This window comes from Pyrus communis, chromosome 5 (assembly GCF_963583255.1).
Source record: "Pyrus communis chromosome 5, drPyrComm1.1, whole genome shotgun sequence".
NCBI lineage: Eukaryota > Viridiplantae > Streptophyta > Magnoliopsida > Rosales > Rosaceae > Pyrus > Pyrus communis.
The window spans coordinates 10229500-10301588 of record NC_084807.1 but is presented as its reverse complement, the minus strand read 5'-3'; the positions used below and the strand labels follow the sequence as shown (position 1 = coordinate 10301588).

Below are 72089 nucleotides of genomic sequence, written 5' to 3'. Positions count from 1 at the left end.
GCCGAGCCAACTCAGCCACGCCAGCTCTAGCAGTGTGCCAAACCAGCCTAACTGAGTTGCATCATACTGGCAGTAGCACAACAACCCGTGGCTGCACCCTTTTGTCCTACACCTCGACCCCTATCAACTAAAATTCAAGTTCTGAAGCTCCAAAATTATATTGTTCTTACCTTAGTGCGGCTTGGAGAAGAAGAAACCCAACGGAACACAATTATTTGCATGATTAAGTAAAGGAGATTGCTAAGGGAGGGGGAACAAATATCATCTGGTTTTCTTTCTTTCTTGTAGGAATTTTAATTTATCTCCATGTTTATTTAATACCCTGCTTAAGGTAAGCTTAAATAGATTTTGGTGGTGATTAAAATCTCTCTCCTAGAAGAATTTAAATTCCAATTCAAGGTGAGAAACTACATCAAATTGGTAAACAACTTCAGGCTTAACAAAGCAGTTTGGGATTTATACCCCTATTGCCTTTTCTTGCGAACAGACCAGCAAGTGTGGAGACATTTGTGGAGCCAAAAATAATCCTAAATTTCTAGAGGCAACACGTGGACTTTCAGCTGAAAAAAAAAAAAAAAAAAAAAAAAAAAAAGATAAAATTGCCCTCATTAATTGAGCAGGCATTCCACACGTAGCTCAGTATCCTAGGATATGTAGGCTACGATTTCTTAGAGCTCCATTGCTCGTGAAAAAAGTTAAAGATATTTAATAATAGGATTATCCCTAAATCCTATTATAAATACAGTCCCAATTGAAGACAAACTCTATCAAGTAACTAATCCCAATTATATTTAATTATGGATAATTACCTTTATTTCTAAGGTATTATTTACACAATATCTTGGGAATATTCTCACCAAATCCAACCCTAATGGCTGGCCACTCTCCCTATTATATACTTTATTTCTCCACCAGAAATGGTACATCTTTTCTACACATTAAAAAACCCTAAACATTCCCTCTTTTTAGAGAGACTAACTTAGGCATCGGATATCCATTGGCCAACCACCCCCTCATCATGGGCGCCTTTTGGTCTTTGATCAAAGGTGTTGATTATTTTTCCGGTGCAATTTTTTCAAGGCTGAAGACAACAGAAATTTGCATCGACAATAAAAGTAGGAAAAGAGGAAGGTAAATTTCTTACCCGTTAGGTATTACAACTAAAATAAGACACTATCTAAAAGATACTATAAATCCTAATAGAATTTACACAGTCATATTCCTAACCAAATTAGGATTGCAACATAATGTGTATTCTTTCTATATTTTTTATGAGTTTGACAATTAAACTTGTAATCACATGTCATCGTTATAACAGCAGAACAAACAAATTTTTGTTTCCTTCCATGTCAATTAACCCAATTGCATATATATGGAGTCCTATTTGTTCCTCTTTCTTTTGTACCGAAAACAAAAAGTTATCTTTGTTAGTCCACTCTAGTATCTCAAGGGGGCGTTTGTTTGCCCTCACTAACTGTCACTAGACTAGACTGGACTAACTATTAGTCCAGTCTAATGTTTGTTGTCATGCGGGACTAGTCTTAATGAGACTAGCCCGGACTCGCCTACACTAAAAGCTTCACTAAGAGGTCTTAGTGAGGCCCCCAAAAAACTACGGGATTGCTAGTCCCATCTCCCTCTTCTGCAAGCAGTGTCGTGCGAACCCTCACCCACGTCTTTTCATCACTGTGTCTGCTAGAAAACTCACCTTCATCTCTCTAAAACAGAAGTCAGAAGTCACAGAAGATATTCCATTGAAGACTGGCCTTCATATCTCTACAAAAACCAAGAACGGAAAAAAGGGTGAAAAAATTCACTTCTTGCGCAATCAACAGAGAAAGCAAGAAGGAAGAAAATAAGGGAATCCTTAGTTATCTGCCCACTCCCAACACCTCATCACGCTCAGTTTAAGAACCAAGTTGTATATGGGTTCAACCACAACCTCAGTGGAGATAGAGAGGTTGGGGATTTTAAGTGAATTTTTAGGGTGGGGGATGAGATGGGTTTGTGGGAAGAGGAGGTGAAGAAGATTGAGGATTTTAGTTGCATCGTTGGTGAGGCAAATGGAGAGACTCTTTACCATCACTTTGGTTGCATCACTTGTTTGGGTTAGAGAGAGACGATGGGAGGGAGAGAAATGGCCGGTGGGTGGCAAGAACAAAAATGGGGAAAAAGGGAAAGGGGGATGAGAGGCGGAAGGTTACTAGGATTGGAGAGATGATTCTAGGAAAAAAAAAAAAAAAGAAGAAAAAAAAGAAAAAAAGAAAAAAGAAAGATAAAGTAAAAAAAAAAAAAAATTAATTAATATATATTAATTTAATATAAAATATTTTAATATTGTTATCCTGCTTCTTAGTCCGACATTGCACCAAACGCTTCACTAAACTAGTCCAGCTTAGTCTAGTCTAAGCCAGTCCAGCTTAGTCCATGCAGCTAATCCAGTCTGAGATAGTCCGGTGCAACAAATGCACCCCAATAGTATTAAGGAGGATATAATAACGGAATTTTAATGAAACGGGCTTGAGCTAACTTTAATTTAATCAAAAACCACCATAAACTATTATTTAACCAAAAAGGCTTAAAATTTAATCGTAAGGGCACAACTATTCATATACTAGGCCCTACAAACATAACAACTTACTGACTGAGTTAAAAGCCCAACCAACAGAAAATATTTTTTCCAAACTTGCCCCGGACAGAACCTAACCGAGCAGTTATCCTATTCAAATCCAACTGTGATTGAAATTTTGGATCAACCTAATATAATGCTATAAAGTTCTAAAGCAAATGCACATATATGATACATGGTTTCCTCTCACAATAATTATCTATGAAATTAGTTTGATAGATGATAAGAATGTGATGATTCAATTCGAAATTAATTGAACGAAACACTAAACTAGAGAGTTTTGTTACTACTTATTATGTGTTTTAATTGCACGAAACACTAACCTCACCACAAAACATATATGTCCTGAGCAAAATATTATGACTTTATGTTAGAATATGAGTATTCAACCGACAATCAAAACTAATGGTAAAAAATCAACTAATCTAAACACAAAATCTTGGATCACTAACATAACATATAAATTGTCACATCCCGGCCCGGGCGGGACCACTTCCCGGGCCCGCTCCACCACCGTAGCACGATATTGTCCGCTTTGGGCCTCGACCACGCCCTCACGATTTTGTTTCTGGGAACTCACACGAGAACTTCCCGATGGGTCACCCATCCTGGGAATGCTCTCGCGCGCTACTCGCTTAACTTCGGAGTTCCCATGGAACCCAAAGCCAGTGAGCTCCCAAAAGGCCTCGTGCTAGGTAGCGATGGGAATATACATTTAAGGATCACTCCCCTGGGCGATGTGGGATGTCACAATCCACCCCCATTAGGGGCTCGACGTCCTCGTGGGCACACACGTGACCAGGGTTAGGCTCTGATACCAAATTGTCACATCCCGGCCCGGGCGGGACCACTTCCCGGGCCTGCTCCACCACCGTAGCACGATATTGTCCGCTTTGGGCCTCGACCACGCCCTCACGGTTTTGTTTCTGGGAACTCACACAAGAACTTCCCGTTGGGTCACCCATCCTGGGAATGCTCTCGCGCGCTACTCGCTTAACTTCGGAGTTCCCATGGAACCCGAAGCCAGTGAGCTCCCAAAAGGCCTCGTGCTAGGTATGGATGGGAATATACATTTAAGGATCACTCCCCTGGGCGATGTGGGATGTCACATAAATCATCTACATGACAAAAGTTTTTAACCTTTTTGGATGGCATTAATCATTATTTGAAAGCATCTTCAATGGAGTCCCTAAATAGAGACAATCACTATATAAAATGAGTATAAAACAAATATAAAAACAAATTGAATCTCCAATAGATCGGAAAGCAAGTAAAATATAGAGACTCATCAGATACTTAATATACGTACCCACACATAAAGATTGTATAGGGACTAAAATGACAGAGCCCAATGACAATTTGGGTGGAAAAATTGGCCCACTAATTTCAATGCTGCTGTGCTGCAAAGCAGTCTACTTGCCGAGTACGCACGGGTTGTTTTGGACTCGCTAAACAATGGCATCAATTTGAAGGAAGAAATCATCTTTGGATTTCTCCCACCAAATTATAGGAATCTAAAGATTCAGATCCTTGAAATTTAATCTAATGACTACAAATAAAAAGCTCCTCTAAAAGTTATAATAATTGTAACCGTTAAATCAAATTTGCTAGGAGAGATCCGGAGGAGATCTATTCCCCAATTTGAATGCTGCCGTGCAGCAAGCAGTCTACTCGCCCAGCCCACGTGTTCTTTTTTATTTTTATATTTATTTTTTTTTCAAATGAATGGTCAGGATTCATTATGGCTTTCAAATTCTTTTTCACCATTGAGGATCAACGGTTCAAGATTAATAAAACATGGTCGGCGCTGCTGCTCTGATTTTGGCTTTGAAATGAACGGTCAAGATTCAATCTAGTTATGGTTTTGTGCAGTAAAAATTTGATATTAAAATTTGAATTTTTTTTGGTGAAGTGTTCACAAAATTATTTTACGACAACGCAATATGAAATTAATTATAAAAAAAAGTTAACACAAAGTACATAATTAAATTATCGTATAAAATTGTAAAAACCTCAAATTTAGATATTCTACTAAATAAACTTGCCGTTAGGGCAAAACTGGAAACTCATTCTTCGGCCTAATCTTATTGGGCTGGTTTGATGTTAGGTTTTATCTTAACAATTAAATAAACTTATTACCTGTGTTTTTTTTTTTGTTGGTTAAGATGTAAAGTTTTGATCTTATTTTCATTAGTTTTTCTTAATTAACACAAAGTAGCATTTATTAGCGACCGTATGGAACTACAAAATCTTGGTTGAGAAAAATAAATTATTAAGGGAATGCTATTATTAACTAAGATGCTAAGTTGCACATATAATTAATACCAAGCATCGTTGCATGCATATAGGTTGCAACCAAGGGTGGAGTTAGGAGAATATTTTTTTTTTTTTTGGTGGGCTACACTAGTACGAAAAGTTAAGACAGGTAAATGTTGAAGGCCTAGTTACCCTACTATTACCCACAAGGATACAGGAATAGCACCACTGCTTGATTATTGGAAAATCCTTATGTGTGTCAACCTCTGTGCTCCGTGGCAAAGCAGACTTGCAAAAATGCCCAACCTTTCTTCACATCTGAGAAAACATTCCCAACAGGATTGCTTGCCCAGAAATCGAAGAGGCACCGCTCTCCGAATCTCGAGAACCATATCCCCAACAAGATTGCCTGCTCAGAAATCGAAGAGGCATCGCTCCCCGAACTTCGAGAAGTCGGATTTCATTGGATAAAATTTGTCCATAATTCTCACACGCAACATCAGCTTTCTGGATACCACAAACCACTTTTTCAAAGTGCTCTGACAAAGTTAAAACACGTGAACCTTGCAGCGACCACTACATTACTTTGACCGAGAAGGGTAAAGGAACAGCATTACCACTCACCGTTGGGACAATTCCTATATATGTCGACCTTCATCCTCCACAGCCAGGCATACCTGCCAAACAAAAAAAAAAAAAAATGCTCAACCCTTCCCCACATCCGAAATGGCACTCCTAATCTAGCCTCTCTAAATACTCCATTTTCTTCTTCTTCGATAATACCCATGCCAACCAGCCACATCAGAGCAAGAATATCTCATATCATTAGGGTTGAAAGCAAGAGTATCCTATATCATGCTTTTTCCCTATCTTTTCCTTTGCCCTTGCTCTTACCTGCAGGACAAGGAGAAAGAATGCAATCAGTCGGAACCTAAAATCAAACTTCCGATCTAAAACTGATTGCTCGAAACCTTTGCCTGGTCGCTTGCCTAGCATTGCTCTCGAGTACTTATCCTCAACTGTTGTCAAGGTCATGAATTCATCTGGCAAATACCTCAGAACAGTTGGTATGATATTGGCTCTTTACACTGAAGCTGCCAAGCATTGATGAGTCACTGAGAAGTAGTGCTTTGAAGGACCATTTAAATGCAAAGGTTGCGCACCATTTCTGCTATACAAAAGATTGAAGCAGAAGGTTCAATGGCTAGCTAGAACAGATCACTACAGCACGACGCCCCTTCTTGTGGAACCGCACAATCCAGACGAAAGAGTCTAAGTCAAATCCAATCTCGACATCATTGCTCTAATTGAAGAGATCGAGAAGCCTCAACAGCCTTTTGCTAGCACCGTCGTCGAAGAACAAAGCTTCGCCATACCACATCTACTACTTTGTCAAACAGCAAAAGTATCCCATATCATCAAGATCGAACATACTCTAGGTCTGACGGACTTATTTTGACCCTCAAATTCTGGAGTCGGCTCGCTCCTTTGGAGGAAACCAGAAAACCCTCCAGCCCAGTTCAAGAATACACCTGTGGAAAGTCAAGTACAACAAAGCACGTGCCGATTCATTCGTCTTCTCCAAAAACAAGAGTACCTCATGTCATCTCTTCTCTCTGTTTATTCTTTTTATCCTTATTACTGAATGAGAGACAAGGAGAATGAGTACAATCAGCCGGAACCCAAGATCAACCTACCGATCTGAGACTAATTGCTTGGAACCTTGATTGCTTACCTTGTGTGTCACCTCTTTCGGCAGATCTCCTCGCTTAGAGACTTAGGAGACTCCTACTGTATGGTTTGTATCGCACTTAACCAAACTGAAACTACAATTAAGCTTCAAATGAAAATGATACATTACCTTGTGCGTCAAGGCCAACCAAAGATACCACTCCTGGATGAAGGAAAAGTACTTCCAAGAGAAGATGCCACATCTACTTACAGGACAGAGAAGGCAAGTGAATGCGACACCACACTTCAGTACTTGGAAGTTTCGTGATTACTCAATGGCTTGGATCTTGCAAGTCCCCAACTGAGGAGCTTCCCTCACTCGGGAACTTAGGGGAGCACTGTTCGTACCATACTTGACCAAACCCAAAATTACTAAGCACCGGTCAACAGCATACCGTCAAGGACCCACAAGACTTTTCCTCTAACCAGGAGGCCAATCACAACATGACACATGTCAGTATCAGAAGCCAATCACAGCACGACATGTGTCGATATCAAAGGCCAATCACAACACGACACGTGTCAATGTCAGAACAAAGCTAGAAACTCTCTTTTATAAAAGGGGATCATTCTCCCACAATAATCCCTAATGTCATTTGTACTAAACTATTCACTAGAACTCACTAAAAGAGAGCTTGAACCTATGTATTTGTGTAAACCCTTCACAACTAATGAGAACTCCTCTACTCCGTGGACGTAGCCAATCTGGGTGAACCACGTACATCTTGTGTTATTTGCTTCCCTGTCTCTATTCATTTACATACTTATCCACACTAATGACCAGAGCAATCTAGCGAAGGTCATAAACTTCACACTTTCTGTTGTACCAAAGTCCTCGCCGATTTTGTGCATCAACATCTTTTGCTTTGCATTTATATAATTGAGTAGGTAATTAGGTACAGCAACTTATGAACTTTGTATAGGATAACGTGGGGGTGAAAATGGCAAAGAGATTTAAGAGAATGGTTCTTGTTTCAACTTTGGTATATAAATCTAATGCATAAATCTTAATGAAGGCCACCTAAGTATTTCATTTGCTCTTATTTGAAAAGTGGGGATAAGCTTCCTTTTGTTCACTTGCATGTTATGCATGCACTTATGCAGTCAGCAATTTTATGTACATATGTTGATCACTTTTACCTAGTAAAGTCGTTATATTTGCTATGATTTCACTATGTTGTTAAAAGAAAAAAAATCTTCAATTTAATCATGGAGTACATTAAAGTGAGGCAAATATATTTCCTAGTTGATTCTGTATGTATCATGCATATACATACACCAATCATGAAACTACATCGAGTCTTTTTAGTGTGTAAGGTAAGTTTTAAGGAACCCGTGTTCAGTAATTTTGCCCATTTTACTGTTTATAGAATCAAAGAACACAGCCCTAAACTGGTTGTCTAAATCCCACAAAGCAAAACAGAGACATGTCAGTAAACAAAGATTTCATAACGCTAAGTCCTCATACAAGTGATTCAAGTAAAAAACTTACAGGAGTTTCGCCCTTTTGGACAAGCAAATTATACTCAGGATCTCCAAGCTCTGCAAACTTACTCACAAATTGCACTACCCCTTCATTATCCAAAAATGAACAAAACCAATCAACCCCCATTTAAGATGGTTAACAGCAACAAGTACAGATACAAGTACAAAATTAACAGCTACAAGATAGAAATTAATACCAAATTGAAACCAATCAAGCCCCATTTAAGATGGTTAATAGACCTGTCAAAGGTGGGCACTTTTTCTTCTCCGGAGGCGGTTTAAAATCCAACGGTGGTCGAGGCTCAAATAGTTTCAAAAGGTTGGTCGTTAGCCCAGTGGGGTGGCTCTGCCCAATCTGCAAACGAAATGGTGCAAAGAAAAGCATTTTAGGAGTAGTGTGTTGAGAAAAAAAAAATGGTGCAAACAAAAGCATCCAATCCCCTAATAGAATGACACCTCAATAGTTGGAACACACCTCACGACTAGCAAAGTAGTCGAACGATGATTTACCAATACCAGAAAAATATTATGCATAAGTACAAAATTCATAACCCGAACAATCACGAAACCTAGCAATGTAATGTAAGAAGAAAATACAACAAAATATCACATAATTGGATATGAAGCACGAGGATGGACTAGTCAGAGATAGAACGACAATTAGAATAAATATTTTCATCATAAAATTGAAATTCTAGAAAGCCCTTTCCAGTTACAACAACAAAACCTCCAACTAAAACCCTAATATTCTCATCTCTCTTGTCTCTTATTTCCATATATATTTTCTTAATTATAAACACTATACAAATTGGATTCAATATTGAATTGTGTTGTAATGAAAATTGCAGAAAACCCAACATTTCCTACAACAATGATAGGAGCATATTTAGGCGACTTAGTTAGCTTGTTTTCGTGCATTTATGTTGTTAGTTCGTAGTTATTTTAGTAGTTTAAGCTATTTTTGTGTGTTTTTAGGTTCATATGGTTAAGGAAGCAAAAAGGTGCATTTTGGAGCAAAATTGGACTTGGAATGGATAGCTTATGCTTGGAGCAAAAGGAATGGACGAAATTGAAGACCTAAAGGAGTTAGGATTCCTAATCACAAGAGGATTCCTAATCAAATGAGGAATCCTAGTCAAAGAAGGTTTCCTACTTGAAGTAGGAAAGTTAAGCCAAGGTTTCCTATTTTGGTTTAACCTTTCCTAATCCTAAATGTCCTTAAATTCCAGAAAGTTTAAAGGCACCTTATGTATTTTAGGACACAAATAAAGCTTCCCTTGCAACCTAAATTCCTTGCCGTGGCCTTCCTTAGTGTCTTCCTTCCTTGCCATGCAAGGGAGGTCCTTATTTCCTATTTTAATTCATTAAAACACATTCCTTTTTCACCTCAAATTCAGCCACATCTTACATACCTTTTCTATTCCAAAATCTTTGCCTAATTTCAGAAATAAAGCACATTCCCTTTCTTGCAATCCAAGGCCGCAAGTAACATTCCCTTTTCCTTTGATTTCTGACTTTGTGTTTCCTTTTCCTTAGGGATTTGGGGTTAAATCCTTTCCTAAACTATGTAATAAACTCTAGGGATTCTTTCTTCCATATAAATACCTAGGCCGCACCTTTCATAAATCCCTAATCACCCTTCCATACAATCTGCCCTCATTCACACAGAAACACATCCTTGCCGCAGCTTTCCATCAAACCTTCCACCATTCTCCTACTTCCATACCTTTTCCATCAAACCTTGCCGCACCACCCTACCCTTTAAATCCATTCACAACCCATAAAATCCTCCACAAAATCACCCTAGACTTTTGTGCCGTGACTTTGCAAGGAATAAGAGAAGAAAGAAGAAGCCTTAGACGTTTGTGCATTCAAGTTGGAGTGTGGAACGTTTTTAGGTGTAATCTATCTTTTGTTTTCAATGTTTAATTCTATTTTCCTTTGTTTTGTTACGAACATGAGAGGCTAAACCCGTTTTAGCTAGGGGATGCTTTGAAACCATGATTACGTTTATAATATGAGTTGAGTAATTCTAGTTGTGATTTCATAAATTGTGAATGCAATTTACTTAACCGTTTGATGGATAACTTATTCTTATATGTTGATTAGGGAGGCCTACTTAATTTGCATGCTTCAATTTGGTGTTAGAATATAAGGGAGTTTCACATAATCGTCACAAACTTATATTCACAAGTAGTTAAGGTTGTTTTCACAATCATGTTAAGTAAATTCTTAGCATGAGTATGATGATGTCATAGTTACAAGTGCTTTGTCAATACTTATGCTTTCCATTGAACATAATGATCTTTGATTGTATCTCTATTATGATGTCATGTAGGGGACTTTTGAAGAATGCTTTGGGTTGTCGTATGATGTCATCCAATCCAATAACTTAAGGGAAATCTGAGGGTTAATTAGTGATGTCACGGTTAATCTGGGGTGTTAAGGTTTATGATTTATCGGAAAAGCAATTGGAAATCAATTTATGTTTGAATGTATCGTGTGTGGAGAAGTATCCCTTGGCTATTTAATCATCCATTGGTTTTTCCCAAATTCGTCAAAATCTGTTTTAAGTCTTTAATTTACTTGTTTTTCTTTTAAATTCGTCCAAAACCAAATCCCCTTTTCTTACTTGTTTCAAATCTGTCCAAAAGTGTGTTTTTGAGTCTTTTGAGTCAAAACCAATTGTATTTTCGTCCAAATTGAGTCCTAGAGTCTAAATTGAGTCTTTTTTATTGTTTTGAGTTGTTTTGAGTCTTATAAGTTTAGTTAAGAGTCTTTTGAGTTTGTTTACGTGTTTTGAAGCATATTTTTACATCTTTGAGTAAATTTTCATTGGATTAGCAATCCCTCCTAATCCCTGGCCTAGAACGATCCCTACTTATATTTATACTACAATTGTAAAAAAGAGGGTTTAATTTGAGTGCTATTATTTATCACATCAAACAATCGAACAAATATCATAACGTTATGATTCTCAACAATTTCTATCCTAAGCCATATGCCCAATAATAACACCCCAAAAAATAAAATAAAATAAAATCCCCAAATTAACATAGATATGACAAAATCAAAGTGACAACATCAGGCAATTTCCAACAATTCACAGAAACCCTAGATAAAATATTCCCAATTTGCCATTGGGTTTTAGGGAAATGGAGAAATCCATAGAGAGAATGAGAGAGATTGGGATTTACCGGCCGACACATTCCCTAAGAAGCTGCTCGGTCTTCTTTCACTTCCTGACGAACTTTCCAGGCTCCACCTCCTCAGTCATGCACTGCGTCTTCGCCACCTTCCTCGTCAAGCATCGATCACCGTCCAATCTAGGAAGGCTACGGGAGAGGATGAGGAGAGGATGAGGAGGAAGGCTACGGAGTGAGAAAGAGGGCAAGATGTGCGAAAGGGAAAAGAGAGACCAAGTGAGAGAGAGGGAAGAGAGACCGGCTGTGGGGGAAAATTTTGTCAAAATTTGGAAAAAAATTAAAAAAAGTGCCTATTAACTCCAATTGCACCGCCAATTGTGTGACGAAGGTAGGCGTCACGCAAAGTGGTTTTGTGCAACAATCTCAATGTGGCATCGTGCAAAATGGTTTTGTGCAATGATCAGGTTGTGGCGTCGCACAAGTTATATTTAAAAAAAAATTATAAAATTTATTGAATTTGTGACTTTATTCCCTTCAAATTCAATTTTTTTAACATAACACCCACAACAATATATTTTTCTAACAAAAACTCAATCCGAACTACAATAATAAATTTAAAGCTACTTAATAAATATACATACCATTTAATTTCTTATGTGTTATACGTACAAAATAAATAAATTTAAAGCTACTTAATAAATATATATATATATACCATTGAACTTGATGGGATACACATTCTACAAAATTAGTTTCAACGATCCAACCATCAGACTTGTTTGTATATACTTCGAGATCGCATACACCAAAAATCGTAAAAAAACAAACATTCAGAGATCAAGTAACGAGATAAAACTTTTGACGGTTATAAACAAAAAATCACAATTTAACGGTTATTTTAACTCTAATTTTGATGATTTTTTACAACCACACTCCCTGTGTCACATCCCAGCCCGGGGGGACCACTTCTTTGGCCCGACTCCACCACCGTAGCACAATATTATCCATTTTGGGCCCCGACTACGCCCTCAATGTTTTGTTTCTAGGAACTCACATGAGAACTTTCCCCATGGGTCACCCATCCAGGGAGTGCTCTCGTGCGCAACTCGCTTAACTTCGGAGTTCCCATGGAACCCGAAACCAGTGAGCTCCCAAAAGGTCTCGTGCTAGGCAGGGATGAGAATATACATATAAGGATCACTTTCTTGGGCGATGTGGGATGTCACAATATCAAATTGTCACATCCTGGCCCGAGGCAGATCATTTCCCGGGCCCGCTCCACCACCATAGCACGATATTGTCCGCTTTGGGCTTACCATTCCTTCACGATGTTGTTTTTGGGAACTCACGAGCAACTTCCCAATGGGTCACCCATCATGGGATTGCTCTCGCGCGCTACTCGCTTAACTTCGAAGTTCCGATGGAACCCGAAGCCAGTGAGCTCTCAAAAAGCCTTGTGTTAGGTAGAGATGAGAATATACATATAAGGCTTACATGATCTACTCCCCTGGGCAATGTGGGATGTTACAATCCACCCCCTTAAGGGCCCAACATCCTTATTGGCACACACGCGACCAGGGTTAGGCTTTGATACCAATATTCACATCCCGGCCTGGGGCAGATCACTTCCCGGTCCCGCTCCACCACCGTAGCACGATATTGTCCGCTTTGGGCTTACCATTCCCTCACGGTTTTTTTTTTAGGAACTCATGAGCAACTTCCCAGTAGGTCACCCATCATGGGATTGCTCTCGCGCGCTACTCGCTTAACTTCAAAGTTCCAACGGAACCCAAAGCCAGTGAGCTCCCAAAAGGCCTCGTGTTAGGTAAAGATGGGAATATACATATAAAGTTTACATGATCTACTCCCCTGGGCGATGTGGGATGTTACAATAATTGTCACATCCCAGCCCGGGGACGACCACTTCCCGGGCCCGACTCCACCACCGTAGCACGATATTGTCAGCTTTGGGCCCCGACTACGCTTTCACGGTTTTGTTTCTGGGAACTCACATGAGAACTTCCCAATGGGTCACCCATCCTGGAAGTGCTCTCGTGCATAACTCACTTAACTTCAGAGTTCCTATGGAACCCGAAACCAGTGAGCTCCCAAAAGGCCTCGTGCTAGGTAGGGATGAGAATATACATATAAGGATCACTTCCCTGGGTGATGTGGGATGTCACACCTTGACGCTATATGAATACAATGAATGAACTCGATCTTCAATTTAAAATTTATACACTAGTGGACAGCACAAAATCTAAGTATAAATAAACTCTTTAAGTGTTAGCGAATCTATTGTTTTGATGGGATACACATTCTATGAAACTAATTTCAACGATCCAACCGTCAATCTTTTCGACCAAAAATCGCAAAAAACAAACATTCAGAGATCAAGTAACAGGACAAAACTTTTCGACGGTTATAAACGAAAAATCACGATTTAACGGTTATTTTAACTTCGATTTTGATGATTTTTTACAACTACACTCCTTGACCCTATATGAATACAATGAATGAACTCGATCTTCAATTTAAAATATTTACACTGGTGGATACCACAAGATCTTATGTTATACTTAATAAAAGTATAAATAAACTCTTGAGTGTCAGTGAATCTATTGTTTTGATGAGATACACATTCTACGAAACTAGTTTCAATGATCCAACCATCAAACATGTTTGTATATACTTCGAGATTGCAATGCCAAAAATCGCAAAAAACAAACATTTAGAGATCAAGTAATGGGATAAAACTTTTCAACGGTTATAAACAAAAAATCACGATTTAACGGTTATTTTAACTCCGATTTTGATGATTTTTTTACAGCTACACTCTTTGATCCTATATGAATACAACGAAGTAATTTGATCATCAATTTAAAATATTTACACAAGTGAATACCATAAAATCTTATGTTATACCACAAAGTCATTGACTTTGCGCAATGAAGGTGTTCATTCGTCTTGCAAAACAGTTTTGCGCAACAAAGACTGCCGTCGCGCAAGATTTTGGCGCCAAACCAAGACTTTTTCCGCTTTTTTTCCAACATTGCATGACAAAGGTGGTCCTCCGTCGTGCCAAGTTCTGTTACACAAAATGCCTTTACTAGTCTCACCCTTTTTAATAGGTAAAATTAATAAAGATTACTTCAAAAAAATCTCACAAAACTCCACTATTACCAAAAAAGGGCATAGCAAGTAGGCAAAGGTACATATACAAAAATCTCACATGCAATATGAAGAAAATACCTTCAAATTCATATACAAAAATCTTGTACAAAACAAATTTAATAGTTTTAGTTTGAATTCTCAATTCAAAGTTACATATACAAAATTAAATCACTTATCGGATAGGAATAGATCGAGGAAGGGAGAGGATTGGAGAAGGTTTTGAAGAAGGATGGGGAAGCGAGGTAGCTGCTACAACTAGTTTGCAATTTCTGCCTCCCAAACTGATTAAGTGATTTTAAAAAAGTCGTTGACTTTGCACGATGAAGACTGGTGGCTAGCAAAACAGCTTTGCGCGACGCAGGTGCACCTACGTCACACAAAGTTGGGAAAAAAAGGGTAAAGCATTCTTAGTTTGGTGCCAAAATCTTGCGTGACACACAAAATGTCGCGCAAACGGTCTTTGTGCAACGACATTTTGCAACACGAAGACTGGCATCGCGCAACGTTGTTTTGAGCAACGTAGGTACACCTGCATCGCGCAAAGCTATTTAGCACGACGCCAGTCTTAATCGCGCAAAGTGCCGCTACGCAAAGGCCGTTTGTGCGACGAAATTTGCCCTGTTACGCAAGTTGTTGTCATGCAAACTTGTTTTTGTACTAGTGCTAGCTGAAATTAGTACCATAAAATCATATGATTATTTTTTTTTATATAATATTATATAATAATCAATATAAAAGAACAACAATAGAACATACACAATTCTTGAAATCATAATCCTAACCGACAACTTCAAGGATCATATAAATATTTAACCTATTAAATAAATCAAGAATAAGTAAATAAAACGATTTTCGTACATTCATGGGAAAATTGTAACGAAAAGTAAGGAATTGCGGAGATAGGATTTTAATTGTGAACTGAAAAAAAAATTTCTTTTTCTTATATTGAGTATGAAGTACAGAGAATGAAACTAATTTATTATTTTTTAACATAAAAAGTATTATTTATTACCTATCCTCTACTAAATATACATGAAATAATAACATGTATTGGAATAAAGTGAGCTATATAGGCTACATGCATTAACATAAGTCATTAAGCATGAGTAATGCTATTCACACACCCTTATTAATTTTGTGTCATCAATCTTCATCAATTCATTCGATCCGAAGGTCAAAAACTGATAGGGATGTATAAGAAATAACTATGGGTGTGTAGATAGCACTACACAGTCTACACTTACAAAAAACCTCCCTGGGCTACAGCCCACCTTAGCCTTGTGGGTGGCTCTGCCAGTGGTTGCAACTTAGTCAAATCTTTCAAACAACTTGTAAATTGGTACAATTTTTACGAGATAACTGTTATTGGCACTCCAAAAATTTGATTCTACAGGCCTCATAAGTGTATTTTTCTTTCTACATATAGTAAGTTTAGAATGCAAAATGAAAATTTTGGAGCGCCAATAACAATTCTCATTCCATGAATGATCAGCATGCAAGTTGGATGAGGCAAAATTAACATTCTGCTCTTGCAATAGTTTGAGGCACGTGATACAAAGTGTAATTTAGTGTTTTTGTTAATTTTTCCGCAATATGTGTACACCTATGTGTGAGGCATATCTCTTTAAATACATGATATGTATACTGTACATAATTGTCACGAAATATGTATACTTCCGATTACACTTCAAACTTTCCCGTGTTTGAGGCATACTCTCGTTGAACAACTAGCATTTGGATTATTAATTTGAATTAGTATTTGGTCTCTTGTTTCGTTTCTTTTCTTTTTCTTTTTATGAAAGAACATATACATATATGACTTTGATATGATAATACATATGTTCAACTTATTACATTTATACACAAACTAGCTGGCTAGCTAGTGATCATCTCTATCTAGACATCTCTTTTAAAAATCTTAGCATGAAACTCTCACTCCCGAAACAAGTGCTCCTCCCCTGATCGATGATCAATATGCTTGATCCAACGGCTAGGACCCTTCTTATTTGACTCCACAACATTTCCACCTCCAGTTCCATAGCCTATATGAGCAATATCCAACCCCTTCCCAACAGGCAAAAACACTGTCCTCACAACTCGTGTCCCCTTCTCAACCGCACCATGCCATTTGAACCCAGAAACGTTTCTTTGACACGCATTTTTGCATGCAAACACTGCCCCTTTAGGGCTCACCTTAGCCCTCCTCAAAACCCTAGCAAAGTCCCTCCCTTTGCAATCCACCACCAGAAAATCCACACCCGCCCCTGTTGCCGCCTCAGCCTCCCCGACCACCACCTCTGGCATAACCCCCGCGTTTCTTGTGGCATTTACGTACTCCGATCTTGAAATTTCGTCTGGGACTATGCACACATGTCGTCCGCGCGTGTGGCGGGCTGCCATGGCGAGGCCGAGACTCGTGGCTATTGGATCACCCTGGGACCACGACTCCACGATTAGCTTCGCATCCCAGCCGGCTGCCATGGCAGACAGAAGCTCCGGAACCCCAGATTCTCTCAACTTCTCACACTGAAAGATTCATAAACAAGAAAGTAAAGTAATTAATTAATAATATTAATGAGATGAAAATTATACAATAATAACATAATCACAAGATCTTGTTGATAATTAGGCTTTTGGTTCAGATTGTAGATATTTACTTACTGATTTCACAGTGTCTATGTAAGCCTTTGAAGCAGTTTCTGGAGACCAAATGAGCTTCATTTCCTCTCTCTCTGTGGATGGTTTTAGAGAGAGAATGATGATAGGAGGAGGGAGACTAAATTCTAATGGGAATACATAGTCAAGGTGTTTGAGTTATATAAGTAAAATGGTTCTGTCTACAAAGCTAAGCGTTGACATTTGAGCACATATGCATGGCATTAAATACAAATGAACTGTTGTAGAGAGTCATCTGCTGATGCTCTAATCTCTCTCTCTTCCCTCCCCGCACGCTATAAGTTTGTCACGTCATCACTTAACGGTTTACGTAACAGATTTTCTAACAGATATATGAAATTAAAATAAAATGATAAGTAAATGTATAAAATTGAATTGTTTTAAAGATGTTAAAAGGAATTGAAATTGATCCTAAATCTGAAGGGGTAAAATATAATTTACCCTTTATTTTATGTAAAGATGAGAGAGAGAGGGAAGCAGAGAGAGAAGGGGGGACGGAGTGAGAGAGGGTTGGAGGGTGGACACGGAAGCACGCGTTGCCGGTGCAAGGAGGTGCAGTCGTATGGGGCCGTGGGTCCATCGGGGTTGCTGCCCATGTTATATTTATGATAAGACTCACACGAGTGAGTTTCACCCCAAAATATCTGAACTCGAATTCTTATCTAATGGAACTTAATGTATCATCCAAAATTATATGATCAATAAAAAATTCTTAACTAATGGAACTCGAATTCTTCTCCACCTTATTACCTATATAAAAGGGATGCTTGAATAACGTAGTTTGTCTGTATACCGATTATACAAAAGAGTAACAAAAACAGTTTTTAAGGTTAATGACGTTTAAAAATAAGGTGAAATCAAGTTCATATATAATAAATGGATGATTGCTCTAGAAATGTCGACACAATTCAAATTTGATGGGCTACTTGGAAGCTTGAGATTATTTATTCGTGTAACTAGCTATAGTTAGCATATGCTATATGTTTATATATAAACAAATCATTTTCCATGATTAACTCCTTCGTTGACCTAAACAAATGCATGTATATTTTCACCTTTATTAAGAAGACTTTAAATATCGATGGTACTTGTGGATAAAACCTAAGAAAACTTGTATATAAATCCTCAGTTATAAGTAAAGCAATCTAGCCGTAGTTAAGCTTATCCCTGATTAGAACTGGTACTCTTTTTTATTTATGCATCTTGAAAATGACATATAATTAAGAATCTCACATTAAAAAAAAATTGATAAAACTATAAATGATTTTATATTTAACGGTTTCACTTTTACATACATCGAGGCCATTTTTATAAATTTTCACACTTGCTGAATTTTTTAAGTGGTTAAATTAAGAATGATATCTCAAATTTTAACCTAATATCATAGCAAGTTGGTTGAGTAGTGACAAAAGTACAAAAGAAAAAAAAAAAGATTTATATTGAAATAAAACCCTAAACCCACTAGGACGTGCATATTAAATTGGACAAGGATTGTCTGCCCTTCCATTTCCGATGCCCTTACGTGCTCTCCTATTTTATGTGGTCACGGTTAAACCACGTCAACATGTTATATTGTTTTTTTATAGAGGTAATAAAACAAAAATGAATAGTAATATAAAATGTTGACATAACTTAATCGTGACCACACAAATAGGAGGGCACGGGAGGACACCGGAAGTGGGAGAGCAGACAATCCTTATCCTATTAAATTAGAGCATCTTCAAAGGAGATGTCAAATTTTAAATATTAAAATTATATTTGATGGATTATATGACAATTTAACAATTTGTGTAATATTTTTCTCAATCCCATATATTAAATAATAATGTCATTTAATAATTTTTTTTTATCTTTTTGTGGAATCTAATGATTGAGGCAACCAATCAAATACTTGAAAAATCTATTATTTATTTATTAAAAGGGAGTTTTAACGAAAAGTTCACGGTACTGTTCACTTTAACGAAAAACCATATTTTTACACTAAAAAGTCAATCCTGATACTATTCACTTTACCCTTTATTTTATCTTTATCATTAAAATTCAAAATTTTCCAACATTTTCATTAGTTTTCTTTTATTAAAAACTCATTTAACAAAGTTTCTTACTAATTAATGTTATGTTATTGCACAATGCATATATAATTAATTAAGAGGCGTTGTTAACTAATACCGTACGATTGTCAACTCAAACGGTGGTACTTGACACATGACTGTCATGTCATATATATATATATATAAGATCTATATTTGTACTGATATAGTTACCACATTTATATTACGTGACAAAAAAATAATTTTTTATACATTTAAAATATAATAATATTTACCCATTAAAATAAAAATAAAATAAAATAAAATAAAAACTAAACAAACCCAGAAACCCCTGACCCAATTCTCCATCTCCTCCATCTTCACCTCCCATCCCTTCTCTCTCTCCAGACCCACTCCTCCGTCTCCACCCCTCTGGGGAAGCAAGTTGCTGGCAGTGAAATCAGATCCATACTCTTGGTTACCAGGATTGAACTGCTTCTTGTCCGGCGTTGTTTGCCTGTAAAATCCTTCAAGCCCTATCTCTAGTAGATGCTGACTGTCAATGGACTTAACGTGTCCAGCCATTTCTTTCACCCATTGCTGTACAGATTAATGCTTAGTTAAGGTCCACTAAACCATATTTTACAACCAAAAAAAATTGAAAAGCAAAACATAAATGTAAAAATACAAAATTGGAGAGAGAAGGGATGGGAGGTGACGAGGGAGGAGATGGAGAAATGGGTGAGGGAGGTTTCTGGGTTTGTTTTGTTTTGTTTTTTTTTTTTTTTTTTTTTAAAGGGGTAAATATTATTATATTTTAAATGTACAAAAAAATATTTTTTTTATCACGTGGTACAAATGTAGCAGCTACATCAGTACAGATGTGAATCCTATATTTGCCACGTCATCACTTAACAGATTTTCTAACGGATATATAAAATTGAAATAAAATGATAAGTAAATGTATGAAATTGAAATGTTTTAAAGATTTTGTAAGAAATTGAAATGTTTTAAAGATTTTGTAAGAAATTGAAATTGAGTCCAAACATGAGGGGATAAAATGTAATTTACCCTAAAATAAACTAGCATTGGCATTGAGAAGGAGAAAGGGAGAGAGAGAGAGAGAGAACGTGGGAGGAGTGGGAGGGTTTTGGTTTTGGTTTTGGTTTTTTTTGTTATTTTAATGTTAAAGATATTTTAACATCACATGTGACATCCCACATCGCCCAGGGGAGTGATCCTTAAATGTATATTCTCATCTCTACCTAGCACGAGGCCTTTTGGAAGCTCACTGGTTTCGGGTTCTGTAGGAACTCCGAAGTTAAGCGAGAAGGGGGCTAGAGCAATCCCATGATGGGTGACCCACTGGGAAGTTGCTCGTGAGTTCCCAAAAACAAAACCGTGAGGGAATGGTAAGCCCAAAGCGGACAATATCGTGCTACGGTAGTGGAGTTGGGCCCGGGAAGTAGTCCCGCCCAGGCCGGGATGTGACAATTTGGTATCAGAGCCTAACCCTGGCCGCGTGTGTGCCGACGAGGACGTCGGGCCCCTAAGGGGGGGTGGATTGTGACATCCCACATCGCCTAGGGGAGTGATCCTTAAATGTATATTCCCATACCTACCTAGCACGAGGCTTTTTGAGAGCTCACTGGCTTCGGGTTTCATAGGAACTCCGAAGTTAAGCGAGAAGCGCTCGAGAGCAATCCCATGATAGGTGATGATGCGAGATTTATACGCACACAAATTAAACCCTATTTGTGACAATTGTAGTAATGATGTAAGTAGTGATCGTTCTAACCGGGGATTAACTAGGGGTGCTAATCTACTTTGAATTGACTCAAAAACACAAAAACTAAACTTAAAGACTCTTAACAAGACTATTATGACTCAGAATAGCTTTGAAACACTCAAAACTGCCTAAAACAATCAAATTGACTCAAACAGAAATTAGAACTTAATTTGTACGAATTTAAAAGTGTTTGTGACTCCAAATACTTAAAAACCAAAATAAGACAGATTATAATGACTAAGACTTAACAAAATATGGGGGGATTGTGTTTGGACGAGATTAAATTAAATGGACAGATTATAATTAAGGGCAAAAAATGTAAGTATGAATGTGATGAAAATATGGATGGAATGCTAGCTAGAAGGTTCTTCTCCACACATGTTACACTTGCATAAAAGATTGATTTTCAGTTGGTATTTCGATAAATTATGAAACTCAACACCCCGGGTTAATTAGGTCCGCTTAAATTAACCGTCAAGTTCTCCTTAAGTTAATGAATTGGATGGGTTTGCGCAACGCAATTCACAACATTCTCCAAAAGTCCTTTACGTGAAAAGCACAATAAAGATACAATCAAAGATCATTAAGCATCATGAAAACTATAAGTGTTGACGAGGCCTTCGTTACTATGAAAAGCATGAAACTAGTGCCAAGAATTCATTTAACGCGATTGTTTATAAGCAACCTCCACTACTTGTGAATATAAGTTCATAACTATTAGGTGAAACTCACTTATATTCTAGCGTCATATTCATGCATGAAAATTAAGCGTGCACTCTTAATAAACATACATAAATAAGTAGTAATGATGTAAGTAGGGATCGTTCTAACCGGGGATTAACTAGGGGTGCTAATCTACTTTGAATTGACTCAAAAACACAAAAACTAAACTTAAAGACTCTTAACAAGACTACTATGACTCAGAATAGCTTTGAAACACTCAAAACTGCCTAAAACAATCAAATTGACTCAAACAGAAACTAGAACTTAATTTGTATGAATTTAAAAGTGTTTGTGACTCCAAATACTTAAAAACCAAAATAAGACAGATTATAATGACTAAGACTTAACAAAATATGGAGGGATTGTGTTTGGACGAGATTAAATTAAATGGACAGATTATAATTAAGGGCAAAAATGTAAGTATGAATGTGATGAAAATATGGATGGAATGCTAGCTAGAAGGTTCTTCTCCACACATGTTACACTTGCATACAAGATTGATTTTCAGTTGGTCTTTCGATAAATTATGAAACTCAACACCCCGGGTTAATTAGGTCTGCTTAAATTAACCGTCAAGTTCTCCTTAAGTTAATGAATTGGATGGGTTTGCGCAACGCAATTCACAACATTCTCCAAAAGTCCTTTACGTGAAAAGCACAATAAAGATACAATCAAAGATCATTAAGCATCATGAAAACTATAAGTGTTGACGAGGCCTTCGTTACTATGAAAAGCATGAAACTAGTGCCAAGAATTCATTTAACGCGATTGTTTATAAGCAACCTCCACTACTTGTGAATATAAGTTCATAACTATCAGGTGAAACTCACTTATATTCTAGCGTCATATTCATGCATGAAAATTAAGCGTGCACTCTCAATAAACATACATAAATAAATTCTCAATCAAACAGTTAAACAAATTGAATCCACAACTTATGAAATTCCAACCAAAGGTAATCAATTCATATTGCAAGTATAAACATGGTTTCGAATCACCCCCTAGCTAAAGGGGGTTTAGTTCCTCATACGTACAAGACAAAGAGAATTGAAATTAAACATTGAAATCAAAGAAACACCTAAACATTCCAACAACTCAAACTTGAATTGTATGAACGTTTAGGCCCTCTTCTCTTCCTCTTTGTTGCGGCACAAGGTCTAAGGATAGGTTTTGGGGTGGTATTTGTATGGAGGAATGGATGTGTGATGGTAGGGTAGTATTTTGGAGGGATGGGGAGTGGTTGGAGTGGCTGCAATGGAGGAGAAAAGGTGCAGAAAATGGAAGGGGATGCACGGCAAAGAATGGGCTGTTTTGTGTTGGTGTGTTGTGTGATTGTTTTTTGTGGTTAATGGGAATGGTGTGTATGAATGCATTGCATGGTTTTATAGGGAGAGAATGGATGGGAGAGCATGTGAATGGCAGCTAGGAGGGAATGATTAAAAAGGGAATGCATGTGGAATGACAACTAGGTTGGTTGGTGGAAAGCTGAAAATGCAAAGGGGAATGCTGGAAATAGGATGGGAGTGCACGGCAAAGGTTGTGTGTTTGTGATGGGAGAAAATGGATGAATGATTAAGAGTGCATGTGGGTGAATTATAGAATGGGAAAGCATGTGAGTGACAACTAGGGTGAATGGTGGCTGCAATGATGAAGTGGGATGGCTGAAAATAGGGGTGGGAGGCCACGGCATTGGTTGTGTATTTGTGATGCATGTGGCTGAAATTGGTAGGTTATGCATGGGTTAGGATGGTTTTTGGGAAGAGTGATAGGAGCATATTCATGCGACTTAAATGGCTTGTTTTCGTGCATTTACGTTATGTTTCTTTAGTTATTTTAGTCCTTTATGCTTCTTTTGTGTGTTTTCAGGTTCTAAGGGCAAGGTATGCAAAAGGGTGCATTTTGGAGTAGTTTGGGGCGTTAAATGGATTGCATATACTTGAAGCCAAGTAGATGGACGAAATTGAAGACCAAAAGATTACAATCCCCTTTGGCCGTGACTTCCCCTTCACAACACACCATTCCAATCACTTAATGCCGTGCATTATTCCCCCTTCATACAAGCCGTTCCACAACTTTTCTTAGCCTTTAATCACATACATTCCCTTCAAATAAATCAGCCACATGCACTCATAATCATTCAACCAACTTTGCACATGCATTCATCATCATAACCTAGCTGTCATTCCACTTTAACCCACATGCATTTCCACCCACATGCTCTCCCATTTCAGATTGCATTCCCATTCACACACCAACAACACAAAACAGCGCATCCTTGCCGTGCATTACTCATTGCATTTCCAGCCATTACACATGCATTTCCAACCTAGCAACATCCCTTTAATCATTCACCCATGCAGCCACACATTCACCCACATGCACCTTTAATCATCCACCACATATTCCAGCCCATTTCTTCGCCCCTTTGCCGTGCATTCATTCACTTCTCAACATAAACAATCAGCCACATTTTAATCATAAACAACCTAGCTGTTTTTCCATTCATTCCCTTTAATCATTCAAACATGCACACTCCCATTAATTAAACCATTCAGCCACATTTACACCAAGAACAAGCCCATGCCGTGCACTTTCATACCCTTTTCCAGCTTTTCACAACCAATTCCAGCACATCCATTCATTCTTTAATCACTAAGCCACATGCAACTCTTCATCATTCATCCACCATCCCTTTTTTCCCATCATTGCCGTGCACTCCCATCTCATTCCTAGCTGTTTTTCCATCATTATTGCAGCCACATATTCTCTCATTCCCCCTATAAAAACCCATGCATTCATTCACATTCTCATTCACTCTTCCATTTCAGAAAATCATCCATACACACCAACTTGTGCCGTGCAAAACAACACCCATTTCCCTACCAATCCAAACACCATCACTTCCTTCACCATTCCACAAAACCTATCATTCTACATCATCCATAATCCCCAAAACTCACCTTAGACCTTGTGCTACAACAAAGAGGAAGAGAAGCGGGCCTAAACGTTCATACAATTCAAGTTTGAGTTGTTGAAATGCTTAGGTGTTTCTTTTCCTTTGAATTCAATGTTTAATTTCAATTCTCTTTGTTTTGTACGTATGAGGAACTAAACCCCCCTTGGCTAGGGGGGGATTCGAAATATATGTTAATGCTTGCATTTTGATTTGATTACTTCTAATTGCGTTTCATAAGTTGTGGATTCAATTTGTTTAACTGTTTGATTGATAACTTATTTATGTATGTTTATTGAGAGTGCACGTTTAATTTTCATGCATGAATATGACGCTAGAATATAAGTGAGTTTCACCTAATAGTTACGAACTTATATTCACAAGTAGTGGAGGTTGCTTATAAACAATCGCGTTAAACGAATTCTTGGCATAAGTTTCATGCGTATTCCATAGTAACGAATGCCTAGTCGATGTTTATGATTTCCGTTGAACTTAATGATCTTTGTTGAATGTCTCTATCATGCGTATTCCATAGTTAGGGACTTTGATTAGGAATAATTTGGTTGTAATGCGTATTCCATTCAATCCAATGAATCTAGGGAAATCTGAAAGTTAATTTAAGCGGACCTAATTAACTTGGAGCATTGAGCATTCATGGTTTATTGAAAGGCAATTGGAAATCTTTTTATTATGCAAGTGTAACATGTGTGGAGATGAACCCCTTAGCTAGCTTCCCATCCATTCAATTCCATCACATTCATATTTACATTATGCTTTAATTTACAATCTGTTCATTTAGTTTAATTTCATTAAAACCTAAATCCCCCTTTACCTTATTGTCCAATTTAGTTAGAAAGTGTCTTAGTTTGTGTTTATAAGAGTTTTGATTCAATTTGTTACACAAATTCGTCCAAATTCACCAAAGTGCTCAAAACTGCCCAGAAAGTGTTTTTAAGGCAGTTTTGAGTGTTTTGGGTGATGTTTGAGTTTTTTGGTTTGTCCTAGTGTTTTAAAGTTTAGTTTTGCATTCTTTGAGTCTAGTATAGTGTTTTATATTGTGTTTTTACGTTTTTAAGTCAAATCCAAGTGATTAACAATCCCTCATAATCCCCGGTCTAGAACGATCCCTACTTACATACTTACTACAATTGATAAAAAGAGGGTTTAATTTGTGTGCGTATAATTCTCGCATCAAAGAGAATGGGCTAGGCCTTTTGTTTTATGTCCTAAAGTGCATACAAGGCCTTCAGTTTCTCCAACACTTTGGCTCCAAGCATAAGCTATCCATCCTTAGCCCAAAAGTGCTACAAAAGGCCCCAAAAGGCTCCACAATGCATCCTTTCGTCAAATACGTCTTATGATCCTGAAAACACACAAAAGAAGCTTGAAGAATTAAAATAACTAAGAATTAATAACATAAATGCACGAAAACGAGCCAACTAAGTTGCCTAAATATGCTCCTATCAGGTGACCCACTGGGAAGTTGCTCGTGAGTTCCCAAAAACAAAACCGTGAGGGAATGGTAAGCCCAAAGTGGACAATATCGTGCTACGGTGGTGGAGTGGGCCCGGGAAGTGATCCGCCCCGGGCCGGGATGTAACATCACATGTAGGTGATGCTTCAATAAAAAATAGTAAAATTTCGACATGTGAAATTACATTATTGCCATCATTTTTTTTTTTTTTTTGTGATAGAAGACTAAGTAATCTTTTCACTCTCTTTTAGTTGACAAATAAGATTTCATTAATTAATAGAAATTATACGTAGCTCAAAATAATTATAATTACTTGTTTACCCTTATTATATATGTTTCTTTTTCCTTCCTTTTACTAATTAAGGATATATAGCTAATGAAACATGGACATATAAGATAACTTCACATAGGACATATATATAATTAAGGAATTTGTTTGTTACAATTCGAATCTTTGAAATAAAAAGTCCATTGGTATGTTTTCATCTAATGAGATCACGTACGATTGTTATAATCAAGGTCCCTTGGCTCACATGCTAATTGATTTGTTTTGTGAGACAACAGTACTATCGTACTTGCTGTTTAAGAAGAAGTATACCTCAAATTATCATCCACACGTATCATATATGTGTGTGCGCGCACGCACACATATATATTTTGTCGATATATATGTATAGATTACATGCATGTCACATCCGATATGCAATTAATTAAATAGATATTCTTATTCTACGAGAGAGATGTAGAAAATATACAATAGGTGTGCCTTTGTGATCATACCATGACTAAGCCTAATTGTTTTAGATTATTAATTTTGATGCAACTGCGATTTTTTTAATACATAACAAGGCAACTTGCTTGATAAAAAAAATTAAAAGAAAAAAAACAAGGCAACTTGCATAAATTTGTCTTGGGGGACAGATCATGACATTGTATTATACTTCATCTCATAAGTCAGTACCTTCAACTTGCCATAGAAAAAATCTGTGCGACGACGAAGAATATTTTTTATCCAAATATAGTGTTGAAGATAACAAAATCATTGATATGTATAAAATTGGTGATGTAAATGATAAGATAGTATATGTTATTTTATCTTAAGTTTAGTACATATATATAGAGTGACGGTAATGTTTTTGTCCTTTTAGTTTGATATTTATGCTTAGTAGTTTATAGAACTCACTAGACTTTGTTGGTTTTGGTTTTTCTCTATAGAAAAGTTACTTCATTTTAGTTTTCGTCTTGGTGTGGTGAATTTCTTTTAGATCTATGTGTAAATAAGAGATGGAGTTGTTTGATTTGCTAGATCTACTTCTTGATGTTCTTGGGTCATGGTGATGATTCAAAGATGCGGTTAGATCCATGATAATTGTATTCCATGTCCCCATATGTTTTGAGAGTTTTTCTACTCACATGACCGCCAAGTAACACGAGATATAGCAATGTTTATTGATTCTTGTAATCTTGTAGTTCTAGTTGAGCTCAACTTCCGATGAAGTTCTTGAAATTTACTTATTGTTTTGTGATTGGTCATATTTTATTTTAAATGCAAGAACCATTTTGGGACTGAATTCTAAATATTTACTTTCTAATGTATTTGTTCACTTAATGCAATATCATACTTTCTTGGAAGAAAGTAAAATGTAGAGATATACATGAACCATTTCAATGGTCTAAGTGTACGGCATCGAGATTCCAGGTCATGAGTACATATATACTTATCTGTAGAGTGTAAAGCTAGCTAGATTGAACTGAATTGTCAACCAAATATGTTTATTAGAAAGTAAATAGCTACACATCTAAGAAAACATATAAAAACCACTTAAAAACACAATTAGCTTGTTTAGATTGCTGGGATATTTGTGCCGGGGGATTCTGAAGTTGTCAACTAATTAAATATAGGTTTAAGTATAGTAAATGCCACTTCACTGATATGCAAGTGTGCAGCTAATTAATATACTACTGGAAATACATATAAGAATCGAAACGAAGTGAGTTCAGCATGTTTTCTTGTGTTTGTCCCGGCTCCCGCCTCCTGCCTTGTAAGTCAATTCAGTTGGAAAATTGCAACTGAAAGTTGTATAAATGGATCACTAGAGGTAAGCACAGGCCGATTCGGTTCACTTTCCCTTTAAAATTGAGAATCGGACTGAAAAATATTAATAAGTTCGATTTAAGATGGATGGGTTTTATGTGCGAGCGGTTCTATACTTTGTGTACCATGTTCTATTTATAGAACGGTCTGGCTTGATTTTTAAGTGGAAAAACTGAGAAATGAACCGATCTAGACCAGACCTATAGTTATTCACCGGTTTGTTGGTTGAGTGTCCACCCCAATCACTTGTGATGAAAGCTTTATTACCATGTTAAACAACACTGCGTATAGCCACTTAATAATATATTCTTCTTCATGTTGGAGAACAATTTAGAAACAATAAAATAACAGAAATGCAGAACCAAAATACTTATACTTTATTATTCACAAATACTTGCAATACAGAATGCAATAACACAATAATTACAAAAAATTAATATGATACTAACTTAAATAAATTGAAGGTAGAGGCTAGCGCAAACGCTATGTCCTTCGAACAATATTTCCGTCCCACTCGTGTGCTTGTGGTTCTACAACGTCTGCTCGATCAGGATACAACTACCTAATTCTACAACCCGCACTGGATTATACAACTCTAGCGAATTGCTTTGTGTGTTTACTCTCTGGAAAGTTTGTACGGAAGATAAGGAGGAAGAAAAGATAATCATTGATGGAAATGAGGACTCCAGTTATATAGGCTCTTTCATACCTCTTCAAACACCTTTTGGATGTATCTGAAGCTATACAGCTCTTTCCAAAAAGATACAACTCTTTCCAAAGAGTTGTGTCTATTAATCAAAACGTTTTTTAATTAATTTAATTAAAAACTTAATTCGAAATTAAAACTAATTGATCAGATTAATTTTATTTCCTTGGCCCCAAGTGCCCCATGGCCCAAGGCCCTTGTCTTGATTAATTAATATTAATATTATAGTATAATCATCAAGCCTAATCCACACAACCATAAGGCCCAAGCCTTCAATCTATTTCCAAATGCTCCAAGTTCTAATTACTAAGAAAAATAAATAAGCCTATATAAAGGCTAGTGAAAAAATAATGTTGACCAATGTGGGACAAGAAGGTCTCAAACTCCAACAATACTCCACATTTGAGACGACTCTTTGGTCCTAGACACACTAAGATACGAGAGTAAACAATAGATGTGACATACATCAGGAGATGTGTCTTTTGGACTTAAACCTACCTTAGTATATACTTATCGGATTTACTAGATGACGCAGTGAATATAAAATCTTGAACTGTTCATCTCCGCAGTAAACCAAGACAATAAGCAAAACTTATGCCACATTTACACATCACAAATTCATACGTTTGTGTTCTTTTTGATCCTGAACAAATCCTGGATTCATGAGAGCTTTAGAGAATGTAGCCATGTAATTCTTATAAATGCGACCCCACATTTACTCTCATATAGGTGATATTGATTAAGAATAGGCTGCTACTATTCCACTTGATTTACAAGTATCAATATCATTAAACTAATGTACCATACATCATCAGCAGTCACCACACTTCTTCCATCATAGGAATGGGTATGTAAGTGTGTTTCTTCTTGAATCTAGCCAAACCAGTTTGCCTATTGAACCTAGACCATGGGATCTCCAATCAACTAGATTAGGTTTCCGTTTGGCAATTTCATTTTACTCTATTGGCTTTAAATCCATTCCCCTTGATGTGTGCTCAACTTGCTCTCTAGACAAACCTTTAGTAAGCGGATCCGCAATATTATCTTCTGACTTAACATAGTCAATAGAAATTACACCACTAGAGAGCCATTGCTTTATTGTATTATGCCTTCGTCTAATTTGTCTAGACTTCCCATTGTATACACTATTTTTAGCTCGATATTGTGCAGCTAAACTATCACAATGTATACATATTGCCGTTACAGGTTTAGGCCATATGAGAACATCCTCCAAAAAATCTCTTAGCCACTCAGCTTCTCCTCCAGCCATATCGAGAGCTATAAATTCCGATTCCATAGTTGATCGGGCTATGCATGTTTGTTTAGAAGATTTCCAAGATATTGCTACTCCTCCCAAAGTAAATACATATCCACTTGTGGATTTTGTATCATTACTATCCAATGTCCAATTCGCATCAGTAAATCCTTCAAGCACAGGAGGATACCTTGTATAATGCAATCCATAATTCATTGTATGCTTTAAGTATCTCAATACTCGAATTAAAGCTTCCCAATGATCATGCCCAGGATTGCATGTATATCTACTAAATCTACTCACTGAGTATGCTATATCAGGCCTTGTATAGTTCATAATGTACATAAGACTTCCAATAACTTGTGAGTATTCATGTTGAGATATAGCATCACCTCTATTTTTCTTAAGTTTGCTATTTGCATCAAAAAGAGTAATTGCATCTTTACTTTCCAAATGACCATATTTTCTAAGTGTAGCTTCTATATAATGGGACTGTGTAAGAATATATCCTTCTTGGTTTCTTTTTATTTTTACACCAAGAATCACATCAGCTAATCCAAGATCTTTCATATCGAAACTTGATTTCAATATCTTCTTGGTCCAATTTATTATCTCTTTGTTAGTTCCCATTATAAGCATATCATCTACATATAAACACAACATAACGCAAGCATTATTTTGAGTTTTTTTGTAGACACACTTATCACACTCGTTTATCTTAAAACCATGTGTTATCATAATATGGTCAAATTTTTCATGCCATTGCTTTGGAGCTTGTTTAAGCCCATATAGTGATTTCACAAGTTTACAAACTTTGTGTTCTTGACCTTTAACCACAAACCCCTCAGGTTGTTCCATATATATTTCCTCATCTAAGTCTCCATTTAAGAATGTAGTCTTTACATCCATTTGATGTATTTCCATGTTATGGAGTGCAGCTATAGCAATCAACAGTCTTATTGATGTAATTCTCGTTACAGGTGAGTATGTATCAAAGAAATCCAAACCATGTTTTTGACGGTATCCTTTAGCTACCAAACGAGCCTTATATTTGTCAATTGTACCATCAGGTTTTAATTTCTTCTTAAATATCCATTTGTACCCAATTGGCTTATTGCCAGGGGGCAAATCGACTAATTCCCATGTATGATTTTGCATAATGGAATCTATCTCACTGTTAACTGCATCCTTCCAAAATGGAGCTTCAGGAGTGGACATGGCCTCCTTGAATGATTGAGGTTCTGTCTCGGTTAATATGGTCACAAAATCAAGCCCAAAGTCCTTTTGAATTTTTGTCCTTTTACTCCTTCTAGGTTCAAGTTCTTCTTCTTCTTGAACTCTAGACAATGACGAACCATCATCATGTTCTCTAGGTTCGTCATTAACCTCAGATACATCATCATGTAATCTCTTTTTCAATAAATTTGGCTTGCCTATTTTGTATGGAAATATATCCTCAAAAAATATTGCATTTATAGATTCTATAATAGTATTGAAATGTATATCACTGACTTCGGAATGAAAAACTAAGAATCTATAAGCTGAACTATTAGATGCAAAACCAATAAAAACACAATCTATAGTTTTAGGCCCTAATTTTGTTCTCTTTGGCAATGGGACTTGTACTTTTGCCAGGCAACCCCACACTTTAAGCAATTTAAACTTTGGGGTTCTTCCTTTCCATAATTCATATGGTGACTCCGTTCTCGTTTTAGGTGGAATTCGATTCAAAATTTTATTTGCAGTAAGTAAAGGTTTATCCCACAAATTGTGTGGAAGCCCAGAGCTATTCAACATAGAATTGATCATGTCTTTAAAAGTCCTATTTTTCCGTTCGGCAACACCGTTTTGTTGCGGTGTATAAGGGGCTGTTGTTTGATGAATTATGCCATGTGTGGCACAAAATTCAGCAAAAGCATGAGACTCATACTCTCCTCCCCTATCGGACCTTAAGACTTTAATCTTCTTATTAAGTTAATTCTCAACTTCTGCCTTATATGTCTTAAACATATCCAAGGTCTCATCTTTACTATGAAGTAAATAAACATAACAGTACTTACTGAAATCATCTATAAATGTTACATAATAGTTTTTTCCACCACGAGTTGGATATGATCTAAAATCACACAAGTCACTATGAATTAAATCTAATAAATCATTGGACTTTTCATGCACTGATTTAAAGCTTTGACTCGCATATTTCGATTCGGTACAAGTCTCACATTTAACATTATCTAGATAATTAATTTTGGGCAGCATACCTAAATTATGCATTCTAAAAAGTGACCGAAAATTTACATGTCCTAACCTAGAGTGCCATAAATTAGACGAATCAACAATATAAGCAGAAGCATTATTTATTTCATTCATAGCATTAACAAGTACATTTAGTTTGAATAATCCATCGGCAAGGTAACCTTTCCCTACAAACATTCCCCCTTTAGTTAGTACAAACTTATTGGACTCAAAAACTAGTTTGAATCCTTTATTACTAATGATAGGACCAGAAACAAGATTCTTCCTTATATCGGGGACATGTAGCACATCAAGGAGGGTTAATTCCTTTCCAGAAGTGAATTTCAGAACACATTTCCCTATTCCAGCCACAACAGATGCAGATGCATTTCCCATAAACAGCTGCTCGTTTCCCTCGATTTTCTGGTACGAAAAGAACATATTTCTGTCACCACACACATGGCGAGTTGCACCGGTATCAATCCACCAATCAGCGTGATCAGATACAAGGTTGATTTCAGAAATCATTGCAGCCAAGGCATCCACATCGTTTTCAATCAGGTTAGCGCGGTTGTTGTTGCCTTGATTTCCAGGACCTTGATCCCTTTGATGGCGACATTCTTGAGCCCTATGGCCTTGCTTTCCACAAACCCAGCAACTTCCCTTGATTTTCTTGAAGTCTTTACCTTTCGCACCAGGGATAAAGTGTTTTTCCTTCTTCTTAGTTTTCTGGAACTTCGGCCTTTGCTTTGATGAACTTTCTTCAACAATATTCGCCTTGGCTTCCATACTCGAAACTAGGCCCTTCTCATTCTTTCTATCATCTTCCTCTATTCTCAGCCTTACAATGAGATCCTTAAGGGTCATCTCTTTACGTTTATGCTTGAGATAATTCTTGAACTCTTTCCAAGAAGGTGGCAGTTTTTCTATAAAGGACGCCACTTGGAAAGACTCATTGATCATCATCCCTTCAACATGAATGTCATGGATGATTTTCTGTAGATCTTCAGTTTGAGAGACAACGGACTTGGAATCCAGCATTTTGTAGTCCAAAAATTTGCCCACGACAAATTTCTTCGAACCAGCATCCTCAGTTTTATATTTTTTCTCAAGTGATTCCCAAATTTCCTTGGCTGTTTTACATACTACATAGACATCATACAATGAATCATCTAATGCATTGAGAATATAGTTTCTACAGAGGAAATCATTATGATTCCAAGCATCTATAGCCGTTAAAGTTTATGCAGAAAAAATATTTTCTCCATCTGCAGTAGGTACAGTCTCGCGCAGAACATTAGCCAAATTCAAGGTTGTCAAATAAAACAACATCTTCTGCTGCCATCTTTTGAAGTCTCCGCCCTTAAATTTCTCAGGCTTCTCAGAATGAGGTTTAGTTCCCAATTGTTCCATACTGTTTGAATATTTTTGGAGAACAATTTAGAAACAATAAAATAACAGAAATACAGAACCAAAATACTTATACTTTATTATTCACAAATACTTGCAATACAAAATGCAATAACACAATAATTACAAAAAATTAATATGATACTATCTTGAATGAATTGAAGGTAGAGGCTAGCGCAAACGTTATGTCCTTCGAACAGTATTTCCGTCCCACTCGTGTGCTTGTGGTTCTACAATGTCTGCTCGACCAGGATACAACTACCTAATTCTACAACCCGCACTGGATTATACAACTCTAGCAAATTGCTTTGTGTGTTTACTCTCTCGAAAGTTTGTACGGAAGATAAGGAGGAAGAAAAGATAATCATTGATGAAAATGAGGACTCCAGTTATATAGGCTCTTTCATACCTCTTCAAACACCTTTTGGATGTATCTGAAGCTATACAGCTCTTTCCAAAAAGATACAACTCTTTCCAAAGAGTTGTGTCTATTAATCAAAACGTTTTTTAATTAATTTAATTAAAAACTTAATGCGAAATTAAAACTAATTGATCAGATTAATTTTAATTCCTTTGCCCCAAGTGCCCCATGGCCCAAGGCCCTTGTCTTGATTAATTAATATTAATATTATAGTATAATCAACAAACCTAATCCACACAACCATAAGGCCCAAGCCTTCAATCCATTTCCAAATGCGCCAAGTTCTAATTACTAAGAAAAATGAATAAGCCTATATAAAGGCTAGTGAAAAAATACTGTTGACCAATGTGGGACAAGAGGGTCTCAAACTCCAACACTTCACTTATAAGTGAGAGGTCTTAGATTCGATTCTCATCAAAGATGAATTTGAATCACCTTATTGTTAGCCCTTTATGAGGCTAGATCCAACATTTCCCTCTTAGTGAAGATAATATCGTTTGTTATTCCCAAAAAAAAAAAAACACTATGTAAATACCCTAAAAACTGAAGCTGTGAATAATAAGAACAAACAAATGCATATCGTTATATAGAACGTTCTATATAATGTGCGTGTTGTATGGCCAAAAAAACATGTAAGCCAATAATTAGGTTTGAATCTCATGAATGACGAATTTGATACCGAATTGTGTGGTTTAGCCGAACTCCTTCCTCTCCTTAGTATAAAATATATCATTGTGCTATATATAAACAACAACAACAAAGCCTTATCCCACTAAGTAGATTCAGCTATATAAATTCTAGAATGTTATTACGCTCGAATTTGTGTCATGTTTTCTGTTAGATCCAAATAGTCAAATAAATCGTTGCACTAAAAAAAAAAAATTTAAGGCATCCATCCCGCACCCATTATATCACTTTTTCTTGCTCTCTCTAAAATAATACCAGTTCATTCGTCATGGCAACAGGACAGACAAGTTGTTGCCTTCGCCTGCATCATGCTTCGAAGCAAAAGGATCAAATCCCATACATCTATTTGGTTTGGTTCACACAGCTGATAGCATGCATATGTTTTTGCTTGATTGACCAAACCCAACTCAGTATCAAATTTCAGATCTAACAAGTCCACATCCGATGCCTTTCTTTTTAATTTGAAGTATAATTCATCAATATATCCGGAATATTTAGTTCATGTCACCTTTAAGACCTAAAACATTGTTTTTTTATTTAAATTTTCTTCCCAGTTTTTTTAGTGTAAATTTAGGCTCCTAATTGTTGAATAATTGTTTTACTGTTTTAGGCTCGTTCTTTTCATTACTATCTTTGAAATTATTTATGTATAGATTATCTTAATATTATTTTATGAACATTTAAATATACGAAATTTCACCCGAGGTAACCCTCTACAACACACATCAACATCTGTCTATACACACCAAACACATTCCAAGCATGAGACAACTTAAAGAGGTTCATTTTTAGGGGTTGGATATAAATTTAGGATGTTTGATCAATTACTTTTAGACCTCTCCATCGAAGATCGGAGATGATCTTATATTTTGTTTTACAACGTGGAAGGAAAATTTCGACCATGGGTCTCTTTAAAACCCTAATTTGCAACTCCAATTCGCATCAAATGAACCAAGCATATGCAATTTGGGCCAGTTATGAAAGTAAGATGGTCAGATATAATTTGTAAAACGGTATGAAATAGAAGCATTCCTCCAAGAATGAACCAACTGCTCGTACACAGGAAGAAACAGAAGGGACATTGCATGTGCTTATAAGATGTTGGGCTACTCCCTATATTGCCAATTGATTTTATAGTAGAATTTCAACTTTCTTCATGGTATCAGCAGGTTTTCGGTGTGTGAAGTCCGCCCCAACGGCTATACGTGCTCCATGTCACCCTATTTGTATTGTTTACGTGTTAGGCTTAAAAAATTATCACACGTAAGAGGGCATGTTCAGAGTATTAATCCTATATCAAGAAAATGCAAGACATTACATACGCTTATAAGAAATTTGGCTACTCTCCATATTTTTAATTAGTTTTATAATGGAACATAAACTTTCAAAGTATCATACCATTGAACTTCGATCAGAATGTGATGTTGCACGAGCTGTCATGGAGGTGTTAGCATTTGTTCAATCTCTATACAAAAATGAGCAGAAACCGAAGATTCCAAATTCCCTCACTTTTGGGTTGTTGGAATTGGAAGAGCCAGTCATTTTTTTATTTTATTTTATTTTTAAGAAACGATATTATCTACTTTAAGAAGAAGAGAAGTGAATTTAACCTCACGATAAGATAGTAATAATATGGTTCAAATTCGTCTTTGATGAAAATTAAACTTAAGACCTTTGACTTATATGTAAAAAAAAATAAAATATTACTAAATTATAGTATTAAGTGGCGAGTCAGCCATTTAAATATTCATTTCATTGTATGTTTCTTCAGACTGCCGACAAGAAGCATCCACAGGACAGGCACCCTTTAGCCAAAATTAAATTTGGACCTATGTGTTGCGTGTATCTCGGTCTCACAGATAAATAATAAAATATTGGCATATAACGTAAGAGAACTTTCAACTTTCTAGTCCAATGAAATAAATCCAACATGCTATGTTCTCCATTTTTGGCCACCTAATTCTGAAAAGTGGTGGATATAATTGAATTTAGAGTTTTGAAGAATATTTAGGGTTTAAAAAAAGAATCTCTCTTAATGAGAGGTTATATACTTTTTAGGCTTTATATGGAACTATATATTTGTTTACGTTGTAATTTGATTACGCCGGTAAATTTATTTTTGTCTTAATTTATCTAAAGTTAATTTTGAATTTGTTATCTTAAATTTTTCTTATGAACTTTGCAACCTAAAAAATTCAAATTCTTATGAAGTTAGATTTCATTACTTAAGCATTGTTAGATTAGATTCTCTAATCTCAATCTCATATGTTGGTTTGTTTCTACGAAATCAGACATGATAAGATTTGATTTCATAACAACTATGGTATTCAATTGTTTATACTTTCAAATAACAAAATTGTAATGCCTTACAATTCAAGTATGTTGTTTAGTTATGTTTTCGGTTTAAGTCTCTAAACTACCAATATTAAATTTCATCATTTTTTTTATGTACTTTTCAATCTAGAAAATTAAACACAAAGCACAATATTGTTTTTTCTTAATCAATAAGAAAAAAAAAGGTTATTTATTTATGTTTTCTTAATCAAACAAATGGTTAAAAAATAAATCCTTAAAATCATATCTTGGAATTAAAAAAGAGAATTTATCACATATAGCCAAAATTTACACTCCAATTTCATAAATGTCAATTTTAATAAAAACTATCAAATATATCTAAAATTTCACTAGAATAAACCTAATACCCTCGAAGTTAATAACAAACATGACCCTAAATCTAAACACTGTTAGATAAAATTATGACAATTCCACCTGTTTACGAATGAACCTGAATTCATTTCCAAGAAAACTTGGTATTGTCAACTCACGATCTCATCCCCACCTCCCAATCAATCAGAAATGCTCTTTTGTTTTTTGCTTTTTTTTTTTTTTTTTTTCATTTTGGTTTTGCAATAAAAATTGAAATTTGTTTGTTTACATGCAATTGTGATGGGCTTTTGACAAAAGGTAAAGCTCCTGATGATCGGTGAACAGATGGCAACATGTCATCCTTGCTCCCTTTAGCCAGACCCTCCTTCAACTTTGCCAATATATTTTCTTTTAATTTGTTAGGTTTTCATGGCATACCGAAGGTATAAGAATAAAATTTAATTATTATTTTAATTATTTTAATTGAACATTTCAAATAAATATGAAGGAGAAGGATAAGCAGAGGCCAGAAGGGGAGAGGGTTGTGGCGATGGGTGGTCCGATGACAAGTACGTATTCTTATTGTGAGTTTGAATGAAAGAGAACTCCAACGATTTTAGGTGTAGTGTAATTTGATTTTAATTTTTAGGGTAATTTGGTCTATTTAAGCATGTTTTTTGCTATAATTGACATTTATGAAATTAGAGAGTAAATATTGGTTATATATGAGAAATTCCCATTAAAAATATGGTCCACCCATTTCTAAACTAAAAAAAAAAAAAAAAAATCCAAGATTGGGCCCTCAGTTTGGTGTGGTCCCGCCATATAGGGTTAGGTGTAACTTAATTTTTGCTATTCAAGGAATGAAGTTGCTAGCCCATATGGTGTATGTAGCTCTATTTTTTGGCCTATTAAGGATGAAATTTTTCACTAGAGCTATGAATGTAGTAGTGTAACATCCCACATTACCCATGGGAGTGGATCCTGTAAGCCTTATATATATATTCTCATCTCTACCTAGCACGAGGCATTTTGGAAGCTCACTGGCTTCGGGTTCCATCGAAACTCCGAAGTTAAGCGAGTTTGTGCGAGATCAATCCCAGGATGGGTGATCCATTGGGAAGTTCTCGTATGAGTTCCTAGAAACAAAACAGTGAGGGCATGCTACGGTGGAGTCGAGGCCAAGATATGGTGGGAGCCCGAGCTGGGATGTGACAAGTAGCCTCAAGGAGAGTAAAGCCCATATTGAGGATACTCTTAGGGTTGAAATATCACACTCGCGGCTCTGTTACAATACGTCAATTCTAATCTAAATTAAAAGGGTTAGAATGAAATCATAAAAAATATATATACTTGAATTTATTATATCTCCAAATGAAAAGATTAAGCATTACACCGTCTAGAATTATAGCTTATTTTTTTAATAAATGTTATCAAGCCATGTTTATATACCATCCCCAATCGGGAAAGCTAAACATAATCTCCTCAATAATAAAAACTATTAGTTTTAAATTTATTGGTAAATTTAATTAAACTACTACTTATACCATATTAAATAAGATCATCTGGACATGATTTTTGAAGTGAATAAAATGAGAAAAATTAAATTTAAATGAAGTAAGATAGTATGTAAAATGAGGTAAAATTTTTTGCATAATGTCAAACTGCCAAATAAGTCGATCAGATCCATATAAGAGCAGGTCCGTGATCATAAAATGCATAGGACTTGTCTATATTGATCATTATGTGTAAAAATCAAATTAAAATGAGGTCTCTACTGTTAAGGAATCTCCTACATCAAAGGAGATCAGTTTGTCAACAACACAATCTGCTCCATCAACCGCACAATCAGCCCCTACGTATGAAAGTCAACTATGATATATGCTATGCTGTCTTTCCTATTCTATTTGATTAGGATTGATTCAGTCATTCAAGTATGATTGTATTTACCATATTAGGATTGTATTCAAAGTGTATATAACCACAGACCTGTACCTATAAAGAAATTAAGGAAATATATCAATTCTATATGGTATCACGAGCCCAAAAACTCCAACGAGCAATTTTTTTTTTTTTTGACCCCTCTCTTTCCTATCTTCATCCATGGCCACTGACGCCGCTACAACCAACCCTCTACCAGAGCTCAACTCCACTACTCCCACCTTGATCACCATCAATGCTACAGCCCAACTACCTGTGAAACTCACACCCACCAATTACCCATCCTGGCATGCTCAGTTCACCTCCCTTCTTTACGGCTATGACCTCATGGGTTATGTGGATGGTTCTCATCTCTGCCCATCAACCACTCAAACTGTGCTTCGCACCTTTTGGATTCGGCAAGATCAACTCCTCCTTCATGCGATTCTTGCTTCCGTCTCCCCGCAGGTCATCTCTCTTATTGCCTCTGCCAAGACATCCAAGGAGGCTTGGGACAAGCTTCTCCATCTCTTTGCTAGCAAAGCCCATGCCCGCGTTCTTGGTCTCAAAGAACGCCTTACTCTCCTGCGTCGTGAGAACAAGCATGTCTCTGAGTATCTGCAAGAAGTTCGTGTTATTGCAGATGAGCTTGCCATCATTGATGTCCCCCTCTCTGATGACGATCTCCTCCTCTACATTCTTAATGGTGTTAGCTCTGACTTCAAGGAAATTGCTGCGGTAGTTCGTTCCCGCAACACCTCAATCTCTTTTGAAAACCTGGATGACAAACTGGTTGAACATGAAGCTGCTCTCAAGCGTGATGATACCGTTGTTGTAGCCCCAGTGATCACTGCCAATGTCATTCAGACATCTCGCTCCCACACCTCAAACCGTGGCTATCGCTCTCACAACTCCAACTCCAACCGTGGGCCCTTTGCTTCTCGCAATCCTTCTCGTGGTTCCTTCGAGCACCCCCACACATCTTCTATTGCCACCAATTCTCGTAGTTCCTACAAGCCCACCCAACAATCTTTCACCGACAATGGTCGCCACTCTACCAACATGAACAACACAGGTTATCGTGGTTTCTGTTAATGGTGTGGCACTCAAGGTCATAGTGCCAAACGCTGCCCTCAACTCCAATCTGGACCTCCCAGTCCGCTAATGGCCAATCCTATCACCCATGGCCGGTCCACCTCTTTTCCAACATGGTTGCTTGATTCCGGTGCTTCTCACCATGTTACCTCCAATGTCAACACTCTCTCTGGTGCCTCTATATATGATGGTCCTGATGAAATAATTATTGGTAATGGTTCAGGTTTGGGTATCACTCATGTCGGTTCAACCACTTTACCCTCCTCATCCTCCTAATCTTTCAGCTGATCAAACGTTCTATGTGTTCCTTCTATGAAAAAAGACATTATTTCTATCTCTAAACTTAATAAACAAAATAATACCTCTATTGAACTTTTTCCTGATTTCTTTCATGTCAAGGATTTGAGCACGGGGGCGGTTCTTCTTCGAGGCCCGAATAAGGATGATGTGTACAAGTGGTCTCCCAAATCGTTTTATCAACCGCAAACTATGGTGGGTGTGGTGGTCTCTCCCAACCTCTGGCATCGTCGTCTTGGTTACCCCAGCCATCAAACTCTCCAACAAGTCATTCGTATGTCTTCCATTAATGTGTCTTCCAAGTTGTTCGAGTCTGTTTGTCATTCATGTCTATGTAATAAAAGCCATCGTCTCCCGTTTGGTACTTCGTCTCTCACCAGTCATGGTGCATTAGACCTCCTTTATAGTGATGTTTAGGGCCCTGCTCCATACTCTTCTATTGATGGTTTTTCCTACTATGTTATCTTTGTTGACCATTTTACAAAATACATATGGCTCTACCCTCTCAAAAAGAAATCTGATGTGTTTTCCACTTTTGTCACCTTCAAAGCACTTGTCGAAAATTACTTCAAAAGAAAAATCACTAGATTATACACTGATGGTGGGGGCGAATTCATCAAACTCCAACATTTTCTCTCATCCAATGGCATCACCCATCTTCTTACACCACCTCACACTCCTCAACACAATGGAGTCACCGAACGACGACATCATCATATTGTTGAAACTGGTCTCACCCTTCTTCATCAAGCTTCTTTACCTCTCACCTATTGGTCTTATGCCTTTAAAACAGCTGCCTATCTTATCAACCGCATGCCTACTCCGCTTCTTCATAATCTCTCCCCATTCACTCAACTCTTTGACGAACAACCCAACTACTCCCGTCTTCGTACATTTGGGTGCTTGTGTTTTCCTTGGTTACGTCCTTACAATTCCAATAAATTACTCCCTCGTTCCCGCCCATGTCTCTTCCTTGGTTACTCATCTAATCAAAGTGCTTTTCAGTGTCTTGATCTTTCCTCCAACAAACTTTTTATCTCTCGACATGTTCAATTCGATGAGTCCACTTTTCCTCTTGCCAACCTCCCTTCCTCCACTCCCTATGTCACTGTTGATAACTCTTACACTTGGGTCTCCTCTTTTTCTCCAGTTACTCATGTTCCTGTACACTTACCCACCAGGCCTGTTGAGTCAGTTGTTTCTTCTTCGCTGCCACCACATGTCACATCATCATCATCATCAGAATCTGCCCCTGTCTCAGAACCGTCACCATCCGTTGCCCCGGCCCCTATTGCTGCTGCTACCACTCCTTTCTTACCGTCACCCAATCACCACGCATTGGCCCCTACCTCAACCACACCTCTATTCACCCCACCACATTCTCCAGCCCAAACTGATCACGTCCAGCCACCTCTTCCCCTCAACCTCGTTCGTTCATACACTAGAAACCCTCATAGGACTGTTGTCACCTTTCCATCCTCTGACCCACACCCCCCAACCCCCCCCCCCCAGTACCTCCTGTGCTCCCCGATCATTCCATGATCACATGTGCCAAAGCAGGTATCCACAAACCCAATCCTCGGTATGCTATGACTGCTACTAAACATCTCATTCTCTCCTCAGTTGAACCAACATATGTTTCCCAGGCCGTCAAGGATCCCCTTTAGCGGCAAGCAATATCCAATGAGTTCAATGCGTTAATTCGCAATGGTACATAGGAGCTCGTTCCTTCCTTTCCTTCTCAAAATCTTATTGGTTGTAAGTGGGTGTTTCGTATCAAACGGCATCCTGATGGCACTATTGACAGGTACAAGGCACGCTTAGTTGCCAAAGGTTTTCACCAACGCCCTGGTGTTGATTTTTCAGATACTTTCAGTCCGGTGATCAAACCTACTACCATACGCATTGTTTTGCATCTTGCCGTGACTCATGGGTGGCCAATTCGTCAGTTGGACGTTAACAATGCTTTCCTTCATGGCACACTCCGTGAAAATGTCTATATGGTCCAACCGCCTGGTTTTGTTGACTCTAATCATCCATCTCATGTGTGTAAATTGAAGAAAGCCCTATATGGCCTCAAACAGGCTCCCCGGGCATGGTACAAGGAATTACACTCATTTCTGCTCTCCCATGGCTTTGTCAATGCCATCTCTGATGCCTCGCTCTTTCTCTTGAAAAATGGGACTGCTGTAATTTATTTTTTGGTTTATGTTGATGATCTTCTTATTACAGGCAACGATTCCTCACTTGTAGCAAAGTTTATCCAACTGTTGGCAACTCGGTTCTCCGTCAAGGACCTGGGCTCATTACATTACTTTCTTGGTGTTGAAGTCCTTTCCACAGACACTGGCCTATTCCTCTCTCAGCACAAGTACATTCATGATCTTCTTGTCAATGCCAAGATGGATGGTGCAAAGGCTGTCAGTATGCCTCTCTCTACCACTAACTTACTCATGCTCTATGATAGCTCATCCCTAACGGATGCCACTCCCTAACGTCGTCTTGTTGGTGGTCTTCAATACCTAAGCCTTACACGCCTTGACATCTCCTTCACAGTCAATAAGTTCTCTCAATTCATGCATTCTCCTTCCGAGACTCATTGGCAGGCACTCAAGCGTCTTCTTCACTACTTGAAGGGTACCATTTACTTTGGCCTTCATCTTTATCGTCGCCCCTCTCATTGTCTCTATGCCTTTTTCGATGCTGACTGGGCTGGTGATCGTGATGATCGCAAGTCTACGACTGGCTATGTTGTCTATCTCGATGGAAATCTCATCTCTTGGAGCTCCTGTAAGCAGCGGTCTGTCTCTCGCTCCTCCACCGAAGCCGAATATTGGGCCATTGCTGCCACCACTGCTGAACTCACATGGATTCAATCCTTACTGCGTGAACTTGGCATTTCTCTCCCTACAACACCGGTTGTTTCTTGTGATAACATTGGAGCCATGTTCTATTGTGCTAATCCTGTCCTACATTCCCGTATGAAACATATCGATATTGATTTTCAGTTTGTATGGGATCGTGTCACTCGTGGTCTTCTTCAAGTATCTCATGTCTCCATGACTGATCAGCTTGCTGACGCTCTCACCAAATCCTTGCCACGTCCTCGTTTCCATCTCCTTCGTTCCAAGATCAGTGTCTCCGATGGTGCCACCGTCTTGCGAGGGCGTGTTAAGGAATCTCCTACATCAAAGGAGATCAGTTCGTCAACAACACAATCTGCTCCATCAACCGCACAATCGACTACTCCGTATGAAAGTCAACTATGATATATGCTATGCTGTCTTTCCTATTCTATTTGATTAGGATTGATTCAGTCATTCAAGTATGATTGTATTTACCATATTAGGATTGTATTCAAAGTGTATATAACCACAAACCTGTACCTATAAAGAAATTAAGGAAATATATCAATTCTATATATACTTCAGATAATAATCGAAGTTTCTCCGCACTGGTCTAGGAACCCTTCTCTGCAACCTAACTTAAATTTCTGTATTTTTTAGAACCACCAAAAGTGTCCGTTCACTCTGAAATTTTGACACGATCTTTCTTGACATGTTAGCTACCAACCCTAAAAATTTCAACATCAAAGGATCCCACTAGCTATAGTTTTGAGATTTTACAGATGTAAGTTGCTTTCCTCAAATGGGTTGCAACATGTTTAAATTTAAGTAGACGGTGTTATACATTACTATAATTCTCATAAGGGAATTGTTATTATCACTACAAAAATCTCATTCCACACTCCAAACTTTCTATATTAGGAAAGAAAAATACACTTATAAGGAATGTAAAATGAGATTTTTGAAGTGCTAATAACACTTCCATTCTCATAATTCTCAGAAAGGAGAGTTCAAACTTGGATGCGAGAGGACATTCACAGCGCCTCGACCAATTGGCCTAATCCACATATGTGAACATGTTTAATTAGTTCTGCTATGGACTGACTGTTTTCTCCTAAATGGCGCAAAATCTGAAGAAAGGCAGTTTGTAAATATCAAGGGTGGCATGTAAATATACAATACCAGGAGTTAAGTTTGCTTCCATTTACAATTTTACAGAGTTGAGTTTTAGAAGGAAACATTGTAAAACAATAGCTTCTAAGTGCAATTGAACTCGCTTAGCTCTTTGACCACATTTTCTATTGGTGGCCTGTAAATGGGAGACTCGTGCGTGCAAAGAAGAGCAAGTCTTCCAAGTTTACTTGCCTCTGATTCCGAAAACTTTCCCTCAAGGTTTGCATCAATAAAATCTTCAAATCTGCCGGCCTCAGCACCTTGGCGAGTCACCTGGGTGATTTTACGTTTTCCACAAAGGAGTTGAAACACAATCATACCAAATGCATAAATGTCACTCTTTGAAGTGAAGCGACCAGTGGTGGTGTACTCGGGAGCAAGGTACCCCATGGCAGCACTGGGTTTGAGCATGGAGAAGACAATATCATCTGCTAGGAGTTTGTGCAAACCGGATTCCGATAGTAAGGGGTTATAGTGGGAGTCAATAAGCACCTTCTCGGCTGATATGGTCTGATGAACTATAGCAGGTTTATTGCCTTCATTTCCATGCAAATATCCAATACCTGCCTCCAAAATATATCAAATATTCAGCATATCCAAAAAATTAGAAGGGAAACTTCAGCATATGCCAAGTGAATTTCACAGTACACTATATAAATGTCAAATTCACTACTTGTACATGTGTTGGCAGTCTCCAAAGTATTAGAAGAACGAAAAAAACAAAATAAAGAAAGAACATTGACAGTAGCTTTATTGGCAAGATATACACTGACCTTTAGCAATCCCATTGATTATAGATACTCTGGTTGACCATTCAAGAGCCTCGGCACTGCCATCCTTAATGTCGAGATACTGTAACAGACTTTCATTTGGGATAAAATCATAGATAAGAAACCACTCTCCCCTGCCTTTTGAGCGGCAAAAGCCTCTCAACCTAACAAGATTCTCATGTTTTAATGATGTCAATATCTTCAACCCCTTCAAAAATTCAGCTTCGTCGGGCTTACAGCTTGTCTTGCTAATGCAGTTTATAGTAACAACTGATCCGTCTCTTAGGATCCCCTTATAGATGGCAGAAAAATTACCCTTCCGCAACAGATTGACTTCCGAAAAGCTTTGAGTTGCACGTTCCACTTCTTCTAAATTTATCATAAAACTCTCAAGAACTTCTTGAGAGTACCCACTGCTGCCTCTAGCCAATGGATCCCACCCGTTAGAATACTCCAGATTGATGAGAGGAGACACACTCTTCTTGTGAACTTCCTTTGCTTGGTCAGTACTAAGCCTGCTATCAGAAGAGTCAAAAGTACTCCCAATCTTCTGCTTTTGTCGACGATACCAGGAGAACAAGAATAGCCCAGATACCGTTAAAGCAACAACAACTCCAATCACCCCAAAGACTAAACCAATTTCTGGGGAGTTTGATGCTTCTGAACAGTGGGTTTGGCTACAATTGGAATGAATATTTGCTGTCTCGGGGATTTCTTTTGCAGTAGATGAGTCTGGAAGACCTTTTCCAGAAAAGTTATTAGGTTCAAATGGTTGTGGCATGTTTGGGTTCCGAGCAGTAGCTGTGCATGGTTCTAAACCAGAAAACCCAACCCCACATAAGTTCGGGTTGTTTTTGTATTGGAATCCTTCATTAAGTCTCTTTAGAGCTGTATTTTCATTTGAAAATGCAAAAGGGTCAAATTAAAATTCTTACAGAGAAAACCGAAGAAAGAAAACAAACAACATTTTACCTGGAGGTATATTTCCTGAGAGAGTATTGCTTCGAACATCAAGGACTTCTAGCATAGAAGCATCAGCTAATTTTGCTGGAATAGGACCAAAAAAGCTATTAAAGCTCAAATCCAACCTTGTTAGCATCCCCAACTCACCCAAACTTGCAGGAATTGCCCCCATTAACTGATTGGATTGCACTGCAAGAACACTAAGCCTTTTAAGCTGCCCTAATTCCGTAGGTATTCCCCCAGTCAACTTGTTGTAACACAACTGCAAAACTGCAAAGTCCACACAAAGAGAAACTCAGGTTGAAATACTATGTTTAATCACCAAGTTACCAATAGCCCTGAGACTTCGATGCTATTCAAACTATAGAATCATTTCGAATAAAGATTCGTTGGACAAAGAAATTCATTTATTCAAAGAGGTCTCGGAAAAATAGCTTCTGTAGATTCTCTTTGCAGTATCAAACTACAGATAAACAGTCTTTCAGAAATAGTAAATAAATTCGAAAATACTTAGATCAATGGGAAACGAGAGCGGGAATTTGAACTAGAGATCTTCGTATTAGAAAATTTATGACTAACAGAGTAGCACAGCCATAGCACCAAATAAATAAAACCTTTAGAAAAGAATAAAAACTGTTTCTTGTCCTCCCTCCATTTTTTAGCTAGATCGCCGGACTGTTTAAGTTCATTTCTTGAATACAGAAAAGAAAGTCATTAAAGTTAACGAAACCTCCAAAGTTTATTGCACATTATATCATCTAGGAAAAAATTTAAATTACAACTTACAAAATTATAGCTTTTAACTGCATCCAGTTTTTACTTTACTTTAATCTAAGAAGCTGAACTTTGATAGAATTGACCAGGTAAATGTAAATGAGAAACCAGATCAAACCTAAACCAGTATAAAAATATAAGAAATATAAATTGATCAATGCACCAATTTCAACCAATAAATTTCAGGGATTAAAAAAAACCCAGAAATCCATACGCAATAATTCGGTGAGCAAAAGCTTTCAATGCAGCCACTTTTCACCACATGAGATGCGAAGCAGAAAAGCCTTCAGTGCCTCTTTATGCATTTATCAAAAAGCTTTACGTTTTCTTTACAAAAAAAGGGCAGAACAAGAAATTCTTAGACATTTAATCCCACACAAGCACTCTTGCACTTCGAATCTCACTCATCGTAAATTGGAGTGTAGTTTAGAATATCGCTTGTTAAAATAAATAAATAACACTACTAATGTGAACATTCAATCTCACACAAGCACCCTTGTGGCCAAGTTCGAATCTCACTCTCCGTAAATAATAGTAGTTTAAAATATCGTCTTGTCAACAAAATGTGAACATTCAATCTCAAATAAGCACAAAACTTCAAATTTTCAACAAAAAACCAAAAACCCACCTTGCAAATTGGGCATTTTACCAATCTCACGAGGAATTGCACCAGACAGATTGTTCACATTGAGGTACAAATCGGCGAGCTGGTTCAAAGCAGCAATCTGCTTTGGGATCTTCCCATTCAAAGCATTGAAGTGAAGGTACAGCCCAGTGAGGTTCCTCAGGCCGCCAACAGCTGGGGGAATCTGGCCCCAAAGACCCTTCCCTTGCAGAGAGATATTAGTCACACGGCCCTGCTCGTTGCAAACCACGCCTTCAAAAGCGCCGCCGCAGGGGTCCGCGTGCGGCGTCCATGACGTCAAGAACTGGTTTTGTGGGTCCAGAGAGGCCTTCATTGCCATGAGAGCAGGGAGCTCGGTGAGCGAGGAGATAGAGAGGGGGAGGAGGAGGAGGAGGAGGAGGAGGAGAAGGGAGAGAAGGAAATAATGCATGTTCGCTTTGTGGGAAAGAGTGGGAAAATGGGAGAGAAAGTACGGAGATTTTAGTGGGTGAGTGGGAAATTTTGAAACTTTTTCAGTTTTTGGTTTCTGGGCTTTGCTGGGTTTTTGAGGATTTGAAGTGGAATGGGTGGTTTAGGCTCTGCGTATAGCCTGAGAAGATAAACATGTGCTGTTTGGTTAATGGGAAAATGAGAGAAAATGGGTGGGAAAGTGTGGGGATTTCTTAGGTTTTGTTTCGAGTGTGCGGGAAAATGTCGGATTTTGGAACATGGAGGTGAGAGTGAAAGGATTGTTGGATTTTTTTAATTTTTTTTTCCTTGGTTTTCCGAATGGAGACTGACAGTGGGGTTTGGTTTGAAAGGAGAGGATTCGAATCCGAGTGGACTCCGCAGGTGAAAACAACACTATCTGCAGTACTTACGACTTAGGTTACGTGTGAGAATGATTTGCTTGCTGCATGCATTGTTTGAGTGGTTTTTTTTATTTTTTTTTACTGAAAATATGACTTTAGCCCATGTAACTCAATTTTCTCCACATAAAACCCGATGTAAATTTTTTGCTCAAATAAAACCCCATTGACTAGATTTCACATAAGCAAATTCATTAATTATATTTGACTTTATCCATTTAAAATTTTTTGGATGCCTAAAACATCCTTGTTGAATGTTTAATGTACACAATTAATTCCATACAAATTGTAAGGGAGAATTAATGATTTTACAAAAATAATATTTTGCATATAAATGTAGGGATTTGTTGTTTAGTTTGGCTCTCGAATTCCAATTTACCATTACAACGTGTCCATATTATATATAGGTAAATTATTGTACTTCAAAATATAAAAAATATATATATATTGTTGTCAAAGTAAAAATATATAAATTAAAGGAGATAAAAATTGCAGGTAAATTAATTTTAGGACAAAGAAAAAGAAAAGAACCAACTATAGGTAAATTATTTACATATACAGTCTAGATATTTGATTCACATAAAAAATGTAGGTAAATCACGTGTGCATAATTTACCTACTATTATTGAAATTTACCTACTTGCATATTTTACCTACTATTATATTAATTTACCTACTTGCATATTTTACCTACTATTATATTAATTTACCTACTTGCATAATATAGGGAAAATGCCAACAAAACATGAGAATATTATTTGTATATATCACAGGTAAATTGCAAAAAGAAATATGAGAATATTTTGTTTATATAATGTAGGTAAATTACAGGCAATAGAACAATATTATTTATACAGGTAAAGTAGGGACGTTTAACTATTATATATAAGGAGAATAATTACACCGAATAATAATGTAGTCATTATTTAAAGTAATGCACTAGATTGTTGTAGAAATTAAAAATAAATAAATAAATAAATAGAAAAAAACGTCATGATGCTTAATTAGATTTTAAGGCCCTTGATTGAAGCTAATTTTCAAGTGTCGGTTGTGGCAAAAATTGTAAATAATTTGTATTAGTAGGTTACTTATATTCTTATGTGGTAGTTTATTTGACTTTTGGATTTTTGTTGGATGTTTAATTATATGTGGGTTTATGTTTAGAAATCATGATTTTTCAGGACCAATATCTAATGAACCCTTTTTTTTAATTTTTTATTTTATAGTTCATTTGTAAGCTTTAAATGCCTCCTAAACCATCTCCAATCATTGGGCTAAAATAAACGTTAGGGAGAAAATATATCCCTAGGCTAGATTCCCCTTAGGATTTAAGTTTGACTTAAATTATTCTAGACCCGCCAAACTGCCATATTTCAAACATTTTTTTGTTTTTTACTTATAATCTAACGACTATGATCAAATGAGATCAAATCTAACGATAAAAAAAAGGAAAGATTTAACGGCCAAAATTAAATATAACGTCTAAAATAATTTAAGAAAATTATTTAAATCAAATTCAACTTGAAACTTTATAAATACTTATGTATTTATATGATTTTTAATTACTTATCGGAATTTAAATATTTTTAAATTAAAATGTCCATAAAAATAGATTAGGATAATCTACATAAATTTTATTTTCAAAAAAGTTACAGAAAAAAAAAATTAGGCTAAAATATTATTCAATAATCTTGGGTTAAAATTTTAAGCCATGAGACCAAACCCAACCCTGAGCTAAAGGCCAAATTACCCCATTTATTCCCCCTAGGGGTGGTTCGGTATGGGATCCCATACCGAAATCCTTGTCCCGATTCCCAAACCGAAATTTTTGGGAATCCCAAATTCAATACCAATCCCAAACCAAATTTTCGGGAATCCCGAAATAATTTCGGGATTTCGGGACAAATCGGGAATCCCGAAATGCTTTTGGGCTTTTGGACTAAAATTTGACATATTATGTTTTTGGGCTAAAATTTGACATATTATGCAGAAAACGAAACACATATACAGTTTTACTAAGAGATGAATGACTGGAAAAATGCCAAAAGCCATGCCAGTTGAACAAACAAATCATATCCAATAATTATGATAATATATACTGATTAATGCCAATAATTTGACAGAACGAGCATATCATATCAAAAAATCTAATGCCATCTCACCCCACATTCCAACTTTGATTCCTCCTCCACATAGTTGTAATTAAATGAAAATTTTGGCGGCGCCCATGTCTGAAAGAACAACCATATTGTGTACTCGAAAACAAAAGAAAAAAATTTGAGCTCAACTAATTGCATGCCCTGTACCCACCTTGTCCGTGTATATATATAATATATGTATACTGATATGTTCATGCATGCATAATGGTCTTTGCTCCTTTGTTTCCTTGTTTCCTTGATATATTAAAAAATAATATATATATATATATATATAATATTTAATTCTATTCGGTATGGGAATACCGAAAAAATGGAGATGCAATACCGAATCCCATACCGAAAATTTCGGTTTGGTTCGGGATGACATACCGAAAATTTCGGGAATTTTGGTTTGGGATTTTTTTGGTTTGGGATCGGGATTTTTTCGGTTTGGTTTGGGATTTTTGGGATTTTTTTCCAGCCCTAATTCCCCCACCCCCACCCCCCCCCCCCCACCAAAAAAAAACCAACCAAAATCTTTGGGTTAAATGCTAAATGCTATACCCAAGCCAAATTCCCTCCAAGATTTAGCCCACATGTGCGTGGACTCGCCCAAGCCCAGCCCAATCTTAGCCCAGTCACAAACTTAACTCGCCACATGCGAGTTGACGCCTTCAGCGCCCGACAGGGTAGGATCCACTGTCAAGGTCGCTGTCGACCACCATCATGACCCCAATGGCTGACATTTTTGAACCGTTGGTTGATCCAACGATCCATATTCAAATTTTTTTTTTTAAATGTTATTTTAAAATACATTGAATCTAACGGCTGAGATTGAATATAATCAAATCTAACGGTAAAAAAAAAAGATCTACCGACCCAAATTTAAATCCAACAGCTAAAATAATTAAAAAAAATATTTAACTCAAAATTCACCAAAAAAACTCTATAAATACCTATGTATTTGTTCAAACATCCACACAAAACTCACTTTTCTCCTACAATTCTTCCAATTTTTCTTTCTACCATTTCTTTCCATTTCCAAATTTTTCAAGATGGCAAGAAAGCATATTAGAGGTCGTAATTGGACATGTGAGGAAGATGTTGCTTTATGCTTGGCATGAGTTTCTGTTAGTGAAGATGGTGCAGTTGGCGCGAATCAAAATAAAAAGGGTTTTGTGGGATAAAATCATTGAAAAGTTTCATGAAAACTGCAATGGCGGCGGGAGGTAAGGTGGTGGTGTTTAGGATTGGTGGAAAACTATCAACAACGCATGCACTTTATGGAAGGGATGTCACATCCCGGCTCGGGTGAGACCACTTCCCGGGCCCGACTCCACCGCAACACGATATTGTCCGCTTTGGGCCCCAACCACGCCCTCACGGTTTTGTTTTTGGGAACTCACACGAGAACTTCCCGATGGGTCACCCATCCTGGGAATGCTCTCACGCGTTACTCGCTTAATTTCGGAGTTCCCATAGAACCCGAAGCCAATGAGCTCCCAAAAGGCCTCGTGCTAGGTAGGGATGTGAATATACATATAAGGATCACTCCCCCGGGCAATGTGGGATGTCACAATCCACCCCCCTTAAGGGCCCGACGTCCTCGTCGGCACACAACGGTCAGGGTTAGGCTCTGATACCAAATTGTCACATCTCGCCCTGGGCGGGACCACTTCTGGGCCCGACTCCACCGCAGCACCATATTGTCCGCTTTGGGCCCCGACCACACCTTCATGGTTTTGTTTCTGGGAACTCACACGAGAACTTCCCGATGGGTCACCCATCCTTGGAATGCTCTCCCGCGCTACTCGCTTAACTTCAGAGTTCCCATGGAACTCGAAGCCAGTGAGCTCCCAAAAGGCCTCGTGTTAGGTAGGGATAGGAATATACATATAAGGATCACTCCCCTGGGCAATGTGGGATGTCACAATGGAAGTTTGGAGAGAGCCGTGGTTGGCATGGCTAGTGGAAGAAGCACCGTAGAAATTGTGAGTTTTTTTATTGATATTTTATTTGTTATGTACATAATATTATTTTGCAACTAATTATTTTTATGTATTTTTTGCATAGGGTGACAAAGCAATGGAAATTTACAAGACAAGAGTAACACCAAAAAAAATCAAGTTTTTAAGTTGCAACATGCTTGGGACGTCCTCAAGGATTGTCCGAGGTGGGGAACCGATGCGGACCAACAATGGGAAGATTATTTCAACATGAACCTACACCGACAAATGCCAGAGATGAAGGTGTCAATGAAATGACCCCAACTCTTTTTTTGCAAGGCACCTGGGAAGAGATAAGCAAAAGGAAGCAAAAAGAAAAGGAAAGTCCCAAGATCAGATGAGTGGACACATTGTGTTTCACATGTGTTATGTATTTTCTATCATGTGTTCTGTATGTATTTTGTATGTGTTTCGTGTGTGTCATGTGTTTCACATGTGTTTAGTGTGTGCTTCATCTCTATGATGTGTTTTGTATGTCCTTCACATGTGGTTTGTATGTGCTTCACATGTGTCTTGTGTGTTTTATGTATTTTGTGTTTATACATCTCTATCATGATTTTCATATTCCTCCATAGTGTTTCATGAGTTTCATGTATTGATTTTGTGATTTTTCAATATTTATCAAACTTTATATATTTTTAGATTAAAATGTTCATAAAATTAATTTACGATAGTTTACATAAATTTTTTTTTTAAAAAGTAAATTTAAGAAAAAAATTAGTCTAAGTTCATTCTTTAATAATCTGGGGCTAAAATTTTAGGCCAAAAATGTTGGAGCAGAAAAGCTGTTTCTGGGCTAATAGCTAAATTTTCTGAGCTAAAAAATTTGGCTTTTAGCCCAAGGGTTGGAGGAAAAAAACAGTTTCTGAGTTATGACTTAAAATTTTCTGGCTTAGATTTTTAAGTTTTATCCCAAGGGTTGGAGATGGTCTAATAGAGGTAGGGTATGTCAACGCATGTGAGTCTTATATTTATTAGAGAGATTATACAAATAAGTAGTAAGAGTAGCATTTTTTAATTTTAAAAATTAATGAGTCTTGCAATTTTCTTCACTATATGGGTCCTATTAACACATTTTGTTCAAGTAGTTCATTGTTGTTTTTCTTTTCGCTTTCAATAGTACTCTAATTTATATGAAAGAGAATTTGAACTTAGATGCATGGGGATTGGAGCATGCACTCTGATAGGCAACTAACCTAATGTATTTATGCAAAAGAAAATGTATTAGGACTTTCTTGTTTAACCTTCTCGCCTTCTTTTAGTATAGTTTAGAGAAGAAATGTAGTTTGTATTGTATTTTACAAAAAATAAAAAAATATATAAAAAAAAAAATCAGTGTGAGTTGAGAAAAAATGTGTATGAAACTCTTTCAATTGATGAATTCATGATCCATGATTCACATTTATTTGAGAAACTTACTATGGCCACATTTCTTTTGCCTTTTTCTTCTGCCTTTAAATTGTAGGCAAAACATGTAAATGTGCTATCTATGTATCCATAAATATTCAAACTCCCTCTAAAACAAGTTTAAGTAGGACTTCTTGACATTTGTAATATTTCTTTTTTATTGTATTCTAATGAATTAAAGTTACAACATAAATTTTAAAACAAAACTACATTATGACACACCTCGACCGAAACCAAGGCATGCTGGCCGTCACGTGAGGATAACGTAACCATGTGCACAGTGCGGAAGCAAAATATAATAATAAAAGTACGAATAATAAAAACCAAACTACAAAACAATGTAGTTGACGTACAAGTGCAAGTGTAAGTGTGACAAACAATATTCAAATCACAGAAAGCCTAAGTGCAGTCCAGAAGAAGAATACTAACTAAACACACTTAGAGGTGGTCCTACACTGGTGATAATCTGCCAGATATGTCATGGATTCCTCGTAAGCCACCAAAAGAGCAATCCAAACTAGAACCTGGAGGGGCGCAAAACAGAAAGTGTGAGTGGGCAAAAACAAAGTTTTTCAAAATCATTTCATTATCAAAAGTTCTAACCCCTCACCGTAAAACTTGTATAGTTTCCCAGAAAATAGAATATACACATATATTGAAAACATATTCAAAAATATGCCATGTCGAATGCCTCCACATAAAATGTAAGTAACCCAGGTAATGTCAATCAATGCAAGTAACCTGTCAGCCGGAGTCACCTAACGTAACCTGTACGGCTGAATCTAGAGCTCAAATCCCAACTCCCTAACTATACCTGTACACGAGTTGGAACCACCTATAGTGGTCTATACGACAGGACTGGGTGTAAATAAATACGTTCAAGTGCTATGATCACGTGAAGACTGGACGAATAATCGCATGTCACTTACGAGTTGGAACCACCTATAGTGGTCTGTACGACAAGACTATGCACCTAAATTGGATCCAAGATGAGCATATGGTGCGGGAGGTGAACATCACGTGAAGGACTGTGCCCTACTCTGGGTGGGAGCACTAACACCGGGGGTGTAGGTTATGAGCTCTCTATGCATATCACATAACTACTACGTCACAACTGTCAACTATAACTTACCTGACACTTACATGTGCGTCCGCAGCACTAAACATACATATATGCAACTACTCATGCATAAATAAATAGGCACACACTAAGCATGGCATTTAAAACATATAAACATTCCATTTCATTTTTTGGGGAAAACCACAAGTATATAGGTATTTATGGAAAACCAAAAGCCCATTCACTGATATGTGGAAGGGTTGTAACCCCCTTGCCTCGAGTAACTGCGCTCGTCCTTAGGATAGGTCTTACCTATATGCGAAACAACTATAAAAACGTCAATTTAAAGCACATAACCAAAACTAGGTAATAACTTCTCATACAATGCTCAAATGGGATATTTAGATGTACCAACGTAATCTACTCAACCTCACGAACATCCCCATATTTTAAAAATAATTTTCCGACCACCCACACGCGGGCATGTGCTTGGCACACATGTGATAACCCTAACGGCGTTAAGGAATATTCCATCCAAAAAATAGAATATACCGTTGAAACTAACCTGACGCCGTTAATTGCTGTTATGAATATTTCCTTAATCTTAACGGAATATTCCCTTTTCTTCTCCGGCTAGTCGCCGGACACCGTCGTCGTCGTCGCTAGAAACTGGAAAAAACTTCCAATCGTCAAATCTCACTCGTTTCTCAACCAAAATTCATGAATTTTGTATGAAAATGAAGCTTACGAAGAGTAGAACAACACCTTACCACTTTGGGGACCCAAAACCAACTGAATCTCGTCGGAAAAACCCACGATATTCCGACCAAACCTGCAACTCACTGAAACTAGGCTTCCCGACATCCAAAACACTTCAACTTTCTTCCCCGAGTTTCGTGAAAGTGTTTTAAAGCTCCCTATGACCTTTAAAACTCCTAAAAACTTCACGATCATGTGTGCATGAACAATGCATGAAATTTGGGGTTAGGGTTCTTGAGGTTTTCGAAGGTTTCAAGTCTCACAAATGGTATAAATGAACTCAGGAAATTGCAAGGAGTTCAAATCTTACCTTCTAGACGTTGATTCGTGCCATAAATGGTTGAATGGAAGCTCGTCCGTACACTTGAGAATGAGAGAGAAAGAAAGAGAGTGTTCGAGACAGAGGATGGTACACGGGAGATGATGATGGGGATGAGGGTGTGTGAGTGATTCCTCCACAAAACTTTCACTAAACTCACAGTCTTGTTCCTCTGAACATTTTCCTTCCAATCCAGAATCATTACTGGTTCCTCGTCATATGTCAAATCCGAACTTATTTCCAATGGTTGAGGAGGTATCACATGCGACGGATCTGCAATGTAATGACGAAGCATGAACACATGGAAAACATTATGCACTTTAGCCAGCTCAGAAGGCAATTCAAGCCTGTAAGCCACTTCACTAACTCACTCGGTGATCATATATGGTCCGATATACCTGGGACTTAACTTACCTTTCTTTTCAAACCGTACTACACCTCTCCACGGTGAAAGCTTCAGAAACACCCAATCACCAACTTTATACACTTTATCAGTGGCATGCCTGTCCGCTAAGCTCTTTTGTCGATCCTAGGCCGCTTTCAGGTTAGACTTAATTACCTGAACATTCTGAGTAGTCTCATTTACAATCTCGGGGCCCACCAAAACTCTTTCTCCGACCTCTGACGAACACAAGGGTGTACGACAAGATTTACCATACAGTGCCTCAAATGGTGACATGCCGATACTCGAATAAAAGCTATTTTTGTAGGCAAATTCCATTAAATCCAAGCGCTTGTGCCAAGCATCGCCAAACTGCAACACCGAAGATCTCAACATATCCTCCAACGTCTGAATGGTCCTCTCTAATTATCCGTCTGTCTGAGGATGATATGCCGTACTGTAGAGTAATCTCGTACCCAAAGCTTTCTGAAAAGCCACCCAAAATTTAGAAGTAAATCTTGGGTCACGATCCGAAACAATACTCAATGGAACACCATAGTACTTCACAATCTTTGATATGAATAATTCAGCTAATTGGCTTAAAGAATACTTTTCCCTCATTGGAATAAAATGCGCTGACTTAGTAAGCCGATCAACAATCACCCAAATCCCGTCAAAACCATTATGTGTACGCGGAAGCTTGTACACAAAATCCATCGTAATATTTTCCCATTTCCACTCTGGAACGGGAAGCGGCTGCAATAACCCAAACGGCTTATTCCTTTCAGCTTTAACTTGTTGGCAAATGACACACCTACTCACATACCTCTCTTTTCATACCCGGCCAAAAATAAAATGGTTGAATGGTATGATACATTTTAGTAGCTCTTGGATGCATCGCATAAACTGAGATATGCGCTTCATCAAGAATTGCTTTCTTTAATTCCAAATTATTCGGCACAAACATTCTACTCTCCTGCATAAGCATGCCATCCAATTCTCAAACTCTGAAGTCTTTCTTTTTCCCCTGATTCCTTGCTTGAATTATTTCCTGGGTCTCTTCATCAACCAGTGCTTCAAGTACATGATCAATTAAAATCGACCTAACTTGAAAATTAGCAAGTAAGGCTACCTCATGATCTTCTACCTCTAAACTTACTCCAGTTGATCTCAAGTTTGCCAGAAGAGGAACATGACTAGCGTACAACGCATTAATATGGCCTTGAGATTTCCTACTAAGTGCATTAACTACCATATTCGCACGACCAGGGTGATAATCAATCGTGCCATCATAATCACTAAGCAGTTCCAACCATCTCCACTGACGAAGATTAAGATCCCTCTGAGTGAAAAGATATAGAAGACTCTTATGATCTGTAAAGATTTTACAATTTTCTTCATAAAGATAATGTCTCCACATCTTCAAAGCAAAGATAATGGCCACTAACTCCAAATCATGCATAGGGTAATTCAACTCATGAGGTTTTAATTGTCGTGAAGCATAAGCAATCACCCTACCATGTTGCATCAACACACATCCCAGACCATTTAAAAAAGCATCACTGTAGACTTCGAAATTACCACTATCATCCAGGAATGCCAAAATAGGTGCATGAGTGAGACCATACTTCAATTGCTGGAAACTCTGCTCACAATTATCATCCCACTCAAATTTAACATCCTTCCTCGTTAACCTCGTCAGTGGTAAAGTAATCACGGAAAAATCCTTTACAAACTGTCGGTAATATCTTGCTAAGCCAAGAAAACTCCTCACCTCAGTGACGGTTCGTGGTTGCTCCTAATTCTCCACTACTGCAACCTTTTAAGGATCCACCAAAATACCTTGAGCAGATATGACGTGTCCCAAAAATGCCACTTGATCTAACCAAAATTGGCACTTGCTAAATTTAGCATACAGTTGGTGTTCCCTCAACCTTTTCAACACTAAAGTAAGATGTCGAACATGCTCAGATTTAGACTTAGAGTATACCAGGATATCGTCAATAAAGACAATGACAAACCTATACAAATACGGCTGGAATACTCGTTTCATCAAATCCATAAAAGTTGCTGGTGCATTCGTCAATCCAAATGGCATTACCAGAAACTCATAATGACCATTACGAGTCCTGAAAGTTATCTTAGGGACATCCTCACTACTAATCTTCAACTGATAATAACCAGACCTCAAATCAATCTTGGAAAATACACAAGCACCTCGAAGCTGATCAAACAAATCATATATACGCGGTAATGGATAACGGTTTTCAATTGTTACCCGATTCAATTGCCGGTAATCAATGCATAGCCTCAAAGTCTCGTCTTTCTTCCTTACAAACAACACTGGAGCTTCCCAGGGTGAAGTACTAGGCTGAATAAAACCTTTATCCACTAATTCCTGCAACTGGATTTTCAATTCCCTCAACTCAGCAGGAGCCATTCGATAAAGAGTTAAGGATATAGGATTAGTATCTGGAAGCAAATCAACGGTAAACTCCACATCTTGGTCTGGCGGCAATCCAGATAAATCGTCAGGGAAAGCATTAGGAAAATGCCTGACCACCTTTATATCCTCCACACTATTAGGAGCAACATCGTTCAACACTACATGAGCTAAGTATCCCTGACAACCTTTTGACAACAACCTTTTTGCTCGCATAGCAGAAATAACGCCATGTCTCACCCTACTCTGTTCACCCACAAAAGTAACCACAGGTAATCTAGGACAATGGAAGGTAACTGTTTTCCCATAACAATCAATATTGGCACGATTATGGTGCAACCAATCTATGCCCAAAATCACATCAAAATCAACAATATCTAACGGGATAAGGTCAGCTGGCATATCAACATCGTCCACCATTATTGGACATCCTGGATACACACAATCGACATAACATTTCTCCCTTCTAGGCATAGCAAACTCTAAATCATACCCTAGAGGTGTAGGGTGAGGTTGCGTCACTTGAGCAAATGTATGAGAAATAACAGAATGTGTAGCACCACAATCAATCAATACTCTAGCAAAATAACCAAGAATATTTAACGTACCCATAATCAAGTCAGGATTATTCTGAGCATCTTGCAGAGATATATTATGGATGCGCCCCTAGGTCTGCAATCGTCCACCACGACCTCTACTAGTCTAACCACCTCGACCCTGCACATTACGCCCCTTACTAGGCTGACCAGATTGCCTTGAAGATCTTGCACTACTAGTAGCAATCTCTCCTTACTGAGGCTGTCATCCCTGGTACCACTAAGATCCACCCGCTGGAATGGGAGGATACGGCATATAACCTCCAGAGTACTGAGGATACCCACTCTGAGAATAAGGATCTTGGGGATACGGATATTGTCATGGAGCATAAGGAACGACATCACCCTGATAATAGTAGGCACCACCACGACCCATTTGCCTGAAACTACCAGGCCCTGGAACCTGCTGGATCGGCGCAGGTGGTGGTAAGAAAGATTGATGGGGCCTCTGCTGACTCTGGGGACAATTTGCAGCTCTATGTCCCATCTGCCCACAAGTGAAACAACCACTATTGCCTATCCTACTCTCCTACTCTCCAAAATGCCGATTGTTACATCTGCGGCATAACAGAGATCTTCTTCTACCAGTATCGCACTGTCTCTGGCCTCTAGGACCCCCAGAAAATCTACCACATCTTCCTTGACTAATGGCACAAAAATCTCCGCTGAAAGAACTGGAACTAGTCCCACCTCGCTTAAAACTCTGGGTCTTGCGAGGTCCTAGAGATGTCTGACCTTTGCCTTTCTCATCTTTCCTCTGATTGCCATCTTTTTCTTCTTCCTCACTCTCACTAGGCATATTCTCAGAATCCTCAATCCTCAATAGAATTTCATAGAACTCCTGATAAGAGTTGCAATGAGTAATGGTTGCCATAGAACGCCACTTTTTCTTAGTACCCAATCGAAAACTACAAAGCATCTCATCCGGATTGGTAGCAACCTCTGGATAATAACAAGATAAATCAGTGAACCTCCTATAATACTCATTTGCCATCAATTTCCCTTGCTTCAACTCGGTAAATTCTTTCTTCTTACGATCAATGTACTCAGGAGGCACAAACCTTTTCCTAAATAATTGCTTAAACACTTCTCAGTCAGCCCTTTCCTCTGGGGTTAAATGACGGACCTCTTGTTCCCACTAAGATGACGATTCCTTACCCAAGAACTAAGAAGTCGTCTCTACCCATTTTTCAACAGGAAGATTCCCCTGATTATACAACACTCGAAAAGTCTTTTCAATATGGTCAAGCCACCGCTCAACTCCCTCAAAACCCTCATGGCCCTCAAACTTATCCAGCTTCAAATTATGCATAGTCTCTAGAGGAGTCATCTGGGGAGGGCGGAGCGCCGATTGAATAGTGGTAGCAATAGCTTTCCCTAGTTGAGCTACATCGGGGAAACTAGGCTCAGCAGAGCGACGTGGTTCCTTACGAGGCACTAACATCGGGGAAACTGTGCTCTACTCTGGGCGGGAGCATTAACACTGGGAGTGCAGATTATGAGCTCTCTATGCATATCACATAATTACTACGTCACAACTATAAACTATAGCTTACCTGGCACTTACATGTGCTTCCGCAGCACCAAACATACATATATGCAAATACTCATGCATAAATAAATAGGCACACACTAAGCATGGCATTTAAAACATATAAACATTCCATTTCATTTTCTGGGAAAAACCACAAGTATATAGGTATATACGGAAAACCAAAAGCCCACTCACTGATATGTGGAAGGGTTGTAACCCCCTTGCCTCGAGTGACTGTGCTCATTCTCAGGATAAGTCTCACCTATATGCGAAACAACTATAAAAACGTCAATTTAAAGCACATAACCAAAACTAGGTAATAACTTCTCATATAATGCTCAAATGGGATGTTTGGATATACCAACGCGATCTACTCAACCTCACGAACATCCCCATATTTTAAAAATAATTTTCCGACCACCCACGCACAGGCACATGCCTGGCACACGTGTGGTAACCCTAACGGCGTTAGGGAATATTCCGTCTAAAAAATAGAATATACCGTTAAAACTAACCTGACGCCGTTAACTGCCATTATGAATATTCCGTTAATCTTAACAGAATATTCCTTTTTCTTCTCCGACTAGTCGCCGAACTCCGTCGTCGTCACCGAAAACTGGGAAAAACTTCCGATCGTCAAATCTCACTCGTTTCTCAACCAAAATACGAATTGTGTATGAAAATGAAGCTTACGAAGAGTAAAACAAAACCTTACCACTTTGGGGACCTAAAACCAACAGAATCTCGTCGGAAAAACACACGATATTTCGGCCAAACCTGCAACTCATTGAAACTGGGCTTCCCAACATCCAAAACACTTCAACTTTCTTCCCCGAGCTTCGTGAGAGTGTTCTAAAGCTCCCTATGACCTTAAAAACTCCTAAAAACTTCACGACCATGTGTGCATGAACAGTTCATGAAATATGGGGTCAGGGTTCTCAAGGTTTTCGAAGGTTTCAAGTCTCACAAATGGTATAAATGAACTCAGGAAGTTGCAAGGAGTTCGAATCTTACCTTCTAGACGTCGATCCGTGCCAGAAATGGTTAAATGGAAGCTCGTCCATACACTTGAAAAGGAGAGAGAGAGAGTGTTCGAGACAGAGGATGGTACATGGGATAGGATGATAGAGATGAGGGTGTGTGTGTGTGGTCCAGATGCAGCCAGCCAAACAACAAAACAACCACCCAAAATGACAAATACCCATCAAGGGCAAAATCGTCATTTCACACCTACGGTACGAATAATTCAGGACGGGCTGTCACAGTTTAAGTGTCAACTGTTTTGTAGAACGTCTAAATAGCGATCCTCATTAAACAAAATAGGGTTAAAGTTGGCAATCAAGCAATGCCAAATGCCCATTTTAATGTGCATCTGTGAATAAGTTTGTGTGCTTCTTAGAATACTAATTTTCTCTTAAAAAACTATAATAAGATCTATTCGATTACTCTGGCAAAATACACTTGAGGAACATAAATCTTTTGCAACAATAGCTTAACTTGATGCACAAACAAACATTATGAAAATAATGTGGTTAGTGGAAATTAGAAATAATAATTGGGAATAAGAAAAAATCATATGTGAAAAAAAAATTTAAAAGAAAGCAATCATGCCATCCCTTTTAAAGGATTTAGATCTCATCCAGATCCACTTTGTGATCTAGGATCCTCGCATTTTATTCGTTCATCGTAAATCGTACTATCATTGAGTTTTTTTAATTGAAATTAAATACAAATAATATTTTTAAAAAGTTGGATGCAAGATATATGATAAACAAAAAAAATATAAAGATCCTATGTATTTTCAAATAAAAAAATCTGAAAAAGATCCTTATCCCCGTTTAAAATGGACCATGGTACAACTTTAAATACAAGGGTGGGATTAGGGGGGAAAAGGCTAAAAGCTTAAAAGGCAAAAGCAAAGAAAGTATGGCACCAACAAGGATGGCTATACTTTGAATTCACTATAGTCTTAGTCAATTAAAGCAACTCCAGCGTTGGAGCCCTCCTCCCAGGCTATTCACTATTCAATCCATCTTATGAACAGTAACTGCCCTTAATGAACAGTAATAGCCCTGGCAATATAGCCTTTGCATCTCCACCGTTTCACTTCAATAGCCCTGGCAATAGGCAATAAAATATTCGTATTTTATTTATTTATAAAATAATACAAAATAATTTTAATTGTAATTTCGGATAAGATTTTTAATCGTTCTCGTTGCGCCACGTGTCATTATCCGAAGTATTATTAAATAATACAAAATAATTTTATGTGTAATTTCGGATAAGATTTTTAATCGTTCTCGTTACGCCACTTGTCATAAAATCCGAAAAGACAATTATTGGGGATGGATTTCCGATAAAATTTTTAATCGTACTCGTTATGCCACGTGTCATTATCTGAAAATACAATTATTGGTGATGGATTTCTGATAAGATTATTAACCAATCACGTTGCGTCACGTGTCATAATCTATTTACAATCTTTGAGGATAGATTTCCATCAGATTTTTAACGAATGACGGCATGCCACGTGACATTATCTACAACCTAATCCTTTCTAAATCCTCCATATAATCCACCATCCATCCTCACAAATCTCACACCAATTTTCTCAAGATCTCTATCATTATTCATAGTTTCTGCTTCCTTCTTCACAAAAATCTGTATCATTATTCATAATTTCTGCTTCTTTCTTACAATGTCTTCTTCTTCCTCAAGGATGATGTGGGAACTCGATCAGGAAGAGGAAGAATTGTTTAACCAATCAAAAGGAATATTCAATCACCAGATGGCAAAAAATGAGAAGGAAAAAGATGAGGAGCGTAGAAGGAGAGATGACGAAGTAAGAATAGGCAGAGCCTCACATTCCTGTCGAGTCATCCAAGCTGTGGCTCAGATCTGCAGGCCCAGCCGTTCCGAAAACCTTGATAGAAGCAGGCAACGACGAGGTATGGAACTCTTGGACGATTATTTTGTCCCTAATAGTGCATTCCCTAATACGTACTTTAGATGTCGTTTTAGAATGGAACGACATTTGTTCAACAAAATCATGATTGCTGTTTGCAACCATGATTCTTACTTTGTGCAAAAGAATGATGTTTTTGGTGTTATAGGTGTCCTTCCTAAGTAAACAATTATTGTTGCCTTACGGACGCTTGCATATGGAGCATCTGCAGACCAAGTGGATGAGATAACGAGGATGGGGAAATCAACCATTCTTGAGTCCCTCATGAGGTTTTGTGGAGCAATCGAAACTATCTACACCGCTGAATACCTCTGCAAACCTACAAACATGGACTTAGAATGGCTTCTGAAGAAGGCCGAGATGCGTGGTTTTCCTGGGATGATTGGAAGCATTGATTGTATGCACTGGACATGGAAAAATTATCCAAGTGCATGGCCAGGCGCTTATGGGGACAGAAAATGAACAAAAAGTATCATTTTGGAGGCGATGGCATCTTTTGATACATGGATTTGGCACGCGTTTTTTGGGGTTCCGGGAGCTCAAATGACATCAACGTCCTTGCCCAATCCCCAGTGTCCAACGATATCTTGCAAGGAAAGGCACCAAAAGTCACGTATGAGGTCAACGGACGTATGTACGACGGGCCATACTACCTAGCTGACGGCATTTGTCCGCGTTGGTCAACATTTGTCAAAACAGTGCCACGTCCGCAAAGTGCAAAGGAAAACCACTTCGCAAGCTGTCAAGAGGGGTGCAGGAAGGATGTGGAGCGTTGTTTCAATATCCTCCAAGCTCGCTGGGCGATCGTCAGGGGTGCTGCCAGATTGTTTGATGTGGAGTCGCTTCGATCCATCATGATAATGTGCATCATTCTGCACAACATGATTGTGGAAGATGAGTACGATTATGAAGCCATTGATGAATATGAGCCAGACACGATGAACAATTCAAGAACACGTATATATTATGCTCATGACGCCACTGATGAGCCCGTTCAACATGAGCCATTACAAAGGGATGGACGTTACAATGAAAGGCTCATTCAACAATATACTGCATTTCAAATGCCAGACATGCACAATGCCCGAAAAATTGACTTGATAGAGCACCAGTGGGCATTGAAACAAGCTGAAGACAATTAAGTTCATTTAGTGTGTCTTTTTGAATTTGGTATGTTCATGTTATTTTATTTGGTGTGTTTTATTATTTGGTATGTTTATGTAATTTTATTTGGTGTGTTTTATTATTTGGGATGTTTATGTAATTTTTTAGTGAGTTTTTTATTATTTGGTATGTTTATGTAATTTTATTTGGTGTGTTTTATTATTTGGTATGTTTATGTAATTTTTTTAGTGAGTTTTTTATTATTCGGTATGCTTATGTAATTTTATTTGGTGTGTTTTTGTCATTTCAATCAATATTCTCTTAGTATAAATTACTTACCAAATTCAAATGATCTTCTCTTGTGGTGTTAGGACCATCTTGGCTTGCTCTCGCTTCTCTTGCGTGCCTCCTTCGCACCACGTCTACTTTCTCTGACTTCCAAAAAAATTTAGAATTTGGAGACTTCCCTTCTAAAGGCGTGTTCATAATCTCACAATCTCGTTGAGCCCGTCTTTCTTCTCTAACATGTTCCCTTTCTTGCCTAAGTAACTCTCTTTCTCTCTCATTAGCCTGAAATTCTCTCTCAATAGCTGCAGCTTTTGCGTCCTCTCTAGCCTTATCAGCCTCATATTTCGCCAGTTCACTCGCCAAAGTCAATTCACCTTGGCGAGTAAGTTCTTCCATCATTCTTGGAAGCACTCCCTTTTCTCTTTGAAGCCTTTTTACCTTGAGGCCTAATTGGATAACGGGTCGAACCCGACGCTTGTTCAGGGATAGGCGTTTCGGGCACTTCTTCTGCATCATCTTCATGAACATGCGAGATATGATCGGGTGTAGAGTGTAGAGGGGTACTGTTCATGAAAACTTCTGGACTGACATGCATAACTCTAAATTTGGGACAATCTTTGACAATATTTCAACATTCCCACCGGTTGAATGATTTATTTTTGGTTTTGGTTTTGGCAGCGTACCAAGCTTGTGCTTGAAGTTCCTACACAATGCGGAAGAAGAAATAATTATAATGAAAATAGGTAACAAATAAATAATACAAACAAATAATTATAATGTAAGTACGTAACAAATAATTATAATGTAAATTTGGGTATAGTACAAACAAATAAATAATATATATAGTTACCTGATCCGAGTAATTTTCCCCACTTCGAATATTACTACTAGCTTGTGCCAAGGTGTCTCTCCACGTACTAAATGATTGGCTAAGTAATTTCCAACGACTGGACATCGATTCTTTGGTTCTTTTCCCACCAATTTTCTCAAGATAATTGGTATGAATAAGACTCCACATTTCTCATAACTGCATCTCATTACCGGTAAGCGAACTATGAGTAACTTCAACCCAGCTAGTACACAACGCAACATCTTCAAGAAGCGACCAATTCCTACCTGCATCAGTAGTCATTTTGTTGAAAAAAAATGGATTGAAACTTTGAGAGAAATAAAGGAATGTGATTGAAAGTAGTTGAGAAAATATGAAATTGTGGTGTAAGGTAGATGATAATGAGAAGGTATTTATAGAAAAGTAAAAACAATTTTTTTTTAAAAAATTTCAGATTTTTTTTTGAATTTTTTACAATGTTTTACAATTTTTTTTAAAATTTTTATTCAACTAATTAATCTCTGCCGTTGGATATAAAAAAATTTGAATTCCAACACTCCAGATTGTGCCACGTGTCACAACGGTAACTTTTCTTAATTTTAAAACTATTTTTTCTTTTATTTTTTAATTTATAAAGCATATTAATATCCACTGTTGATCTCAGATCGAACGGTGGATATTAAATAAGACTTTTTTTATTTGTTTTGACCGTTGAGATCGAACGGTCCAAGTTAAAGATCCATTGAGATCGAACGGACCATGGGAAGCCACGTGGCTTCCCAACAGTAACTGAAAAGTCACTGTGTTTTTCTGATTTTGTGTCGGCGACGCGCCCCCACGCGCGAGTGGGGTGCACGCGCCTGACAGAAAAAAAAATTTAAAATGGTCTGACACCAGGCTGACGTCAGCGCTGGCGTCACATCCACTCAGGCTCTCGGGCTGGCAATTCTCCACGAGCCCAGAGCTCGGGCCTTCACCTCCACTCGGGCTTCCTCACGCTGGAGCCCGTCCACAAGGCCTCGGGCCCCTTTTCTCTGGCCTATCCCCCGAGCACCCAGCAACGCTGGAGTTGCTCTTAAGAAAGGGCGTGAAGCGAGGTGAGCTGATAAATATCCCATACTGTTTCTCTCTACTGGTTTTCACTATTGCTCTACTGTTTTCATTATTCATTCCAACACATGCGACCGGTGTCCTTGGATAATGTTGTCGTTATTTGATATGTGTTGACAAACTACTGGTTTATATCACGCATCCAAACAATGATGTCTTGTTTATACTGATAAATTTGATAACGTAATACATTAAATTTGTCAAATTATCAGAGAGAGATGGACCAAAGACCCACTTCCAAATGTCCATTTCTAACCGCATCGATATTTTCCCTAACTTATTAATGATTACTTGCACAATCTGACAGGTATGAAGTTTTATCATAAAATCTCTCGGTATTAGTTGGAGTGGGGTTAGGATATTTAAACTCTTTTTTTTCAAAGATATGGTCAATGTGGGATATTTAAACACACTCCCTCACTTGGGACCCAATTTGTGAGTCGCATGTTGGAGATCCACACATTGACAACCACATGGAGCCAAGAGGACTCTCCCAACACGCGAGGCCAAAGGAACCCACCCATCACATGGCAGTACAGGCTAAGTACCCACATATCGACAACTGCTTGGAGCCAAGGGAACTCATCTTACAGCATGTCACTACTAGCCCGCTCTCTGCTCTGATACCATGTCAAATTATCAGAGAGACGGCCCAAATGTTCACTTCCACCGACATCGATAATGTCCTCAACTTGTTCATTACCACTAGCACATTCATCAGTTGTGAGGTTTTATCACAAAAGATCTCAGTATTAGTTGGAGTGAAGTTAGGATATTTAAACTTTTTTTTTTTTTTTCCTGAAATACAATCGATGGGGAAATTTCAACAAAATTGGGTTAAAACAAGTTGCCTGTTATGGAATGATTTTTCTCTTAAAGTTATACTCTCTTCTGGTTTGGTTATCAAACTTATATTGGTTGTGAGGTAAATACCCAGTACTAACTATGTGCTTTGAATCTCAATCTCTCAAAGCTCATGCAAATCCAAACCCAAGTACATAGATAATGGAAAATTCAAAAGACTTATTTATCAAAATGCTATCAAATAATACATTAAGCATCACTTTATCCTATACTTTGTAACTAATTCGTCAACTTTGTCCATCCCTCATTAACTATTAAGTACGGATCATACTCAATAGTCATCTATATTATTGATATTATGTCGTTATCGTGGAGCAAAAGATAATAGTTAAAGTCTTCCAAAAAAAAAATGATAATAGTTAATAGACAAAATTGATATATTTGTAATGTATGATATGAAGTGAAAGCTCATCCACAACTGCAAAAGTAGAGATAAACATATTAAAAGTGACTAAGATATGATAATGTACGTTGTACTCATTAAAAGACAAATCTAACTAAACATTAGCTTGGAAATGTTGAAGATGCTCGTAAACAGTTAACCCAGAACGTTGGAAATATGGATGTGGCTATAACTCAGTAATTGAAGTTCTAATACAGTAATACTTGAGGGCTTCTGCCAATGTTCCTCCTGTCCGATTCAAGTAGAACCTTGTATTCCTGCAGCTTGATAAACTTTTTTCTCCTTCCTTTTCTTTTTCCCCATATACGCATCAATACATGATATATATCAAAACTGATAGTGGATGTGACATCTGATCAGTGGTCAATGATAAACAGGATTACATTAACATATTTACACACACAGATATATATAGACCTATGGACCCATCGTTCTCTACAGCTTCATGCATGTGAACGCCCTTTTTCACCTGTGCATGCCATGCACATGCAATACTCTTGGTACATAAATGAACATGTGAACTTAAGCATTATTATTCCTTGTCTTTTATCTCCACCTCCAAGGGTAAAGAGTCGATTTCGCAAAACATTTCAACTATTTATTTTTCAGGTTGCATTTTATAGATCGTTCATCTAAAATATTAGCCAAATCAGAAATATTTGAAACATCTAATTGAGTTCAAAAAAATTGACGAACACTTTATTCTTTAAAATATATTAAAATTTCATCAAGATAATTAAATAAGCAAATGCTTCAGATTGAATTGAATTTTTATAAGGATGCATGATCTATGAATCGAGATTTACAAAATAAATGATTCGAATCGTTGAAGTTCAATGTAAAGTGAATCTTATAACTAATCTATACTTTTACCTAAAAATGAGAATTCTTTTGAATAAATGACCTGTATATATGTATATATATAGAGTTATGGACCCATTGTTCTCTACAGCTTCAAGCATGTGAACTCTCTTTTTCATTTGTACATGCCATGCACGCAATACTCTTGCTACACAAATGCACATGTGAACTTAAACATTATTATTCCTTGTCTTTTTATCTCCAGCTCCTAGGGTAAAGATCAATTTCGCGCAGCTTCTTGTTAAGACACTTTTGCCGTGTGCGTGTATATATATATATAATATAGAATGAGGACAGATTTACTCAGTCAGTCAGTCACCAGTCACCAATTCTGATTTTTGTTATGACCTTTCAATCATTTGTTGTACTTTTACCATATGCATGGTAAAACACGAATCCGGACCTCTGTTGAATTCTTTTTGTAATGATTTTAAAATTTGTGATTTATGTTCGTTCATGGTATATTATGTGATCAAATACTATTTTAAATTTTTTATTTAAAATAAAATACAAATAGTACTTGATAAAATACTATCCGCACTATATACTATAAACAGACACGATTCACAAATCTTCATGATTCTAACAACAAGGATCCGGAGAGGATCCTGATGGGTAAAACACATCCCTCACATTTGGATTTTTGGGATGAGGATAGTCTCGATCCTTTTGGTGATGATTTTTGGGATGAGGATTTTAGGAATTCTTATATTTTATTTGTTCATCGTATATAGTGCGATCAACTTTCATTAGATACTATTTGTGTTTAATTTGAAATTAAAAATTTTGAAATAATTTATAACCACACAATATACAATAAACGAATAAAATGTGAAAATCTCTAAAATTCTTCGAATGGAATCCAATTACGATTTATGAGCACCACTGATAATTGCAACTACCCAACTAGTAATGCTTTTCACCACAAATTAGGAAAAAAGTAAAAAAAAAAAAATCAGTTGTAATTAAAGAATGAGGATCTTATCCGGATCCTCTTTGTGAGATCTCAAAGATCCTCCAATCACATATCAATTACTAGAGCTGGCTCGTGATCAATCCATAGCTTTTCCTAGGCCACCTACTTCAATCGTAGGCTAACGTAAAATATCCCAATACTATGAAAGTACACGCACATCAACCCTTTGAGCTTTCCTAAATTTAATTGACTCTGGTTAATCTATACCTAATACTCTGGATCAGAAATCAATATCTATACTTAGAAGTAAAGGTTTAACTTGTCTATCTATCAGTTACAACTAACAGTATTCGCACTATATATATGGTGTAAATTTGCGTATATAATAGAAGAGTAAGATTATTTTTCACGATTATATTGAGGCAACAGATAACCTATAATTTTTGTATTTGTCTAACAAACGAAAATGATTAATTGACATACATAGAATGGTTTGATTCTCTTCCACAACAAATCATGTACCTAGGGGTGGGCATAAAAACCACCAAACCGCAAAATCGCATCGAACCGTAAGAAAAAAAACCGAAAAAAACCGTGTTGACCGGAAAAGTCAACTTTGAGTGAAAAACCGAACCGAACCGTTCAAACCGGTTCCGGTTCCGGTTTCGAATGACCAAGAACCGGCCGAACCGAACCGAACCGTTTTATTAATAATAAATAAATAAATTATATATACACACACATGTCATGGTATAATAGGTTGAAAAATAGGTTGAAAAATTGTGTACAGGAGCTGCTGCTTCTTACTTGCTCTCTGAAGTCTGAAAACTTGCAATTTGTTTCATCATTTTTTTGTTTGTTGACTGATTGACCAGTGCATATGTATTTTAGTTGTCTCTTTTTGTTGACTTGGTGCCACTACCAAAGACATTTGCATTAAAAAAGATGTGTTGTATGCAACTTTATGTAATCAGTTTTAGAAGATGTATTTGAATGCATAATGATTTGGTATTCAAATAATTTATTATTAAGAACCGTAAACCAGCAAGAACCGAATCAGAATCGGTATAGACCAAACCGTAATGTTCTAGTCATAAATTTAAGTGGAACCGCACCGAATCGAACCGTTAATATATTTCGGTTCCGGTTCCAATTTAAGGGTGGAACCGTACCGAACCATACCGTGCCCACCCCTACATGTACCAAGTCACATGCGGGCAGGGTCGGGCAATTTAACAACATTTTTAGCGTTAGGGAAGATTTTGATCATATT

At 37.5% G+C, this 72089-nt stretch overlaps 3 protein-coding genes across 3 annotated transcripts; all 3 read right to left on the bottom strand.

Moving 5' to 3' along the window:
- Nucleotides 1-16353: 16353 nt before the first annotated feature.
- Nucleotides 16354-17142, bottom strand: LOC137734274 (uncharacterized). The gene is made up of 2 exons (XM_068473569.1): nt 17083-17142; nt 16354-16947 (listed from the first exon to the last, which is right to left on the bottom strand). Exons 1-2 carry the CDS (start codon nt 17140-17142, stop codon nt 16354-16356), a joined length of 654 nt encoding a protein of 217 aa, XP_068329670.1.
- A 27654-nt stretch (nt 17143-44796) lies between these two features.
- On the bottom strand, nt 44797-48669 carry LOC137735479 (LRR receptor kinase SERK2-like). The gene is made up of 4 exons (XM_068474910.1): nt 47988-48669; nt 46595-46855; nt 45626-46510; nt 44797-45415 (listed from the first exon to the last, which is right to left on the bottom strand). Exons 1-4 carry the CDS (start codon nt 48412-48414, stop codon nt 44937-44939), a joined length of 2052 nt encoding a protein of 683 aa, XP_068331011.1. The 5' UTR covers nt 48415-48669; the 3' UTR covers nt 44797-44936.
- A 7407-nt stretch (nt 48670-56076) lies between these two features.
- Nucleotides 56077-59766, bottom strand: LOC137734273 (uncharacterized). The gene is made up of 8 exons (XM_068473567.1): nt 59085-59766; nt 58894-58973; nt 58485-58548; nt 57910-58277; nt 57081-57275; nt 56936-56975; nt 56682-56794; nt 56077-56112 (listed from the first exon to the last, which is right to left on the bottom strand). The coding sequence occupies exons 1-8, from the start codon at nt 59764-59766 to the stop codon at nt 56077-56079; spliced, it is 1578 nt and encodes a 525-aa protein (XP_068329668.1).
- Between the last annotated feature and the right edge of the window lie 12323 nt (nt 59767-72089).

Bases quoted from the DNA above. Each gene is read 5' to 3' on its own strand.
- LOC137734274 (XM_068473569.1), bottom strand. From the start codon at position 17,142: ATGAAGCTCATTTGGTCTCCAGAAACTGCTTCAAAGGCTTACATAGAC. The intron at 16,948-17,082 runs GTAAGTAAATAT...TGAATCTTTCAG, and splicing joins ACATAGACACTGTGAAATCA to TGTGAGAAGTTGAGAGAATC.
- LOC137735479 (XM_068474910.1), bottom strand. From the start codon at position 48,414: ATGCATTATTTCCTTCTCTCCCTTCTCCTCCTCCTCCTCCTCCTCCTC. The intron at 46,856-47,987 runs GTGGGTTTTTGG...TGGACTTTGCAG, and splicing joins TAAAATGCCCAATTTGCAAG to TTTTGCAGTTGTGTTACAAC. The intron at 46,511-46,594 runs GTAAAATGTTGT...ATGAAAATACAG, and splicing joins CTCAGGAAATATACCTCCAG to CTCTAAAGAGACTTAATGAA.
- LOC137734273 (XM_068473567.1), bottom strand. From the start codon at position 59,766: ATGGTGGACGATGTTGATATGCCAGCTGACCTTATCCCGTTAGATATT. The intron at 58,549-58,893 runs GTATACTCTAAG...AATTGTGAGCAG, and splicing joins TCTTTATTGACGATATCCTG to AGTTTCCAGCAATTGAAGTA. The intron at 56,795-56,935 runs GTAAGTTAAGTC...ATTACATTGCAG, and splicing joins AGTACGGTTTGAAAAGAAAG to ATCCGTCGCATGTGATACCT.